The sequence below is a fragment of the Hevea brasiliensis genome, chromosome 3, assembly GCF_030052815.1.
Source record: "Hevea brasiliensis isolate MT/VB/25A 57/8 chromosome 3, ASM3005281v1, whole genome shotgun sequence".
NCBI lineage: Eukaryota > Viridiplantae > Streptophyta > Magnoliopsida > Malpighiales > Euphorbiaceae > Hevea > Hevea brasiliensis.
The window spans coordinates 7,668,504-7,740,592 of NC_079495.1; the positions used below are offsets into that span (position 1 = coordinate 7,668,504).

Below are 72,089 nucleotides of genomic sequence, written 5' to 3' on the forward strand. Positions count from 1 at the left end.
TTGAGAAAGTTGATGGATTCAAGACTGTATTTAAGAGACGAGAAGTTGGATGTCATGCTATTAGATTGCTTGGGAAAGATGAAGTTTGGTTGCTTTCGCATCAGATTCCTTCAAGGAAGCTTTCTGGAAGTGAGGTCCCTGCTCTTTTAAAAGACTGTTGGGAACTTGATCCTGCTTTGCTTCCTTCTGATTTTCTTATTGATTAAGCAAGATGATCTCTAGTTGGGAAACTGATGTTCTGAGGTTTGATTATTAGTTAAGCGTTACTTTTGGAGATGTTATTGCGCCTCTCTTCTGTATATGGCTATTGTGACAATGCCTTGACTGTTAAGCTATGTTTGGTTGCCGAGAAATGGGAGGAAAGCATGAACATTAGGTTTTCTTGGGCTGGACTTTTAGTGTGGAAAAGGAAAATTTTAGTTATCAGCTGTCTATATTGCCTTGGACTAAACCATTTATTTTTCTATTTTTGGATAAGTGATGTAGAATCACTGTTGTCAATTCTGATTTTCTTTTATTTTCTATTGCACTCTAAGCTACAAGACAGTATCCTCCTCTCTCCCTCATACTCATTCATCAGAAGCCTTGTTTTTCAGTTCTGTCAAACTTTTATAATATTTTATTTTTATTCTCATAGACTTTATTCTGCTTGAAAAACAATGTTATTAAACAAAAGCTTAGTCTAATTAAAGCTTTTGGGTATTGCAGTTACTGTTACAGTGAAATATTGGTGGTTTATGAATTTGTTGACAGCTCATGTGGATCGCATTATTTTATGCTGCTTTAGAGATGGTTGCTGGACTTGCTAAAATAAGAGGTTGGGGAAATAAAAATTCATAGTAGATATGAGTACATTCACTTTGGTTTGAGTAGATGGCTGGAAATGTGAGATTTGAATTCGGTTCAGCTAATCTGGACAAATTAGGTTTTACAGGGAGCTATCCAAATCGGCAGCAGGGGAGTTATCCTATTGCCCCTTTGGATAGGCCTGGAAACTTCCAGGAGGGCAGCAAGAACCGGATGCTTGGTTTTGGACCTAGTACTCAATGGGGTTGTGCTTTATCAGATATGTTCTCGCTTACTATTTGTTGTTGGATCCTATTACAATGGGGGATAAAAATATGCTAGGTTAGATGAGTTAAGGAGGGTTCTAAGGATATCTCTTGGGAGTGCCACAAAAGATAATTCTTTTGGAGCTGCTCACTCAAAGCCTCCCCTCCAATGGCTACAGAGGAAGTGAAGTGCTTCAAAGCAAGTGTATCAGAGGACAGTTTGAGGCCAGGTAATTTTTGAACTGTTTTAAAATAGTTGTTGGTTGGTAGTATTTTTTTTAGCTGATCTTGTTGCTCCTTTGTAACAGTGGCATGTATGTGTTAGATAGAAGAAGCTTTTTCTGTAAAATAGAAAACTAAACTTTTTTCTGTTTATAATTATGCTTGCATGTGTGGCACAAAATATATTATAATCTTTATTTTTGAATATAGGAGGTAATGGCTTGTCATTAGAATATTTCTTTCTCCGCCAAAGATGTAAAGTTTCTTTTTGTCAATATCAGGGTTAGAATAAAAAAAAAATGAATGAATCCTTGATAAAGTTGAACATGTAATGCGAAGCATTGAATTTGAAGAAGCAACAAAGGAATGAGATATTGATGAGTGAATGACTGGGACGGGTCGAACTTTATGAAGATGGGAATTTGGATTCATCGAAATACTTCTGATCTTGGAACTCAAAGATAGAGGACAGGACTAAGAATATTGTTTTGAAATAAGCAGATTCAGTCTTCAGTAGCAGAGTTATGGGTTTGTACATGAACAACTTCTCAAAATTTCTCTCTGTAATGTAGAACCAATAGGATATTTAGGGGATTTGGGGTGAGAAACAAATTCTCCATTTGGAGAGAAACTAATTCTCTAAAAATTTTATTAAATCTCAATTGTCAATAATATCATAATAATTAAAAACTAATTATTTAGAAACCTTAGGTCCAATTTATAGAGTTTTGCAATCCTTTAGGATTAGAAATCCTAAAACAATAAAATATTAATCCAATACTAATTAAGAATTTTAAATAATAATAATAATAATAATAAACTTCCTAATTCTACATTTGACTATAATACCTAAACTCAATTCTCTTTCAATACTGCATCAGAATGCCATTGCAGTAATCATTGCTAACATCCTAAAGCTAAAAGAGAAGTAGGACCATGAAAAGATGATATTTTCCTTGTCACCAGCCTGGTAAGTAAGTAGGGCTGTGCACGGTTCTTGGGGGAACCGAACTGAATTGAAGAACCATACCGAACTGACAAGAATCGTACTGAACCGAAATTATTTTGATACTTTGATTCGGTTCTGATTCTTCACTAAGAACCAAACCAAAATCGTACCAAACCAAAACCGAATTTATACATATATTTTTTTATATTTTTTTAGATGCATTATATACTTTCAATGTAATTATATATATATATTTATATATGCATATATAATTATAAACTAAATACAACCTAATATTATATTTCATTTTTCTATATTTTCTTAATAATTTTAGTTATAAATACATTAAATTACTTTTAATTCTTAATTTTATATATATATATTAATTCTTAATTATATTTGTATCTTATAGTTAAATATTATATGATTAATAAATAATTAAAATGTATATTATTATATATTTATACTATTATATTATATAATATATTTTATCTTAAATTATATGTGCACCTTATAGTTAAATATTATATAATTTAGGATATATTATATGATATATTATGTATAAATAACCCAATTCAAAATTTAAATGCTAATTTAAGTATGACTTTTTAAGAAAGTAATTACATAAAATTATTTTAAAAATCGAGAACCGAACCGAAACTGCACCGTACCGAACCCGAATTGAAGAATTGAGAACCGTACTGAACTGGAACCGAAACAATAAAGAACCAAATCGAAATCGTACTGAAATTTTGGTTTGGTTCTGGTTCCTAAGCAAACCCTGAACCGAACCAAAACCGAACACCCCTACTGGTAAGTATCTTGAGATATACAATTTGATGTTTCTTGTGTGTACAGATTAATGATCATGTGTTTATTTACACTTCTATTGCAATTATGTTCCACAAAGGAAAGAACAATTCATCTATTATTTCAATAATCTACATTATAAAAAGAAAAGCATTCTTATGATAATGCGATACAAGTGCATCTCTTTTTTGGTTTTGGGCATTTTTTTTTCTCAAACTCTCACTGGGTAGTTTGTTAGAGATTTAAGAGTGATTTTGTCTTCTCTTCATCCTGCATCAAAATTCAAAATCACCACTATTTAATTGGTGTTTAGAGAAACTTAAAGGAAAGTGGTTTTGCTGGACAAGATATGGTTTCTAATGAAACGTTTGGATTTTTGCTGTCATTCCCCTAATGGGTGCCTCACCATGTAAGTTTGTTATATTCAACAACTCAACTCAACTCAACTCAACTAAGCATTTATCCAAAAAATTTGGGGTCGGCTATATGGATTCGCTTTCTCCACTCTGAACGATTTTGGGTTAAATTCTCAGAAATGTGTAATGCTTCTAGGTCATGTTGTACTACTCTCCTCCAAGTCAATTTAGGTCTACCCCTTTTTTTCTTTCTATCCTCTAACCTAATGTGTTCTACTTGTCTAACTGGGACCTCCGTATGTCTACGCTTCACATGACCAAAACACCTCAATCTCCCTTCTCTCAACTTATCTTCAATTGGCACTACTCCTACCTTTTCTCTAATACTCTCATTACGGACTTTATCTAGTCTAGTATGACCATTCATCCACCTTAACATTCTCATCTCTGCAACTCTTATCTTAGATGCATACGACTTTTTCAGTGCGCAACACTCACTACCATATAACATAGCCGGTCGTATGGCTGTACGGTAAAATTTTTCTTTCAATTTATTAGGAATCTTACGATCACATAAAACTCCCGTGGCACGTCTCCACTTCAACCATCCGGCTTTAATCCTATGACTAACATCCTCCTCACATCCCCCATCTATTTGAAGGACTGAGCTTAGATATTTAAAGTGATTACTTTGGGGCAATATCACTCCATTCAAACTAACTCCTTCCCTATCACCAGTTTGGCCTTCACTGAACTTGCAATGCATATATTTTGTCTTCGTTCTACTTAACTTAAAATCCTTTGACTCTAGAGTACTTCTCGAAAGTTCTAGCTTTCTATTGACTCCTTCTCGTGTCTCATCTGTCAGAACAATATCATCCGCAAACATCATGCACCAAGGAATACTCTCTTGTATATGTTTCGTCAGTTCATCTAAAACTAATGTAAAATGGTAAGGGCTTATGACTGATCCTTGGTGTAATCCAATTGAGATCGGAAAATCTCTTGTCTCCCCTCCCACTGTGCGCACAATAGTAGTTGCTCCTTCATACATATCTTTCAATACTTGTATGTACCTAATAGATACCCTCTTTTATTCTAACACATTCCATAAGACTTCTCTTGGAACACTATCATAAGCCTTCTCCAAATCAATAAAAATCATGTGTAGATCTTTCTTCACATCTCTATATTTCTTCATTAAGCTTCTAATGAGAAAGATCGCTTCCATAGTTGAACGACCGGGCATGAAACTAAATTGATTGAGAGAGATAGAAGTATCATTACGTAGTCGATGCTCCACAACTCTCTCCCACAACTTCATAGTATAGCTCATGAGTTTAATTCCCTTATAGTTTGAGCAACTCTGTATGTCTCTCTTATTTTTAAAAATAGGTACTAAAATATTCTTCCTCCATTCATCAGGCATTTTCTTTGAGTTTAGAATCTTATTAAATAATTTAGTTAACCATGCCACTCTCATATCTCCCAAATACTTCCACACTTCAATTGGTATTTCATTGGGTCCACAGGCTTTACCCACTTTCATTCTCTTGAGTGTTTCCTTTACTTCTAAAGATCTAATCCTTCTAGTATGATTCACATTCTTTTCTATTGTTCTATAATCTATAGTCACGCTATTACCATTTTGACTATTATTAAAGAGATCATTAAAATAATTTCTCCATCTTTCTTTAATGTCCTCATCTTTCACCAACACTTTTCCTTCTTTATCCTTAATGCATCTAACTTGATTGAAATCTTGACATTTCCTTTCTCTCCTCCTTGCTAATCTATAAATATCTTTCTCCCCTTCTTTAGTTCCAAGTTTCTCATGTAACTTTTCAAAGGCCTGTGCTCTTGCTTGACTAACTGCTTTTTTTGTCTATTTCTTTGCTATCTTGTACTGTTCATATGCCTCATTATTATCACATTTAGGTAATTTCTTATACCATTCCCTTTTTCTCTTCACTGCCTTTTGTACTTCCTCATTCCACCACCATCTCTCTTTTGAGGGTGGTTCTTGTCCTTTAGACTCTCCAAGTACTTTTCTAGCTACTTGTCTAATCTTTGATGCCATCTGTATCAACATATCATTGGCCTCCATATCTAGCTTCCATATTTCGGACTCGAGAAGCTCATTTTTGAACTTCACTTGCTTTACTCCTTTGAACTCCCACCAATTTGTTCGAGCTACACTATTTCTTCTGATCTTACTTGAATTGTTCCTAAACTTGACATCCAAGACCACCAACCGATGTTGACTTGTTAAAGCCTCTCCTGGAATGACCTTGCAATTCTTGCATAGAGCTCTATTTGTCTTCCTAGTTAAGAGGAAGTCGATTTGGCTTCTATGTTGCCCACTTTTGAAAGTCACTAAATGTGACTCTCTTTTTATAAAGTAGGTATTTGCTAGTATTAGGTCGTATGCTATAGCAAAATCCAGGATGCTTTTTCCCTCCTCATTTCGACTGTCAAAACCAAAACCTCCATAAACATTCTCATAACCTTGTCTATCACTTCCTACATGCTCATTCAAATCTCCACCAATGAAAATATTCTCTTCATTCGGTATGCTTTGCATTAAATCATCCATATTTTCCCAAAACCTTTGTTTACTCTCAATGTCTAGTCCTATTTGTGGGGCATAAGCACTAACTATATTTATTGTTTCTCCTTCTAGTACTAGCTTTACTAGTATAATTCTATCTCCTACTCTTTTCACAGCTATTACTGCGTCTTTCAATGTCCTGTCTATGATTATGCCCACTCCGTTCTTGTTTCTCTCCTTTCCGGTAAACCACAGTTTGTACCCTGAATTACCCACTTCCTTACCTTTCTCTCCTACCCATTTAGTCTCTTGAATGTAAGCAATATTCACCCTTCTCCTTTCCAAGGTATCCACAAGCTCCATTAATTTTCCTGTAAGTGATCCAACATTCCAAGTACCAACCCTGATCCTCCTCCTATCCTGCTCCTTCCTAATTGGTCTCCTTCTATGATATCTTCTATTATTTTCTATGTCTATCTTGTGTTCTGTTTCACTATTTATTCTACTATTTGTCCTATGGATATCATAGAAGGAGACCCGTCCATGATGTGGGAACCCTTGCTCACTTAACACCACACTCGGGCGCCGGCATGGCACGTCGCTTTCGGTGAACGCCCTACACCCTTGCATATTTCTCACTACACCCGGGCTCCGATGTAGCGCGTCGTTAGTAGAGGACGCCCCAACGTTTATATCATTTAAATCCATATCATAGGGTGTGACGAAATTTTTACACTAGTTGTCACCTACCGCAACCCTCCTCCTTTATCTAGCCTTGGGACCGGCTAAGCGCAAACTAATAATTGACCTAAATTTCAAATTATTCTGTGTTTTCTCAGTTATAGTCAATTTTTCCAACAATTTATTGTAGTAGACTGAAATTGAAAAAAATATACATATTTTATTATCAATAGAAATTAAAATTATTGTTTATTATTATTTTTTCATTTATTTAGTTTTTCCTGTATCTTACCCAACCCTCATCTTTCCCTCTTCACTCCTTCCACCTCTTTCTCTCTCTCTCTCTCTCTCTCTCTCTAGCACCTATTTCCTTTCCTCATATCTTGATTTGGGATCTGATGATAACAAGTATCTCTTCAGATGTCACTATTCACCAACAAGCATTTGGTCATGGGTGTGCAACATTTCCTGGATTGTTTCTCCATTTCTAGTTTTGGAATGTATATTATCTTGCTTTACAAGAAAAAACTGAATGCAAGTCAGAATCAAATGGGTTGACTTGAGATGAAAAAGAAGAAGAATTACTGTTGTCATGGAAAACCCAGAAGAACTGTACATGATTAGTCTAAGCTGTGAATTTCTTTTTTGGAACAGATTTGGGAGTTTTTGGTATAAATACCATCATTTGAACCACAAAAGTATTTCCTGAGTTAGATTTTACTTTCTTATATTCTATTTCACTTAATTGAATCTACTTCAGTCTTGCAATTACATGCAAATCTTCATCTAATTCAAATTATGTGACGATAAAAGAAAGTGAAAAACAAGATCTTGATAAAGTAGGATCTGTTAGACAAGATTTAATCTGTTTAGAACACAGAATGCAATACTTGGTGGTATTGCAGGCAGCAATTGATGTACTTGACTGTACATCGAATGAATTAATTTTTGTTTGACAAATGATTGTGAGAAAAAGTGGGTATGTGTTATGTGAATCTGTTTCATTCTTGTTGTTGAAAAATCATTTTCTGATGCTAATAAAAGTCCTGAATTAGTTCAGCAAAATTGAACAGGTGATAAAAGATTTGATTTTGGAGGTGTTATAGCTCTGTATTCTTTGATCATATGCAATGGCATTTGAACATCATGTACTCTATGCCTGTGTCATTTGCATGTGCTTTTATGAGCATCAAAGATTCATCAAGATTTTCTTTATTTATGAACTTCTTTCTTCTAGTTTTTCTTGGATGTCATCAATTTTATAAAAGCAATTAAAGGTAGCTTGTTTATCTCACTTCACAAAGATGAGCTACAAAGCATATATAGTGCCTGTTTGGCATTGTTTTTAGAAGGTCAAAATTGTTTTTTCGAATAAAAGTACCATTTTAGATGCTATTGAAAAAAAAAACAGTTTGTAAAAAACTGTTTTATTGTTTTAGCATTTATATAACTAAAATTTATCAAATTTAATTTTAAATTAATTTTTAATACCCTAACTAGTATATTTAAAAAAGTGATTTTGTCATCGACAGTTTCAACAATAATACTAACCATGTCCATAGTGCTTGTTTGGCATTATGGTTTGGGGACTCAAACTGCTTTTTAGGAAAAAAAATCATTTTAAGTGCCTATTTAGTATTGAGTTTAAAGGGTCGAAATTATTTTTCTGAATAAATGTATCATTTTAGATATTGAAAAAGGCAATTTAAAAAAAATTATTTTATTATTTTAGTGTTTTTATAATTAAAATTTATCAAATTTGATTTTAAATTAATTTTTAATATTGTTATATTAATACGTTTAAAAAAAATATTGTTCGCAATTGTAGTTTTGACAACAATATTATATAGATCCTAATTAGAGAGAGATGATTCAATGATTTAGAGATGGAAAGGAAGATTCTGCCATTGTAGTGTTAATCTAGCGAGTTGTAGAAAGTGAGATCCCAAACCTAATCCAAATATGTATAATAAAATCAAACTAATCAAATGGATTTGAATCTCAAAATCTAGAATAAAAAAAATGATTGGCACAGTTTCCAAAATAATGGATTTGGACAATCCCAAGTTATAATTAATAGAGAAGATACTTGCAAGTTGCAATAATCACATATGAACATGCCAATAATTCTTAACAAAACCTAATATCTTGACTAATTTATGCTTGAGTTTTCCTGTACCTTTTGACTTGAGATAGAAGTGTGGAAAGTTCTTGTTTAATTAGCATAATTTATAGATGAACTGATTGATGTATTATTAATTTTTTATTACTATCAAATATAATAGATGTTTATTAACCAGAAATTTATTATAATATATTAAAACTATTAATCTCATAACAGAGATAGAGTAACTTTTTATGAACAATTTTTTCAACTTCTAAATACTAATAAAAATATTATACCACTAAACAATATAAATAGAAGTTATTGCTGAATAGGCTTATGTTATATATAAATTTAATTAATTTTTTTTCATTAATTGCATAAAATTAAATTAAAATTTCACATATGGGGATTAAAAAATGGCATGCCTTCACTAACCAAAAACTCTTTGCTCTATATGTACCCAGCTGGTATTAAAGATATGAATAAATATTAATTTGTTTAATTAATTAATTTATATATATTAATTAGGAAAATGATTTAGTTCACACATACTTTTTGTGTGCATGAAATAACAATCATCTGATCAAGTAAATTAAAATTTAATTAATTGAGAGGTGGAGAACTCGTTCACTTGTGATCACTTTGTATTTTTCATGGTATATGTCTAACAGGTGAGTGGTATGATTTTAATTACTAAACGAAATCAGATAAAATGAGATATATGTTCAACATTAATTTAACATAAAAATAAATAACTAAATAAATGATCAGGGAAATTAATTACTAGAAAAATTCTTAGGACTTAAAAAAAAAAGAAAAAAATAAGGGGAAAAAAAAAGAAAAAAAGAGAGACACTTCTAAGTTCTACCATTCTGCCATTGCAAAACCATTTCAAGATGAGAATTGCACAATTGGCTTCTCTAATCTCCCCCCATGTACAATTCTCCAGACCCATCATTACAAAATAAAGTATAAAAACTAAAAAAAAAAAAAGAAAGAAAATTAGGAAAGCAAAAAATTAAAATTAGCCCTCAATTAATGCATGTGCTTGAACTCCCATATGACTATGTACTTTCCACACCCCACCAATGTAATTAACATAGAAGAATGGGAAAGAAAAAACAAGCAGAAATATGAGATCACTTTCACATGCTTCTAGCCATCATCTCCTGGAATCTCCTGTAGGACTCTTGCTTCTCCAGCCTGAACTTTTCATGGCAGCTCGCAATGAACATTTCTGCTAGCCGATCGATCTCATTCACATCACCCTCATCATCATCATCTCCGTTATTATTATCATTAGACTTGTCTTGAACCTTCTGATCTTCCAGCCAATGAAGATACCCTGAAAGCTGAGACTCTGGATTTTCCTCACTTGTTGTAATTACAGAATTCCACGTTGAGTCATAGTACCCACCAACAACTACAGGTTCTTGCACTGGCAAAACATGAGAAGAGCACCAGTTATAGTGTAATCTAAATGATCCAAAAAATACCTTCCTTTGCCTGTGCTTCCTTTTGATTGCCTTTGTGGAGCAAATGAGGTTTATTGGCTGGCTTTCTTTAAGGATCTGAGCAAGAATGGATTTTGCTTTAGAGAGAGCTCGAACGATCCTGCACACGTGGGAGATAATGAGTGTGTGGATAAGGGTTTTGATCTTCATGGAGCTCAGGGTGGAAGATGGTGTCTTTGCTGAGAAAACTTGAAGAGGGTGCAGAGTTTTGAGGTTGGGTGAGGTGACCATTGTGTGTGTGTTTTCTTGGCCTGTGTAGTGGTGGGGTTTCTTGGTTTCTATCAAATGGAATTTATAAAGGGTCTTGATTACCAATTTGCCACTAGACTTTTAGGTTATTTAAAGGGAGAGTCACCCACTATGCAGATTGTGAAGACTATTTCCTCATTTCCCCTTTTTCTTTTTCACTTTCTTGGACGTGCAATTGACAAGGACTTTGGAAAAATCTTGAACTGCCCTCCCATCTAAAGATTTTATTTTTCTTTCCTGTAGCTAAAGAAGACCCGCTAATAATTTTTGAAAATTATTTATTTATTTATTCAAACTCGAAGTCTCGTCACTCGGAACAATAAAAATCACTCTAAATATTGTTAAATTAAAGCTCAGTGTTCATAGAAACAGTAGACATTGATAAAAGTATAACTATTATAATCTTAATCTCATTTGAAAATGAGTTTAACAATAATCGTGCACTTTTTATACACACTTTAATTAATTTGACATATATTTTTATATAAATATCTAATGTAACAATCATTAAACTCATTATTATATGAGTTTGAATTTATATTAGATGCACGTACAGCCAAATTCATGGAAAATTATTAAGAGTTAATGAGCATGGTTAATGTTTTTTAATCTGAATATGCAACTCGAGAACGGTATTTGAGGCTTAATCTTCGCCAAAATTACCAGCCCAAGAAATAATATAATACGACCAGCTAGGCTACTCGCTAATGGCAATTACATGTAAAATTTTCATTTGGGTATGATGTAATGTGGTGCCATTTTTCTTTAACTAAAATTTTGTTTCCACATAGATGGACCAATGGTTAGCCCGATTTGTGTATCCTGAAATCCAGGGATTTTATGCTTAGATAACCTTAGCATTAATTAATTAGTTAATTTCGAAAGTTTATAACTTTTATATTAATAAGAATTGGCAATTCTTGTGCAGCCTGAAACAACCGTCCTAGCTACAAGTCTAGCTAGGCTGTACCATAATCACAAAACTATAATAAAAAAATGATTAAGGCTGATAAATGTTTTTTTATTTTTCTCGGTGCTAAGTCGAATTAAAATAGTTCACTTAGAATTTATTTTCAAAAACCGGCTTATAAGAGAAGGTACCTCAAAGTTTATTGACCTCTCACTAAGGTTATTACCTAATAATATGAGATCATAACAATACCCCATACTTGAAGAACTGATATCCTCATTAGTCACTACTATATTGGTCATAGTCACATTGGTTATGGCTAGCATCCTATACAGTAGACCATGCCATTATATGATAGATTTAGGCTACCACTCTAAGTATCGGATCTCGCAAGATGAGACTAGCTCTAATACCAATTGATATAAACTGTTGAGTACCACGAATAGCTAAATTTGTAACACTTGAGATTAGGCCACCTAAGTAGAACTCATCCTTAAAAATCAGCTTGCAAGAAGAGGGTGTTTAGAAACCTATTAACTTTTCACCAAGGTTATTGCTTAATAATGTAGGATTGTCTTGTTGAAAAAAAAAAAAATTAGTATTATATATGCTATGAAATCACTTGTTATTATTATTATTATTATTATTATTATTATTATTATTATTATTATTATTATTATTATTATTATTATAAGATAAACTATTAATTATATGTAAAACTTTGATATTAAATTTATAAGGTAAACTACTAAAGTTAATCAAATATTTAAGTGGAATAAGCAAAAAAAAATTGAAAAAAAATACATAAATATTTCTCAATTTGATTAGGATAACGTGACAAAAATCTAAGTTCAACCAATTTCAATCCCCCAATAGTTTCAGATTCCAATTCATCAGAAATTGTAACTTAAAATTTGCTGTCTAGACTTGGTTAAAGAAGCATTGACAAATTGATTTTGACTTATTGATTTACATACAAAAGCTATTAATGGTGATTATTTATTGTATAGTGGAAGAAAACAAATGTAATTTCAACCACAAAAAATAAATTTAAAAAATGAAGAAAATGGGGTTTGGTGTAGACTTTGGTAAAGATAATTTTACAATCAATTGAAGCAACAAAGACTTGTTTGGGATGTCATTTTCTTATAAACAAGATTAAGATTTCATAATTTGCTTCAGTAAGATGTAGTGGTCGGTATTTAAGCTCCAATTAATGCTTTTCAACTTTGGTAACTTGCAAAGAAATTAGATAAGCAAGCAAATGACTTGCACTCATTAACTTGGATTAAAATTGATGATTACATAATCGACTTGCTTTGCCAGTAATGAAATGACACCACTAATTTCTTGTCCAATTAATAGAATTTTTCTAATTCTATTTATGAACTTAGGGGGTTTTGACAAGGGCTTATAAAAAAAAATTGAAAATTCCTTTGAAAAATTTTTGTAGGCCGTTTTAAAAATTGTTAATTTAATTCCTATGGTTGTTTCACAGTTTTGATTTCAATTTAATCCAATTCAATTCGAATTTAATTAAATCTTTCCTACAAAATTTTTTTAATTGAAAAAATTCAGTTTTGGCCCCATTTTTATTAGGTTATTTTCAATTTGGTTCAGTTGCAGTTTAAGGTAAAGACAAGTTTGATAATTTTGGTTCAATTTCAATCTGAATTAAATCAAATTGATTTCGGTCCAATTTTGATTTCAAATCACCGTAGTTGGGTCTAATTGATATTATATGGGTTAATTTTTATAGTCCTTCCTTGAACTCTGTCCCGTGTCTTACTTTCGTCCATTAATTTCAATTTATTATTAAAAAATCCTTAAACTTTAGTTCTGTTTTACAAAAATTCTCCTAACTTGCTATAGCAGATTTTCAGGTTAAAAGGATAATAAAATTATATTTTTATTTTATTTTTTCTCACACTCAAAAAACACTCATTTTAATCACCATCTGTGTTTATTATAAAAGTATCAATGTCATCACAACAACAACATGGTTATTGAAAAGGAGAAAGATTTATTCTTTATCAAAAAGCACCGACGTTTCATTTATAGATATCACATTGTAGTTGAAAGAGTTTTTAAATTTAGAAGCCTACTATAACAAAATAAAGAAATTTTTATAAAATAAATTTAAAATTTAGAGATCTTTTAATAACAAGTTAAAGATAAAAAAAAATAAAAGTGAAAACATGGTAAAATTCATACAGGGACTATAAAATTACCCTACTATATGTGAAAAATGCTCAAAACAGAGAGGTCCACTGTTATAGAAGGAATTGTAAACTAGGTCCTGCAAATGAATAGCAAAGAAGTACAAGGTAAGACTCTGTGTGTTTCCCCTGACATTAGCAGTTGCCAAGAGAATTTGAAAAAAACAAAAAACAAAGGCAAAAAGGATTGGTAACAGCAAGGGAAAAAAAAATTGAAAACCCTAAACGAACTTTACCCTGTACCCAAAAGATAAAATCAATCACCTTGGTAAGATTGGAATGCATCAACTTTCCTTTAATATATTCTCTGAGAATCAGTTGTCATTATCAGAGAAAGTCCCATGAAATTCAACATTTTAACTTTTTCTATGTCTGAGCAGCTTTAAATTTGTTTCTTATTCTCTCTCTCTCTCTCTCTCTCTCTTTTCCTTTAAGCCCTTATTGACTTGGTACTTGCCACCTACAGCCACCAAATTAAACCCTTAATTGCCCTTAAACTATTTGTTTAAATACCTAATTACTAGATAATTAATCAGATAAAACTACTGAAGATAGTCCAAGGCAGGGCCACTAAAGCAATCTTCTGAAAGCAAATGCAAATGCATTGTCCTCATTGATCATTTACCTACAGATGCAATAGCTAATGACCTGATATGGCTTTCTTAAGTGATTATGGCATAGTTTTTGATGTTTTTGTTGTCCCAAATCGATTTGAGCTAGGAAAATTGTGCTAAATATAAAGAATTGAATAATTTTTTCTTTTAAGCTGGCTTTTGAGATTAAATCATATTCAGCATATTTTCTGTATATAATATCAAAATTTATCCTTACTTTAACATTGGCTCAGCCGCAAATGTTAATTCCTGCAAATTCCAACCATCCCCTTAGCTACCTTTTCCTTTATGAGAAACAACATGGGTGTCTTGAAAAATTTAATTGAAAGCCACATTTGAGTGACAATTGCCTAAAAATTTTCAATTGTTTAAGGATGGCCCAGTGATAAATTAAGGTTAGCCCTTTAACTTTGACATATTCTTCTTCTTTTTGGAAAGTTTCTACAAGTTTTTATTCCAAGTTCCAACACTTGTAATTAACTCAGCCTACTTAACAGAAAGGCTAGCTGCACTCATGATTTGATTCATTTTCACTTCCTAGGCGTGTAATTAGGAGAAAATTATGCTAAAAGCACTTTAAGCAACAGCAGCAAGAATAAAGGGATATAATCAACCTCTTAAAGTGATGAAGATTGTAAAAGATTGCATTTTGATGGTGGATTAAGCTTGCGGTTTGCATATACAAGGCTTAATTAATTATCCAACTCGCCCCATTAATAAAGTATTAATACTTTTCTAAGTATTTTGTTCCATTGGATCAGATTTGAGCCCAAAAAATGTTATATGGAAATCTATCAACTTTGGCTACTAATTATAAGGTTATATTTCTTTTTATTCCCTTCAGAGATAACCTAATTAGTATTTCTTCATCTTTACCATCATCATGATGAGAATTGTTTAAGAGAGAGTGTTAGGTTCTGTTATATAATCCATTAAGCCTTCAATGAATAAAAAATAAAAATATAATAATATTTATTTTAAATTTTAATTTTATCAAATAATATAATATAAATAAATTATATCATTTTAAAATTTATTTAAAAATATAAATTTTATAAAAAAAATAATTATTTTAAATAGAGTGATATAGATTAAATTAAATCAAATCAAGATCAAGTTGACGTTGAAAAATTAAGGTTTGAATTGGACTCGGCCCAACTGACCTTTTGAATATAGGTCTAATTAGTTGCATGTCATATTTTCTGGTTAATATCTTTACCTTATGATTTTACACTAATAAATTTATTTAATCAGCATCAGTGGAAAAAATAATAACAATATTAAAAAAAAACTGTCAATATAGAAAATTAAATCAATAAATTAATGAGGGTTAAAGAATATTTTCACTATTTTTCTTTTCTCATTGATTTGATTTCGATTACGACTCTAAAATTATAATAAATAAGAAAGAAATAAGAATGATATACTGAGAAGTTAAGGCCTTGTTTAGTTGGAGTAACTTACCTAGGGAATTTTAAGTTCCGAATAAGCATAAAATAAAGTCTATTTAATTGCTATTTTATCCAACTTTTCAGGAACTCGCTTCCTTTACGTAGAAGAAGTAAGTTTTTTTAACTCAATCTAAGCAACTTCAAGTTTCATAGTTCAATCATTACACTACTTCCTACTTTGTCATTCCTCAAATATTATATTTTTATTTGAAGTAAGAATATCTATGTCATTTTTATTATCACTTCCTGTTAATACACTTCACTTTTGAGAGTTTAATATACAATTAAATACATTCAAACGATACTTCTTTGAAAATAACTTACATAAGAATGACTTTCCAAGAAGTGTACTTCATGGGAAATAGATAATTTTAAACCAAATGAGACCTAAGCTTATAAAACTCCAAGCTAAACCTTAATATCTCAAGCCTAAACACAAAATTTGTTAATATATCTTTGCCTTGTGTAAAAATGGCGCTCAACAGAGAAAGATAAAGAGATGATATTTTTCTTAGCAGGGAATTGGAGAAGTGAAAATCTAAGATTCAGATCTGTCAAATGAGTAATATATTTTGAATTAGAGAAGTGGAAATCTAAGACTTAGATCTGTTTAACGAGTGATAGTTTCAGTTACTATATCAAAACAAACTAGACGTAAAGAGAATGGCCGTTAATGATTGAAAACTAGAGTGACTTCATATTGAACAATCATTTGCACATTGGGTGGTTAAGGACAAAACATTAGATGATATAATCCAAATCGCAAATCGTTTCTCCTCTATAAATTCTATTGTTTCATGCACTTGAGTGCGTGATTGGAATGAATTTGTGTTTACATCACTATATACCAAACTTTATTTCATGTGATGCTACAAATACACTCAAACTATTATGCATCTCACAAAGAAAGATTTATTTTAATAAAAAAATAAAATTAGTAACGTAATTTAAATTAATATTATTTTTAATTGAATAATAACTTTAAATAAATTAAAAATATATAAGTTTGTTTTAAATAAAATTATAATTTTAAAAAATAATTGTATATTAAAAATGATAAAGACGTATGTATATGTATTGCATGTGCCAATAAAAATAAATCTTACGTAGCTTATAAATTTATATGCATACATACGATTCGAATATTAAGAGTTAGGATTTAAGCTTGGTCAATAAAATGGGAAGGAAAATCATTTGGCTAACTGGATTATAGCTCTTAAAGTTGCTATAAGCAGGAATTTTGATATGAAAGATGACATACATTGATCAACCTCCATTTATAAGTCGTAATTAATATTGGGGGATTACTCCTTTTTTTTTAATATAAATTTGGCTTTGTCTTTTTCCCCTTCTTGATTGAGCTACAATATGATCATCAGCATACAATCATTGGAGATTGCAGAATCAAGTCTTACGTTACATTGAAACAAAAGTATACCATATATATGCATTTATAAATAGGACAATATATATCTATAAAATTTACGCAAACTAGTTTGATTAGTTTTTCTTCACTTTTAAAATGTAGAAAATGAGAAAGTCTTGAATTTAAAAGGGTGTTTATTTTAGCTTAATGCCTATTTGACATTTAATTTGGAAATTCAAAGCTGCTATTCAAGAAAAAAAAATTATTTTATATGTTGTTGAAAAAAGTTATTTTGTTATTTTAATTTCTTATAATTAAATCTTATTAAATTTAATTTGAAATTATTTTTTAATATTATTTAACTTATGTATTTTAAAAAGTGATTTTCTTTATAATAATTCTGACAATAATGTCAAACATATCTTTATAAGCTCTAAAAATAAGTTTACTTATTTGTTTAGAATATTTTTGGATTTATAAGCTAAAAAAAAATAAATTAGAGATTACTAATTTTTCATTTTGATACTTATAAGCTAACTTGATAAAATAATTTTATTATGTCATCCTGATTTAATTTTTAAAATTTCACTACATATTTCATTTAATATTATTTTTAATCATTTTAATAATAAAATGTGCTTATAAATATTTTTTATTAAATATATCAACTCTTAAATCAGTCACTTATAAACATTTTAAATTTATTTAAAATTTTAAATATTTATAAATTTAAATTAACTTATAAATTTAATTTTATAAATTAAATCAAACACCCTCCACTTTTATAATTAAAAAGGAGAGGAGGAGGATAACCTCTCACTGTAATTCCAATCAATTAACTTTTATCTAGTGCCATTGGATTAAAAAAAAAAATGTTAAAGTGAGCTTATTTACCTCACAAACTGATGCAACCAAAAGCAGAAAAATAAAAAATAAAAAATCTTTTCCTAATCATAGAAAATAGACAAGTAAATTTATTTTTTTTAAATTTTTTATTTCGCTTTTATTGCTTAAGATTTAGCTCTTCCGCCATATTGGGCTGATTTGGATCCATAGAGAATAGTTAAAGCCTAACTCTTGTGCCTGTGGACACAAAAGCCCATCTTCATGAACAGTTCAATTAGAGCCTGTTAATTGTTAAGCCTTCAAAATGGTGGATTGTGGGCTTTGTTACGTTAACGAACTTCTACTGGAACAAAACAAACAATGGCGCCTGTAACCAAAATGGCTAGAAAGAAATGGGTAGTTAGATTATATAGATTGCAACTTAACTTAGCGGTATATAATAATAAAGTATTTAAATTTTAATTTATAATATAAAATTTCTCTAATTTTTAATTTAAATAATATAAAATTCTGTGTGACCATTAGTAACATGCTAGATATCATTTATCAAATTAAAAAATATATATATTTTCATGAATTTTTAGTTTTGAGTAAACAAATTTTAGATTATTGAAATGTCGATCTGTATAATTTGGATAGTCAAAATTATTGAAAGAGAAAGAATGATTAATTTTTTTTTTCTTAGTAAGTGTTAAGTTAATGGACATAAAATATAATTTCGTAATTTAATATGTGTCATGTCAATAAAACTAATTTAAAAATTAACCACTGAAAGTTATAAGGAGTTTTGTGCTATTTACAATAAAAATTATGAAGTTTTATATTACTTAAATTAAAAATTAAAAAATTTTATTTTATAAATTAAAATTTAAGTATATTACTACTACATACCCTTAAATTAAATGAACGAAGCTAGAAAAGTCACAAGTGAAGTATGAGATTTGAACTCTATCATTGATTTGTTGGTGTAGAGGCATATCTACATCTATTTAATGGGGTGTAATGGAGTGTTTTCAGATGTACGTGGATGTAAAAGACATAATATTCATTACAGAAAGTATAATAAACCTATTTATATACCTATTTTTATAATAAAAATAAAGTCACCAAGTGATATGGTGGTGGGTGGGTGCAAGTGCTTGTAAATTGGGAGCCAAAGTGTCCCATCTAACGTACTTATTTTGTTCCATTTTTTGATAATTAGCATGCTTGTAGGTGGCATTCTCTCCCCTCAATTATAGAACACAAAATAAGAAAGTCAATTAAAAATAAACAAAAATTAAAAAAAAAAAGACAGTGTTGATTGATATGATATTGGTGTTTTTGGAGGGAATAGTATTTCCATAAAGCATGGAAATTCTTTCTTCTACCGTCCAAATACCATCAAAGAATAAGAATACTATTCATTACTCAACTTTATTATCATTAGTTTATAAAATAAGTTTATTATCATTAGCATATTTAGATATATATATTTTTTTAATTCTTTCCATTGCATTAATATTATTTTCTTTCTTACCTTTTTATGAGAATCATCAAAAAGAGGTAACAATGAAAATTTGTTGGGATGCTAAGGCATGTCTTATTGCATTAAATAATCAATATTTTTATGTTTTACTTTTCTTTTAATTTATACAAGTCAATATTATTAATAAATGCATATATATATTCTCAATTCCTATATTCATTATAATTATACTGTGATTTTTTTATATATTTTTTCCTTTAGGGATAATCTATATGTGAAATTAATCTACAATAGTATAATTTGTATTATATATAGTGCGTCTATATATGTGAAATTAAGCATCTTTTTGTAAAAAATAAACAATAAAAATAATATAAACAAAGAGGAAGAAGATAGTTACATAGGAAAATTAACCCTACATAGAAGGAGAAAGAAAAATAAAAACTTCACAATGGGATAAATAAAAGAATAAAAATGGATTTGATATTGAAAATAAATCTAAATTTATTACAAATAAATAAAAGCAAAGAAAGTAGAGGTAATCTCTAATTAAAAACTATTCACATAAATTAAATTTAAAAATTAAAAAATTTATTAAAAAAAATAGAAAAGGAAAGGGAGAGACTGCTTGAATTGTTTTTCTGCATGCTAAAAAGATGGCACTTGTGGAAGAAAGAATATCGTATATATTAATTCTTTTCAAATTAAAAATATTTTTAGGTAACTAATATAAGATATTCTTTATTATGCATATGAAAAAAATTCAATGCCTTACTATTTCAATTTCACATACCCAAAAGTTTAACTTAGGAGCTATATTAAAAAAAAAAAAAAAAATCTCTCTTGTTTTCGCGAGAGAAATTTTCTCCCCTTTGATTACTTTTCATTTTTTCCTCTCGGTAGTGCTGAGGAATGCATGCTTGGTTTCCTCTGCCCTTCAGGGCAGGGGAAGAGATTGTCGTTTTGCCTCTTCGACCTACTCTAGGTTTGGTGTGTAAAGCTTTTGGGTTATGACTTTGTGCGGGGACGGTGAAAAGGTTAGGCACCCTGTGTTGGTTCTTTTTTCTGGTTAGCATGTGGCATTTCTGTCATGGGAGGAGGGTAAATGTAAAGGAGTCCGCCAGATTTATCATCAAATGGCCGACCCAAGGCTAAGATAGACTGAAACGCTAGAACCTCTGCATTCTTAACCCACGTTCTCCTTGGGAATACTATTGATAGCTGGCTCTGATGGTTTAGGTCCAGCGGTAGCCGGGTTTACTTGATCTTGTGCTTTGGAGGCTGCATTTTGCCTGTAATGCTTTTGATCCTTCTGCCTCAGTCATTGCACCAACTTTGGCCTTAGGGCATCCAGCGATGCTGTTTGATGGTTATGGCAGTTTACCTGTTTCTGTGGGCAGTAAGATATTCCATGGTTTGCTGGGTTGGTGACGATTTTCCTAGGGCTAGCTTCTATGAGTTGAAATGCATCTCTACGTAGGTAGATGGATAAAATGCCCCTCCAATGCCTTAAGGGTCAATTTCTAGTCATTTCCAACCCCATGATTCATACCCTTTTCTTTATTCATTACAAGTGTTGTCTTCTTCATTAACATCCACATGACTCATTAATTAATTAATAATTGTCATGTTGCTTATCTGTTTTGTTTGCCTAATAATTAAAAAAAAAAGGAATTAACCCTTTTTTAAAAAAACAAAAATAAAAATATTCAGAAGGATTTGAAGGCATCGAATTACTTTAAATACTGTCATATTAGCTCTACTTGTAGCTGTAGCCATTGCATATTTTGGATTCTATTATTAGCATTGGATAATCAGATATTTAGTTCTGTACTTAGCTGTTATTTTTATTATAAATTTAGGTATCGTTTGTTTTATAAAAAATATTTTTTAAAAAATAATTAAAAAAATTAAATCACATTTAATTTTATTAAATACATACTATTAGTTTAATATTATAATTAAATAATAAAAAATATTTTCATAAAAAATATTTAAAAAAAAATATTTTAATAAAAAATAATTTCTATAAATAAATTATTTCTTACAAAACATATGGAGTCTTAATTATAATATAAAATTATAGTTCAATTATTAAATTCATGATCCAAAGATGCTTAAAATGATACCTATCGTTGTTGATTACTTTAAAATAAAATATTAGGAAAAATTCTTCTCTAAATTTGATCTATTCTAATAAAAAATAAAAATATATGAAATCTATATATTTAATAGGTGAATCATACCATATATATTGTATTTTGAGTTCATAGTTTAAAAAAAATTAATATTAGATATTTAGATAGCTAAATACCTGAATTATCCAATGAATTTGAATATGAAACTGTCATTATTCATGTTATTCTTTTACTTATTTTTTATTTTTCAAAGTATCTTTAAAATAATAATAATAATAATAATAATAATAATAATAATAATAATAATAATAATAATAATAATAAATTGTTGGTAATATATAAGCAAGAATCTCTCTCTTAATTTTTTTTTCAAGATTTGATAGTCATATCGTTGACAAGCAATTCTTAAATTATTTTGAGATGAGTCATTTTAAATTTATTATTTCTTAAATAGATTTAAATGAAATTATTTTAAATTATAAATTTATTCAAATTAAATTATTTGAATTATAAATTAATTTAAATTATCCATCAAATTATTATAAAAAAATTAAGTTAATATGAACTCTATGTTATTTTGGATCAAAATTTTCTCTTTAAAATTAAAATTTCTAATATTAAAAGAAATTATATATTATTTAAAGCACATTAAAAATAAAAAAAATTAAAAAAGTAAGTATAAATGAATGAATTGCAATATTAATTTTACTACCACTCATATAAATTTAAATTAAAAATAAAAAATAAAAATAATTTATCCAATACTCTCTTCTAATTTTCATCTGCAGTTGATACCTTTGTATTCCAATATGATGAAGACATGGAACAGGGTTCTCAAATGTCAACTTGCTTTCTTTTCTTTAAGCTGTTAATTATCCTAGACATTGTAAGCAACTCTGGAAGCTGTGCATAGTTGCGTACAGGCTAATTGAAGAACCAGACAAAGTGCATGCACTTTCTGACAAATTTGAGGGGGAAAGAAACCCTAATTATATTCTTTTTGTCATGAATCATGATCAAGAGGCTGAATTAATTGAGGAATCAAGATCTATTCTATGTATATTCCCTTTTTTTTTTAAGAAAAAGAGAAAAGAAAGAAAAGAAATCTTTAGAAGCTTCAAATTTCAGTACTGAATAAATAAGACGGTTGTGTTTTATATAAAACTTGAGTAAATCTCTTTCTCTTGAACTAACTTTTGGGGTGGAATTAATCTTGATTCATTTTTCTTATATGGTATCAAAGCCTACTCTGTTTTATTGTTAGGTAACCTATAAATTTGTTTGTCTCTAAATTTCAGACTCTAGATGTTTATACCTGGACATGAGGAGGTGTGTTGTTCCGTATTGATTTGTAATAAGATGTTTGTGTTATATATAAAACTTAAGTAAACTTTATTCGTTGAACTAACTTTTAGAGTAAAGTTAGATCCGATACATTTTCTTTATGCATAAATAGAGACTCAAACTTAAATTTACCAAATGGATATATGTATTTAGTTATTAGATCAAGCCAGACTAGGCAGGCATACAATTTGTTATTAATTGAAAATAAAGAAAAAATTTAATAAGAATCATCCTAGTTAGTGAGTTGTAGACGATGATCCTGAAATGCAACAATGAAAGATCAGTCGGAGATTCCCAAGCAGTGATCATGACTTATCTTTGGTGGTTTTATGTCTTTCTCGGCCTTGGAATCATTGAAATTGGAAGTTTTTTTTGTTGTTAATTTCCTCCATGCCTGGTTTTATTTTCTTGGAATTTCAATGCTCTGTATTTTTCAATAGAGTTAAAGAGAAGGTAATATATAAATATTTCTTGCAATAAACAAAAAATGTTGAGCTGGATTCTGATAACTGACAGGAATCACACACTAGGCAAGATGCAGAAATTAATAAAATCTCAACTTCACACTTACTCATAAGCACTTTTCTAAAAATTTGGAGGGTAATTATTTGAAGTCGCCTCTAAAACAATAAGGATTTTAGAATGTGGGTTCTGCTTATCAAAATTATATATATGCCAGTGAGAAAGTTCATCAATTACCCATTTTTAATGTTAGAACTGTGCTAAATTTTTTTCCCCAAAGAAATTTTATAAAAAAATAAAATTAAAAGCTGAGCAACTGTGTATGATAGTAAGTTTTATGTGGATTGAAGAATACTAGGGTGGATGCAACTGGTTTATGTCACTTTCTATATATAAGTGATTCCTTGAGCACGTTCCAGAATCTTACAGTTACAATTCCACTGCACTTTCGGATTTATAAATAATAGTACTAAGAATTTTTCTGGTAATTTCAGATTCCCACTTTGAAAGATGCAAGCTTTGTGGAAAGGAAGGAGGAGAGCTTTCTTTTCTATAATCTCAGAAAAAAGAAAAAAAAAAGAAAAAAGAGCAATACTTTTTATTTTCTTTTTCATTTGTTTATCAGCCAATTGAGAATATAAAAGACTAATTAAATATTTACTGTAAATATACTTATAGCAAATGTTACAATTTTATATCACAAATCACAACTTTTGAAATTGACTCTAATTTTTGATAAAATTCAAAATTGATTTAAGAAAATTTTTTATTCCTTGAATTGATGTGCTCATAATTTTTTTAAAAAAATCAATCAATTTAATTGCTCTTTAAGACACTTAGTTATCATAATTTTAATTTTAGAGCGATTACAATAATGATAAATTTAGTAGATAAAATTTAAATTTTTCTAAGCTCTGTTTGGTAATATTAGTTATTCTAGTAATTGTTAGCTGTTTTAATAGTTGTCTATTGTTTTACTAACTGTTATATATTAGTAATTAGCTATGAATTGAAGTAAAAATATTCTATAAAAATAAGTGTTAGATTAACTGTCAGATGTAAAAATAGTTATATCATTATGTTAGTCAAAACTCTACTGCTAACTTTTCATGAACCACCCTCAACCTCTTAACACTAGTATAAACACTATATCATCAAACAATATATTATAAATTAGAAGTTTTGCTATACTATAAATTCTTCAAATATTTGATCTTTTACACACAATTGCCCTTGATTATTTTATATTATCTTGTTGAGTGGCTTGAGTGGGTTTCATTCGTATCCATCTAAAGAATAATTGCAGATCTCTCACTGTGAATTTGTGCCAGTATCTCATTAATCTACTATGCCACAGTCACAGATGCCCGTAACATTATTCTCCAATTCTTCTTCTTCTTCTTCTTCTTCTTCTTCTTCTTCTTCTGCTGCTGCCAAGTGCTTATGGTGGTGATGATATTTTGAAACAGTAACACTTGGAGGATGCGTTTTAACTTTTACTTGAGTCTTTTATCTTAGTGGTTGAAACATATTATTATTTTTTTCAGTAATTTATGTGCATGCAAGGACAAAATTTTACTGAATTTTTATTTATTTATTTATTTTAAAGGGATTTTTGTTTCTTTTTGTGCTTTGGTAACGTCAACATATCATTGTTCAATCCCATCCATGTTTGGAATAAACAAAAAGGCAAATATATAGTGAAAATATTTATATTTATATTCATATTCATATTCATATCTTGCAGCTCAAGTCTTATGGAATGGAATATAACAAAGAATTTCATGCCATAATTTGAATTCAACATTAGCTGTTTATCCAACTATTCTGCACCTTTCTTTTCTGGTTTTCTTTCTTGATTTTTCGCGTATTTTGCGTGGCTTCTTCTCTTTAAGTAATTCACAGTAGAATGAATTCTGATACACTGTTTGGCACTGGCAAAGAGAATTGAACAGAAATCAATCACCTTTTGTCTTTTCTTTTTTACTAGCTCTCATACTTGGATTGTTTGTAAATGAACACTTCAAAGATGGATTGCCAAGAACGAATTAGACAAAATCATGGACCGATTGGTGACTTTGCTCTTCAATCCTCACAATGTTTTGGTAACCAACAGAGTTGGAACATGGGAATTCGTATGCAGCAACCTGTTATGGAGGCAGGACTGCAACAGCAAAATCATAGGCCTGATAAGTCATCATCCAGCATTATGAGCCGCTTCGAATCACCGGCTTCAGCTTTTTATGCAACAGAAAGATATATGGGGTTTCCACAGTATGACTGTCAAGTTGATGCTCCTCCTTGGTGCTTCCCATACTCCATGCCCTATGATTCACAACTTCCTTCGCAACAATCTTCAAGGGAAAGCTTTGCTATTGATTCAGGAGAGCAAGCTGATCACAACTTGGATTTGAGAAGCAATTTGCAGCCAATTGTGAAATCCCATTTCTCTGATGATCATTATTACAAGTCTTATAAAGGTCCTTGCAGCAGTTCTTCTGGGAACAAGCGACATCTGTTTGAAAGGAATAAACTGTTAAATAATGGAGCTGCCTCCATAGGAAGTCAATTTTCAATTCCTTACCAAGGAGATCAGGATCATAGAGTATGTACTAATTTTTCATTCCACAATATAGTTTCTAGTTATTAATTTCTACTGTTTTAAGCTCCTTAATTAATTATGAATGTTTCTGATTAGCAAGATTAATGATGGCTGCTAGTTTCTGCACAGGTTGGTAGTAATCCATGTACTTCTCCATTTTCACAGCTGGGATTTTCTTCTCGACAAGAGATACAGTCTCCAAGATTTTCTTCTGCAGGTGCTTCTGCATGTTCTGGTAAAACAGAGGCAACTGGAGCTGTGATTTCAAGCAAGACTCGAATACGATGGAATCAAGATCTTCATGAGAAGTTTGTCATGTGTGTAAATCGCCTTGGAGGCGCAGGGAGTAAGTAACTTAGATATGAGCTTTTATGAATTGAAGAAGAAATTAATTAAACATCATTCATCTTTGAAGTTTTGCTGATCAATTATAGAAGCAACACCAAAGGCGATACTAAAGCTGATGGACACAGATGGATTGACCATCTTTCACGTGAAAAGTCATCTGCAGGTGGTATTGCTTCACTCAAAACTTTTTGTGTTGTATGTACATGTATGTATGTAGGTGTTACAGTTGCATTTTCTTTCTGAAATCAAAATTTTCATTTCTCTTTTCATCGGCCTTGCAGAAATATAGAATTGCAAAATACATGCCAGACCCTTCAGAAGGTAAACCCTTGTTACAGAAAGCATATATCAGATGATCTTTCCTCCTATGAGTTAACATTTTGAATATTTTATTTTCTATGGAATTAATGATCATATATAACTGGTTTCCAGAGGGGAACCTGTAATTATCATCACAAACACAGAACTTGCTGAAATATTCATCTGTCTTTGAAGGATTATTGTTTGCTTTTGTGCCTTTATGAACACTTGTTCTGGTTGTTAATTCTAACCCAAAAACCTTTTTTGTGCTGCAGGAAAGCCTGAGAAAAGAACTAGCATAAATGATGTATCGCCGATCAATGCAAAAACGTATGTCTAATATATTTGGCATATATGTATGCAATATTTTTATTTATTGTCATAGGCTTAATCCTCTCGCATATGTAGCAGTGGCATGCAAATCACAGAGGCACTGCAACTGCAATTAGATGTCCAGAGGCGTCTGCACGAACAGTTGGAGGTACATCAATGGGATCCTTCATTGGCCCACTGCTTATTTCATTAATTCTATTAACTGTCTTCATATAGTCTATTCTTTCTGCATTTATACCCTGGTGGACCTTCTTCATTTATTTTTAAGAGCCTCCTGAAACTACTGTTTCATTCAAGAACCAATATGATTTTCACCTAGTAACAATTAAGAGCTAATATTAAAGCACTAACCGGCAAATAAATGTTTGACCTGTCATCTCGAACTCAAAAGACATAGACTGCAAGAAATAGATATGAAAAGTTGCAATCTGATCAGTGCATCAAATCCCCTTCTGAAGTTACTTCAAATTAACAAATGAACAAGAAATAGATATGTACTGTACTGAAATGATGATTCAGTACATTTATTTTTTTGGTGACAGAGAAGGGTATTTTGCTAATAGGAAAGACCTCTAACCAGTCTTCATAACTTCGCTTGTTAACTTTTATTTGACAGATTCAGAAAAACTTACAATTACGCATTGAAGAACAAGGCAGACAACTTAAGATGATGTTTGATCAACAACAGAGAACAAGTAGTATTTTCAGGAATCAGAACCTGGATAGTACACCCCCAGATGAGCCTGCATTTAGTCTTGAAGATATTGAGGCTTCCATCATAGAAGGTTCTAATAGCACCCAATTCCCATCCAAGATAAGTTAGTTCTTCCAAGAATAGTATTTCAGATGACTTTCATTTACTAGCTGGATATGTTCCACCAGAAGTGGCTCCTGCTTCTCAGGACAAAAGAATCAGCAATATGTCTCTGCTGCAACGTAAAGAAAACGAAGGCATTTGTATTTACTTCAATCCTCAAATCAGTTACATTGAATGTACCTATAAAGAAAGCAGTAAATATACAAAATGGATGCTATAACACTTATGATTGCCTTTAGAACTAGGAAGTAGGATTCTCTTCAAAAAAAAAAAAAAGAAATAGAAGAAGAAGAAGAGTTGGCTTTTTGAAGTTTTGTATCTGGTCCTGCATAATTTTTGTACTTTCAAGCTCATAATATATTACAAGTATCATAATTTTGATGTCCAACCTATTCTGGTTGTAAATTTCAATACTTTCACACATTTTGGATTATAATTTGTATGAGATGCTCAATAGGAATTGAAGCAAAAATTTGATAAACAAATGATGCATCTTTCTTTCTTTTCTTTTTTTGTTTTCCAATGAACATTTGGTCAATTTGTTAAATATAGTTTTGTCTAACAGCCTCATCTATAACTCAATGCCAACCATCATCTAAGATGTGAGACTTACTTTCTAACAACATTACAGAAGGGTGCAGTTGTGGCATTTCCCAAGAGAAGTCATTCTAGGAAATGCTTTAATAAACAAAATGGAAAGATTTTCAATGCTAAAATTCTTAAGAACAAATTGAAATAGTTCAAATCCCACCCATAAAAGAAAGAATGGGGAATAAAGGCTTCCCCTTCCTATTTTTGGCCAGAGCTTTCTCAAGATTGAGTTTTGGTAAAAGCATCCTGAAGTCTGCTGAATAGACCAAAGTTGAAGACAAAAAGTCAGTCAGTGGCCTGGTTCACCCCCGTTTGCTATCCAATTATTTGAATAATAATAATAATAATAATAAATTCTTATTTAAAGATAGAAACCTTGGTATCTTTGGATGTTGCCATTCCTTATTCGTATTTGAAGTTGCAAGGATGTTGCCATTCTTTACCCTTAACCTCTTATGGGCAGTTGAAGTTTAACTGCAGAGTGCCTTAGCATTGGATGAGCAATTTTGGCATTGTTGTTGTTGTAGTTGCAGTTGTAAATACTGTTGAGAAAAACACTTTTTAAAATATATTGATTAAAAAAAGCCATTAAAAATTTTTTAATGGTATTTTAGCATGGTTTAATCATAAGAAATATGAAATCAAAAACACCTCAAAAGGAATTGCTTTACTATTTACTCCCTAGGTTTTACCATCCAAAGCAATTAAGCACTTTCTAATTTTGACAGAAGCAAAATTGAGAGACTAAATAGTTTAATTTCTAAAATATAAGGACCTAAGTGTTATTAATGTTAAAACTTAGGGATTAAATAGTAAATTATTTTAAAAAATCTAAAAAAGTACTTTTATGAAAAGTAATTTTAAAAGCATTTCCATGATTATCATGTTATTGATAATTGAACAAGAGAGATCTCCAAGCACTGGATATGGGCAGATTCAGAAGGAGAAAAGACATTCAAATATCATACATACAAAAATGGAGCACATCTTTTTGTCATCAGATACAGAATGTTATATATCATCTGTCCATCAAACACTGCCTTGAGCTTGTACTATATATAACTGTGTACTACTAGAACTTGTACAGTAAGTAGTACTTTCCATTGTGTTTACATACAAACCAATGTAATTGTCTCAACCAAATTAACAAGTGAAAATTTTGAAGTATTTGTGAGCCCCTCCTGGGTACTATTTCACAAGAAAGATAAGAAATCTTCTCCAGTTAGCTGTTCTTGATGAAAAACAGGAGTGCAACAACTGAAGTTCAAAATTCATAGTCAACTTGCTGATCTTCCCAATCATAACTCATAATACACTCAACAAAGTAGAAAGGGAGACAAGCCGCGCGTGCTTCCGGAGACCAGCAATGGAGGGAGGATCTCAGTGTCAAAATCTCGAGGCTAATATCTCATCTAGTGTCACTGGACATCATTTGGACCAGCAGTTAGCATCTGTTTTTTATGCAACTGAGGACTGTTTAGACTTTCCAGAAGAATATGAGTATGACATTTCTACTATGAGCTCTTCACAGGTTCCTGAGCCTAATGATGTACAGATTCCATCAAATCAATCATCCAGGTATAACTTTGTCTCTGAAACCAGTTTACAGACAATTCTGATGAAACCTGATTTCTGCAGCAATGAACACTATAAATTTTGTGAAAAGTTTAGAAAGTGTCTTTCTAGCATTAATTTGAGAGGAGGTGAGTTTCTTTCACATGATGAGCATAACAAGTTACTTGAAGAAAATTCCAACTTGATTGGAACACACCTTCAACTTCCTTCTGATAAACAAAACAATCCTAATGTAAGTTCTTTCCTTATATTCTCAAATTTGTCTATATATATATATTTTTATTTAATTAAGCTAATAAATTGATTGCAACTAATTAATCTTTATTCAAAGCGGATATTCTCTTCTCAACAAGAGAAATCTTCTCCAAGAGATTTGGGAGTTGCTTCTTTTACTTCAAGTAGTAGTTGTGCATCTTCCGGACCTAGTCTCTCAAGTAAAAAAAGAATTAGATGGACTCAAGATCTTCACAATAAGTTTGTCCATTGTGTCAACAGTCTTGGTGGTGCTGAGAGTATGTAATTTGACATGAACTTTACTTAATTGTATTTCAAAAACCAGTTTTATTCATCACTGTTATTGCTCAAACAATAGAGGCAACACCGAAGGCGGTACTGAAGATGATGGAATCAAAAGGATTGACAATCTTTCATGTTAAAAGTCATTTGCAGGTACTATATATTCATCCCCAGTAAATTCATATGTAGCTAGCTAGAGTTAAGAGTTGTGATCTGGTTCCACCATTTTGTATTTATTATCTTTTGGACTTGCAGAAGTATCGATCTGAGAAGTATATGCGCAGATATAAACAAGATAAAACTCTGTGGCAGGGTAAAGTACTTTCAAACCTAAGCCTAGTCTAGCTTGATCTAGTGACTAAAGACATATATCCTTAAACACAGTTTCGAGTTCCTACTCTCCCAATCCCGACTCAGAAGAAAAAGAGAGTACTTTCGTACATAAGCAATCTACTTGCAGTTTCTGATATGAATCAATTTTCGGTTTTTGCAGGAAAAAATGAAAGAATAACCAATGACATACCTCATCTCTACATGAAAAAGTAAAGTTCCCAGACTTCCTATTCTACTTTTGATGATTTTAGAAGCCAAAGAATTATAAATATGAAGTACATAGAATCAGTTCCTATACTTCAAGCCTAGAGCTTCAATGAATGAAAAAGTCCTGAGATCAGATTTCAAAGCTATAAACATTACAAACCAATTTTTGTTTCTTGTGATGAGCTCAATGGCCATTTTAACTTCCATTTTTGTCTTACAGCAACATGCAAATCAACGAAGCACTGAAATTGCAACTAGATGTTGGGAAGCATCTTCATCAACAGCTAGAGGTATAGAAATGAAAAAGATTTATTTCTTGAAATATACTATTAGAGATATAAAACTGTTTTTCAACACTCACCTACAAGCTTTAGGATATCCTCATAGTTTTCTTCCTTTTTGGGGACAGATTCAGCGACATCTACAGCTGCAAATTGAGGAAAATGGGAGGCAGCTGACGATGATGCTGCAGCAACAACGGAAAATAATGAAATTTAGGTGATTTGATCGTAAAATCTATGTATGAATAATGGGGCATCAAGAATGAAAATTTGAAAAACTCAATATCTTACTTTTTTTTTTCTTAGTTCAGTCTTACTTCAACTCGTTTTTCAATTTGGAATGCATTTAGATTCCTAATTAGCTAGAATTTATTTTCTTATTGATTTCAGTACTTTTTAAAACATTATTTTTATTTAAATTAGATTTTTTAAATTGTTTTTCTACTCAAGTTTAGGATGTATAACACTATAAATAATCATATATTTTTATATTTTATAATTTTTTTTCAATTTTTTGTATTATTTTCTTCAACAACATTATATTTTGCTTTGAATTAAATCTTATCATTTTAAGGATTATATCTTATTTACTATTATTCATTTTTTTTCATGCTACACATAATATCATATGAGATAAAAGATTTGACGTTGCTATGAAAGCTTGCTGTGAAAGCTGTCGCTGAGAAAAATATTTTTTTTTAAATATATTAATTAGAGTATTAAAAATAATTTAAAATTAAATTTAATAAATTTTTTAAGAATTTATTTAGACTCTCTACAATTTACTTGAAATAGGTAAAATTTATAATATTTATATTAACCTGAATTTAATGACAGACCTAAAAATTTTATTTAAAGAGACTCAATTAGAATATATAATTCATAAAAATAATATATATACAGTGATAGAAATAGAAATTCAATTTAAAGGACCCAATTAAAATATTTAACTTGCAATATATATATATATATGGATAAAAAATTTTTTTAAAAATTAAAATAAATGACATAGTTTTAATTTATAAAAATAATTTTTTTAAATAATTTGAGTATGATGAAATTATAGCAAGAAAAAAATTTTAATAATAGTAATAATATCATATAAAAAAGATACTAAAATTTCAATTTGATGAAAAAATATAAAAAAATTGTGTTGTTAGACTTTCATTTGATAATTTTATTCAATAATTTAAATTTTTAAAAAAATTAATAATTACATAAAATAAAATTGACAAAAAAGAAAAGGTCAAGAAACAATGATTTTTAGATATTTTTTTGACAAAAAGATTTATGTTATTACTGTTGTAGTAAAAAATTTAGAGTTTTTTTTAATAAATTACTAATAAATCCTTACAAATTTTTAAAATATTGGGGCCATTGCTCCATCGACATTTGATAGATAATTGTAAAAAAATTTAATTTTTATAAAACTACCATTATATTTATACCTATAAAAAATTTTAAAATATTTATTAAAATTTATGAAAGCTCAATGCCTCATAAAATTTTTATGATAATAGTAAAAAATATTATTTTTTTAGAAACTATAAAGTTTAAAATTTGATTTTCTCTTTGTTTAGGGTTATATTTTTCTTTTTTTCAAGAATTTTTAAGTTTTTTTTATTTTCTACATTTTATTTGATCAATTAAGATTTTTTAAGTTTTAAAATTAATATGCTTTTAAAAAAATTAAATTAATATTTATATAAATTTAATTAGGACTTTATATACCATTAAATATTGAAAGTTCATTATACATTAATATTTTTTATATTTTTTTTAATATTTAAAATTTAATTATTGCTTTATTTTCTTTTTGAGAATTTTTTTTCCTTATTGTTATATATTTTGATTGGATAAATTATAATAAGGAAAAATGACGCAATTTTTATTTTATGAAAGCAGATGTATTAATAAAAGAAAATAAATAAAAGATGAGGCTTAAATTATATGAAAAATAAAAAAGAAAATGTTATTTTGAACATTTCAAAATAAGAGGAGAGGTGTATTATATTTCTTATTTAATAGAAATGTTTTTATTTTTTATGTTTAATTCGATTTCACATTTAATTTAATAATATATATTTATTAAAATATAAAATAAAATTAATTTTTATTAAAATATTTATTAAATAATTTATTAATATATAGTAAAATTTATATATATATATATAATAAAATTCAGATAAAATTTATATATTTATATGTATAATAAAATTTATATGAAAAATAAATAAAATTTACATGTTTACATATGTTAGATTCACAAAGATCGAAGTTTTTCTAAGGATTGGAAACCAAAAGCACTGCACAGGTACATCCTGTTTGAAGCCTGTATAAGCCTATCACATCGACTCTCTCATACACAGCACAGAGGTAGAATAGAGAAAGCTAAGAAAAGCCTAAAAATGGAAGATATGAAGAAGAGGAAGATGGAGGAGGCAAGCAACGGCGCTCAAATCTCAACAACCCAAGAGCACCTCCGTTCTCTTCTCGACCCTCTCAGCAAATCCCAGCTCGTCGATCTTCTCTCTAGACTGTGCGTCTTCTTCTCTCGCTCCTTTTTAATTTTCCTTGGGTTTTATTTTCTGGGTTATTTTCTTTCTTTGCTCTTCTCTTTATTGTATTGGCTGCCAAGTAAAATTTAACCTGGAAGGAATTATAAGTTCTTGTGTTTTGTTTGTTTTAGTTGAATGATTGTGGGATATAGTGTAAAATCAGCTATGAGTTGATCTGTTTCATGAGACTGATGATGATTGGAGTCTAACTTCGAATTTTCAAAACCCCGAGAGAGTACCAAATTTAGTGAAAACCAAAGATTTTGTTAGTTCCATGGAATTGATAATTGCTATCGGTTTTTATACTTGGCAACCAGAATATCAACCCCTATTGATATTTTAGGAAACCTTTTATCCGAAAACTGAAATCTAATGCTTTTTTTTTTTCTTTGGGAAAATTCCAATCTTCCATTTGTGGCTTTCTGTATGCTTTTGCAGTTGAAATAAAACGTTAAGCATTTCTTTATTAGATTTTTTAGAAGCTCCATAATTGCATCTTAAGATTTTATGTTTTTATGGCTTAGGATCCTTCATTTATTTTGAGAGAGTGATAGAGCCTATACATCACTTCAGGAAGGGTATCCTGTTGTGAGAATCTTCTGCTAGTGCTATTCTCTATTTAAAGGGTGGCATATGAGTGTAACTTCTACTGTTCAACTGTATGCTGTGTGATTGACTCTGTGCGTGTGTGCTTGTTTGCATGTTGATGCATAAAGAGGGTCCCAATATCCTTCCATTGCAGAAGAAATTAAAAGTGTAGCCAGTGCAGATCCAGTACATCGAAAGCTTTTTGTTCGTGGCTTGGCCTGGAATACCACTTCAGAAACCTTGTGTGCTGTGAGTGCATTGCTGATTGCTGAGTGTGTTTTTGTGTGCTAGGCTGATGATTGTTCCATATGACACTAGCTTCGGCCAAAGTTATTCAAATAAAATAATTGCTACTTGTTATTGTCTTTTCTTTGACTTATTACTCTTTCTTTCTAATTTGTCAGGGAAATGACTACTATATGTTTTTGGTACAGGCCTTTCGAGTGCATGGTGAAATAGAAGAAGGGGCTGTCATTTATGACAAAGCAACAGGAAAATCTCGCGGCTATGGTTTCATTACTTACAAACATATGGAATCAACACAAAGTGCACTGGCAGCACCTAGCAAATTGATTGATGTAAGCATCTGCATTTTTTTTACATGATGGCATTTCCTTTACATTAACAAAAAGATCCACTATCTTTCTATTATTATTCTCTCAACAGGAGAACATTTCCTGTTTATGTGTGCTCATGCTTGTGTTTGGGTGTATGCACGCTCACACATTCTTTTTAAGTACATAGATTTCTGTGTTAAGCAGAATTGAATACAATAAGGCAAGAATAGATTTATGGTAGTTACTAACTTAGAATAGCTCAAGTTACTTTGAAATGCATGAGAGGCATAATTATTTTGATTGCAGATTTTGATTGCAGAGTTGGAATTGCAGTTGCAAATTTCTTAGATTGAACTTTTTGAAACTACTCAGTTCAACTTAATTATGCCTTGATCCCAATTTGTTGTGGTTGATTATATGGATCATTTGCATCCATTCTGTTTATTTTAGCCATGGTTATTAAAGGCACGCCTCAGGCATGCCTCAGGCTCAAGGCTCACAAGCTGGAACCCTAGCGCCTTATGCGCCTAGCTGTGCGTCTTTGTTCTAGGCACAAGGTTCTAGAAAAGCATGTACTACCACTCAAACTCAAACCAGCACACCCAGTTCAAGATATGTGCCCAAGAAAAAAAAAACATTACACTTGTTTGACTTTTATGGATGTTTTAAATTTTTTATTTTTGCGCCTCACCTCGCTGAGGCACGCGCCTGCGCTTTGCGCCTTACGCCTAGGCTCCAGGACTTATTGGCGCCTTAAAGCACCTTGAGCCTTTAATAACTATTACTGTGCTTATAGAAACCACTTCATCCTAAGTCACTTAGGTCTACCTCTCATTTCTACACTCCTATACTTGGTTGTGTTCGGCCTTTTATCTTGGTGCATTTTGTTGGTTTATTTTGGACATGTCCAAACCATTTCAATCACCTTTCTTTCTTAACTCCACTTTTGTATATGGTTCTTTATTGTATTTGTGTGTATTAATCTTGGCATTCTCACAGACTCACACCTACAATGCTAAGTTAATAGACATGGTGTTTCTTTACCACTTTAACTCTTGTTGTAGCAGTCAGTTGAATTGCAGTCTAGGAATTTACAAGCATATAAAATCTCGTTGTGTTTCTTCATTTCAACTGTTCTTTTTTGAACTTAAGTTTGATATTGGTCCCTCTATCACCTACCCTTTTTACAATAGAGCTCAAGTAGTGAAAATATGATGCACTTAGCTAAAATTCCTAGAACTAGAATAATGTTTGAAAGTTGACAACATTTTGGATTGGAGAGAATGTTTCCTTAATCACAAATATAGTATATTCTTGCTCTTTTGGATGCCCTATGATAATTTTTCACTTTTATATGTCTAAGTACAAAATTGAACATGTATGCAAAGAGGAACCAAATTTTTGAGAGGCTTTAATTGTAGGGCCAGACTAACAAAATAAAGGATCAATTCCCTTTGGCATTCAGAAAGAGTGGAATTTGAAGGCTTTTGGAATATAGAACCCCCTTTGAATATATTTAATGCGGTGGTTACATACCATTATTGATTTGTGGATGGACAGAATTTTGTGTTGTTGATTTGCTTTTTGTGAACTTTGCTGATGGTCTTTATTTATTGCAAAATCTTAAATTGTATATGGCTAGTGTTAATGGTTGCCAATATATCCTTTAGTATATTGCTTTTTAAAGGAAGGAAATCTTGGAGTAAACAGTGAAGAACTCATGGATAATGCTTCTTTTGTTGAAGATAGTATTTTGAAGCAGGAATTGGAGATTGGCGTTATTTCAATACATTATCTAAATTTGTTAAGCTCCATTACAAGTTGGTTTCAAAGGTGAATCCTTAATATGGGAGGGAGAAAGTAATTGTAAATCACTCACCTGTCATTTCTATGGTAGTAACTTTTAGTGCCAAGATCTCTTCTGAGATAATAAGATGGTCTTGACAATTTATTGAATCTCTCTCTCTCCTCTCTCTCTCCCTCTCTCTCTCTTGCAGATGCTATCAGAAAATTGTCCATATGAAAAGAGGAGTTAGAATTTTATATTAGTAATTTAATACATATACTTAATTTGGAGCATGAGGATCCATATATAGCATCCCAAATAGATTGGGATAAAGGCTTAATTGAGTTGAATAGAAATGAGTATATACACTTGTTTTTGGATATGTACTGTTTCACTGACTGTTCATAAAAATTATGCCACAAGGTATTGGGGAATGATTTCAAAATCAGACTGATTCTTACATCTTGTAGATATGCTTCACTTTTCATGCCTTTTTCTCAATCATTATAGTCTCTCATGTCCTCTGTTGTCTCTCTTTAAATTTAACACTATTGCTATAACTTCAGGGTCGGATGTCTGTCTGTAATTTAGCATGTGAAGGATTAAGCGGGGCAAGTACTACACCAGATTCAGCCCAGAGAAAACTCTATATTGGGGGTTTGTCACCAGAGATCTCAAGTGAGATGCTGCTCAACTTTTTTGGAAGGCATGGTGAGATTGAAGAAGGTTCAGTTGCCTATGACAAAGATACCAATGAATCACGGTACCATACCATTTGCTTTCTCTTTTAGTTAAGAAATATCTTCTATCATTAATTTTTCCCAGTGCTTAAATTATACATCGGTAGATACCATCAAGTCATTGTATTTTCCCTTCAATTTGCAGTGGGTTTGGATTTGTTACATATAAGACGGTGGAGGCTGCAAAGAAGGCCATAGAAGATCCACAGAAGACACTTGGGGTAAGTCGATGATATGGTCTATGTTTCCTTATGAATGGCCAGGACAGCATGCCTTTTTCCTTTATTCCAACACATGACTCTCTAGGGAAGGAATCCCTAAACTATTTTCAGACCTAGTGGAGAGCAAGGACTAGAGGGGCTTATGAGCGGAAAGATTAGAAAATATAAGTAGCAAGCTTTAGAAAATTTTTAATTTTAAGTTCTCCAAATTAAAGAGCACTAACTAAAGGTCATACTGGAGCATTATTAGAGTCTGTTCACTTGTGTAAAATTGAAGTAGTTTTCTAGCTGGAAAATAGAGTTTTGTGATTACATGTGCTAGTTTTTTAAATGTAGAACTGGAAAACTAGTTTTCTAGTTTTCTTTCCAATTCTCCATTTCAATTTTCAATTTTTCAAAATTTAAGTAAGATTTGAAAACAGTTTTAAGCTGTTTTTCCACTATTTTTCTTTATAACATGATGTTTTTTTTCCAATCGTTTTACAAATGGAAAAAAATAACTTTTTTGTAACTAAAATTGTACTATAACTTTTTCGTAACTAAAATTGATATTTAGAAGAATATTTATTTATAATGATAAAAAAATTAATCATATTATTATAAAATAAATAAATAACACATATTAAAAAAAATTAAAAGTAAAATAAGTTTCTAAATATTTTTTTTAATGATTTTTTTAATTGTGAAAGATATAAATAATTTTAAAAAAAAATTTGAATTAGAAAGTTATTTTTTATTAGTGACAGGTGAACACATTTTTCTTGTTTTTTCTTATTTTCCATGAAAAATGAAAACTGGTGTTTTCTTAAAAAATGAAAAATGAAAAACATAGAACTGTTTCTTTATAACAGGCCCTTATCTTTCGCAAATGCAATGCCCATTTTTAAAGTAGCAACCATCTAATGTGTGTGTGTGTGTGTGTATAAGGCCCTTTTGGCAATAGGGACTTAATGGATTTTTTCCTCATACTACTTATTTCCATAATGTCATCATTGCCATGTAGAATGTAACTATTCTTGTATGAATTTTCAGTTATCTACAAGACTATGCTTCTAAGTTCTAAATTAAATACCTATATTAGATGACTTGCTTTTGTCAAGTGAATTGTTAATTACTTGTCCTGGGTGCTGGGGCTTTATCATTTTGTTCTTAGTTGGAGTTGCACATGCTACATTAACATTGATATCCTCATATGACTTGGATAATTTTTCTTGTATCATCGAAACAAATTTTTATAATTGTTCTTGTTGCAGGGGAGAACTATCATTGTTAAGCTCGCTGATACTCACAAGGCCAAAACAGTACAAACGCAATTGCCTGGACCAGTGGTTACAGTACCCTTGCCAATGGCAGCTGGATACACACAGCCTGGAAAAGAACATCCTGGTGCTGCACCTGTTGGCTATTCCTATCCTCAAACTATGGCATCATACCCTGCTTCTTCTTACCCAAGTACTCCCACAGCACCTGCTCCATATCCTCCAGTGTCTCAAATTTCGTATGCACCACCAGTTGCTGTCAATAAAGAGCCAGTCGGACTTTCACCACCAACACCCATGGGAATGGGTGGATACCCTTACTACCTTCCTAAACAATAATTTGGTCTCAATGAAATCTTACTGATGTTAAAGTTTATGCCCCCTTACCCCCTACTGATTCTTTTTATTTTCTACTAGTTGTAGCTAAGTGCGGTAATTTTGTCATCAAGTAGACTTTTCTATAGTTCTACTAGGGTAGGTGTCTATAGCTCGACTGTTGTAATTTAAGGTATGAATAATTGAATTGCTCAGTGGGATGTCATTTCTCATATAAATTGATTCAATTTCTTTTTCCTTTTCCTCTTAATGATGTCTGTTGAACATGGAATGAAGCTTTGAGTGTCATATATTGATTGTTTAGTAAATGTAGGCAGATGAGGTTGGAGTTTGAAGCTAACTTGTTTGAATAAGAGGACAAGACCCTGGCTTCTGATTGTACTCTATTTAAGTAGAAAAAGGGCATTTTAAGATCTGATGGACCTTGTAGTACCATTTTGTTGTTGTTATCTTTGTTGATGTCCCTTTAGTTTGGAGAAATTTTTAGGTGTGGGACTCACTTTCCTATTATAAGGAGGATTCATTTTTCTCTGAGATAGCACTATCTTTTTAGTGCTCCTGGTGTATCAAATAATTAGTCATTCAGTTTGGGCTGAAATCAACGAGTTTGGTTAGGGAAAATGGGATTAGATGAGTGAATGGCAGTTGACTCTTAAATAATTCATTGAAAGTATCGATTCTCAAAAGTTAAAAATGAGTCGAATTCAAATTATCCCTTTCCCTTGTCATTTCTATGACTCATTGAGAAACCTTCACTTGATATATTTTTATTATAAGTTAAAAAAAAATTAATTGAGGTAGTGAGAATTTAGATGTCTCAATTTTGGTCCGATTCTTGGAATTATTGGCTTGAAATGATTTTATAAAGTTGGAAATCAAATTTTATGATTTTTGAGATGGGCTAATTTTGAGATTAGGTTAGTTTATTTTGTAATTACTTTTAAAATAATATCACCTTCATTTATTTTTATTTATATTTTTAAAAAATTAAACATTATTTTTTTTTTAATTTTATCTTCATTTCTATTAAATTTATACAATTTTCTAAAATGACTGCCTTAAAATACATCTTAAAAAGTAATTTATCAAATTAAAAAGTATTTTATTATAATACAAAAAAATTAATTACTTCATTAATTATATTGCAAAAATCTAAAACGAAGGCCGGATGATTAGGAGGTTACTGCATCTTAAAATGCCCTCTGGCCTCTGGCGAGTGTCGTCTTTTGGGATCGCTTCCGCGACATCTCTGCAACCACTGAATCAGCGGAGAAGAGAGGCAAGAAACCCTCGAGCTCTATCTCCAAATCTCTCTTAGCGGGCACTAACTCAGGCAAACTCCAAAACACAAAAATTCAATGTAAGAAACTCCACCAGAAGCTCTCATGGCATTCATTTCTAGTGAGCAAGCTTATTAAACATGGTCTCTTGTATCTGAAAAAGAAAATCTTTTTTCATCAATCTAACCATGATCTATTTCCATAAACTTAGAACACTGTCCATTCTCAAATGTGTTTCCTCAAATTTTGTTGATATCTTCAAAACCCCACAATGGCCTATGGGGTCTGTATTTCACATTGCAAAGAATCCTAGGTTTTATGGTAGAAAAAGAGTAGTTCGAACTGAAAATTGTGATCATTTAGCTAAATCTCCGTTGGGTAATGGCCAAAGCACTGCCAAAATCTCTCGGGCCACTAGAAAAGGAGCTCAGGGTGCATTGTTGGAGTATTTATATCTTACTAGAAACATCCCATTTATGGATGCACAGGATATGAGTTTAAACTCACCTCACTTTCTAGGAAAGTTATTACAGAAGGTTGATACTGAGACAGATATCTGGTGGTCTGTTGCCCGTTTCTTGCGGTATCATCCCATTAATGAATTTGAACCTTTCTTTGAGAGTCTGGGTTTAAAACCTTCTGAGTATACTCCTCTTCTTCCCCGTGATTTGATGTTTTTAAATGATGATGACTTATTGCTAGAGAACTATCATGTTTTGTGTAATTATGGGATTCCAAGAAATAAGATGGGAAGGATTTACAAGGAAGCAACACAAGTTTTCCGATATGATTATGGTGTCTTGGGATCGAAACTTCAAGCTTACGAACAATTGGGGCTTAGCCAGTCTTTTATTGGTAAGGTGGTTGCTTGTAGCCCTTATCTTTTGATTGGGGATGTGAATATAGACTTTATAAAGGTATTTGAAATATTGAGGAAAGGAGGAATTGAGTTAGATTGGATTGAGGACCAGCTGTTGGAGAACAGATATAACTGGAGCCAGATGCTGTCACTTCTGAATTTATTTAGCAAAACAGGTTACAGCAAGGAACAGTTAGGTGGCATGATAAGGCAGCATCCAGGAATTCTATTTGAGGGCTCAGGCTGTAAAACACTATCCCTGATTGGTTTTCTATTCAAATTTGGATCTTCAATGAACCAGATATGTTCCATGTTTCTACATTTCTCTCACTTGCAAATTGGAAAATTTGTGTTGAATTTGAGGCAATGCTTTCTGTTTCTGATAGAGATTGAGATGGACATGAGTGAGATTGGGAAGATTGTTCGATCCCACCCGCTTTTGTTGGGCTCATGCACATTGAAGAAAACCAATACCTTACTTGGTACTTTGAATGTTGGGAAGAAGAGACTATGTAAAATCATTCAGGATGACCCACGAGAAATGACAAAATGGGTAATGGGATCAAGAATTGAACGACTGCCAAACTCAGGGGAGGAATTAAAGTCAAGAATGCAGAAGATTAAATTCTTGTTGGATATGGGATTGGTAGAGAACACAGACAAAATGGAAAATGCACTCAAGGTATTTCGAGGCAGAGGAACAGAACTCCAGGAGAGATTTGATTGCATCGTGAAAGCTGGTTTGGAAAGCAAGGATGTTTGTGAAATGATCAGACTTTCCCCTCAAATTCTTAACCAGACAAAGGAAGTTATTGAAAAAAAGATTGATTTTCTTGTAAATGATTTGGGCTATCCCATATCGTGCTTAGTCAACTTCCCAGCATATCTTTCCTACACGAGACAAAGAGTTGAGATTAGGGTAGCAATGTATAACTGGCTCAAAGAGCAAGGAACTGTTGATTCCCTACTCGCCTTGAGCACTATAGTTGCAAGCATGGAAAACTATTTTGTTAGACAATATGTAAAACAACATCCTAGAGGCCTTGAAGTGTGGCAGGATTTGAAGAAAAAATTTTATTCTTGATAGAAGCTATCAGTTGCACATTAACTTGTTCTTCAATGGGTTATGCTTTCTTGATAGAGAAGGTGTGGAATTGTTTGATTCTGTTACTTCTCCAGGCTGGGAAATTTGTTGATAATAATTTATTCACACGCTGTGTAATGTGTATTGAAGCTAATTAGTAGAAGGTTGAGCATATGAAGCAAAGGAGATCTAAGAGCAGGTAATGGTTAGTTTGTTTTCGATATTCTTCTTGTTTTAGACGGTGTTTGAGCATTTGGCATTCCCTCAGAAATGAATTGGTTTGCCATGGTTGTAGCATTGTATTATCTCATTTCTGCTTTTAATCTTCTTCGTTATAGCAGTGACAGTGACTCCTTGTTTTATGCCAAAATGTAACTTTCAGATTCCCATAGATAGATTTAACTTAATTTTTGACAACATCTAACTTGAAACCTGTCTTTTAATTTTTGCTTTAGTTATTTGAAATTTGTATCATTCTCTCTGCTTATGCATGGCATATTAACTTGCTATGACAATGTTGCTTTAGTACAGAATTAGTACAGGACAATAATGGGGAGTTTCAGAGTAGTGAAACTGATCATATATGTTGAATTCATGAATCTTCTATTAGTTTTAAGTTGAATGCTTCCCAAAACTGAAGCATCTCTTTCCAGCTCGACAGACCAAATAAAAATGACAGCATACAGACCAATGATATATGAAAATTAGTAGATAGGATGATAATATGCCTGAGTTGTGGGTGTGGATACTAGACATATTAAAGAAACCAAATTTAAAACCATGATTATGGCAAATACATGCTAAAGAAACCAAATGCAAAACCATGATCATGACAAATCAATGTGGATTATGTGTTTTAGGTTTCTGGAAAAAACATGAGAGACCTTCTTCAACAGCTATTATACTTGCATGAAGTCGTTCCCTCCCCTTCACAGTTCTCCTCTCTCACTCTCTCTCTCTCTCTCTCTCAGAGACAGAGACTTGAGGTTCAAACAAATTAAGCCACTCAGAGATAATTATTGGCTAGTTTTGACTTATAGCTTCTTTGGAAAAAGAATTTAATTGAATTCTTATGCAATTATACTTTATTTTTATTTCTTTTAAAATGTATATATATTTTTAAATTAAAAAGAAATGAATTCTTTCATTTCAAAAATAGAATTGATTAAAAAAAATTAATTGAATTTTTACAAAAATTCTAGTTTCAATATAGAAATCTCATTCTTGAAAAAATTAAATAATATTCAAATAAATATAACTTTATAATAATAATTTATATTAAAATTTATTTAATTCAATTTTTGTCATGGCCGTCATTTTTACTTGTCAATTTTCAAAAATTATTTTATCTATAATTAATTTTTCTAATTTTATCTTTATTTTTACTAAATACAACAATTATTTCTATACTTTTTTGTAACTTACCTTATCATATCTTTCTTTCTTTTTATTAGTGAGATAAAGGATAATTTAATTAAATCATAAAGAATTTTATTATAATTTATGTGATTTAATTACTTTATTAATTATCGTGTATGTTAGAAAAAAGAATACAAGTAATGAAGGAAATGATTATGTATTTTTCTGTATCTTATTTACAGAGATATTACATTTATTTATACATGAGAATATAAGCTAATTTAGACAAGAATAATAATTGTTGTAATTATGTTACACAAATTTCCTATAATCATGCTAATTGCTGTAATTATGCTAACACCCCCTCCCCTCAAACTTAAGGTGGTAGCACAGGTGCCAACTTGAGTTTGCTTAAAAGATCCTGAAAGCGAGCAGGAGGATACGTTTTGGTGAATATATCAGTGGTTTGGCTGACAGAGGAGACAGGAATCAAACATATGGTGTCATGAGCAACATGATGACGTACAAAATGACAATCAATTTCGATGTATTTGGTATGCTCATGAAATATATCATTATGAGAAATCTATATGGCACTTCTATTATCGCAATGAAGCATTGTGGCAGAAGAATGAGTGACACCCAAATCAGTTAATAACCATCGTAATCAAAGTAATTCAGATGTAACATCAGCAAGAGCACGATATTCAGATTCTGTGCTAGAACGTGCAACAACAAGTTGCTTTTTGCTACGCCAAGAGATAAGAGAATTACCCAAGAAGAAACAATAACCAGTTGTAGAGCGACGATCTGTCAGATCACCAACCCAATCAGTATCAGAGCAGCTAGATAATATTAGGGAGGAGGTAGCGGAAAAGTGCAAACCATGAAAAAGAGTGCCTTTGATATAACGAAGGATTCGAAGTACTGCAGAGAAATGAGTTGAGCGAGGAGCAGATATAAACTAGCTGACCAGATAAACAGCATATGAAATATCAGGTCGAGTAACTATGAGATAAACAAGACTCCCGACAAGCTGTCGATATAAAGTAGGATCATCAAGAGGAGTGTTATCAAGAGGTGTAAGTTTGCAATTGAGCTCCAATGGGGTTGCTACTGTTTTGCTATCAGTGATGCCTGCTCGAGAAAGTAAGTCGGATGCATACTTGGCTTGAGATAGATAATAGCCATCAGAATTTTGAGAAACTTCAAGACCCAAAAAATAGCTGAGAGAACCCAGGTCTTTCATTTCAAAATGCTTATTGAGATAATGTTGTAACTCTGAAATACCAGATGAATTATCTCCTGTTATTATCATATCATCAACATAAAGCAACAGAAGAACAATACCACTGTCAGTTCGGCGAGTGAATAATGCAGAATCATATGGACTAGAGAGAAAACCAAGTTGAGCAAGAGTGGAACTAAATTTGGCAAACCAGGCCCTGGGAGCTTGTTTTAATCCATATAAGGCTCGCCGAAGTTTGCAAACCTTATGAGGAGAATGATAACCAGGAGGAGGATGCATATAAACCTCTTCTGTTAAATCACCATGAAGAAAAGCATTTTTGACATCCATCTGGAAAAGTTTCCATTTATGAACTGCAGCAATAGCTAAGAGGCTGCGAATAGATGTTAATCGAGCCACTGGAGTAAAAGTTTCTTCATAGTCGATACCATACTCTTGAGTGTACCCTTTGGCTACTAAGCGAGCTTTGTAGCGTTCAATAGTTCCATCAAAACGGGTCTTGATTTTGTAAATCCATTTGCAACCAATAGGGGTCTTGGTTGGTGGAAGATCAACTAAATCCCAAGTATGAGTTTTCTCTAAAACCTAAAGTTCGTCAGTTATAGCTTGCCGCCAAAGAGGGTCAGTACTTGCCTCACGATAAGAACGAGGCTCATGAAGGGTTGCAATAGTAGAGTAACAGTGAAAATCAGAAAGATAATGAGGAGTTTCTCTTACACGGGTAGAACACCGAAGAGTAGTGCTAGGAGGAGATGCAGGCGCAAGTATTGGATCAACAACTGGTGCAGATTCAACAGGGGCGGGTGTAGTTGGGCTAGTATTGAGCACATCACAATCACCTGGATCAGGACTTGGAAACAGCTCTTTGGAGGAGTCAGTGAAAAATAGAGAGTCAGTATTGACAGAGTGATGAAATTTGGAAAGAGAAGAGAACATAGTATTGTCCCAAAAAGTAACATGACGAGAGATGCGTAACTTATTAGAAACAGGATCCCAACAACGATACCCTTTGTGATCAATGCCATAACCAAGAAAACAACATAGACGAGCACGGGGTTCTAATTTGGTATGTTCATGAGGTTGTAAAAGAACAAAAAAAACACATCCAAAAGGTTTAAGGATGGAATGGTCAGGAGGTTGTCCAAACAACTTTTCAAAAGGAGATAAATTATGAAAAACCAAGGTAGGAAGACGGTTAATAATATAAACAGCATGAAGAGCTGCTTCTCCCCAAAATTTTTCTGGACATGAGGCAGAAAGAAGAAGAGTACGTACAGAATCAAGAATATGGAGATACTTGCGTTTGGCTCGCCCATTTTGTTGAGAGGTGTGAGGAAAAGAACGTTGAACAACAGTGCCTTGTTGACTAAGAAACTGAAGTAAAGAAGAATCCTGATATTCCATGGTATTGTCTGTTCGGAGAATTTTAATGTCACAAGAGAACTGAGTTTTAATCATTTTTGCAAATGTGATGTAAATTTGTGATAACTTAGATCGATGTTTCAAAAAATATATCCAAGTAAACCGAGAATAATCATCAATAAATATCACAAAATAATGAAAATCATTTATTAAAGAAATAGGAGAAGGACCCCAAATGTCAGAATGAATTAAACCAAAAGGAGTGTCTGAAGTAGTATTATTATGAGAAAAAGATAATGCAGGTTGTTTTGCAAGCTGACAATTTAAACAATTAAATGACTCAAACTTAGTAGATCCTAATAATCCACGAGAAATTAAAGGTTGAATTTTACTGGCAGAAGCATGACCAAGACGAAGATGCCATTGGTGAATGGAGGAATTAGGGATTATAGCTGCAGACACAAATCTCTGAGGAAGATGTAAAGATGCAAGCTCAAATAATTGACCCACTATGCGACCCTCTCCAAGAATCTGTCCTTTTTGTGGATCTTGTATCTGGACACCATTGGGAGAAAAAAAAAACATTTAGTCCTTTTTCACACAACTGACCAACAGAAATAAGATTGAGTGCCAAATTAGGGATATAATAGGTGTCAGGGAGATGAAGATTTGAGATAGACACATGACCAGTATGTGTGATGTTCATTTTAGTACCATTTGCAGTATGGATTGGTGGTAAGGAAGATACAAGTTTTGCAGAAGATAAGAATTTAAGATTAGTGGTCATATGATTACAACATGCAGAGTCAAAAAGCCAATAAGAATTACCCGGAGTGGCAGACATGGCAGCAGGAGAATTAGAAGAGATAACCTGTTTGAATAGTGCCTCAAGATCACTCATGGTGATGGCAGTAGAACCCTCAGTAGCAGCAACAGCAGTGACAGAGGAAGATCCAGGCTTTGAGACATTCTTGAATTTAGAATGCCCTCCTTTTGGTCTTGGAGGGCGTGTGGGACAATGTTCAAGAATATGACCGTAACCATGACAATATCTGCATTCTATAGTAGGACAATATGCAAAAGCATGACCAATTTGATTACAATCTTACAGAGTTGATTGCCAGATTTCTGATGTGAGGATCGAGTAGTTGCAAGAGCAGTTTCAAATTGAGGAGGTTTATCCAAACTGAAACAAGTCTCTTCAAAAATAATCTCTTGAATAGCAGTATCCAATTATGGGAGTGGATTTCGATGTAACAGGGACGCTCGAACGGCCTCATATTCTGATTGAAGAGCCATTAGAACTTGAATGAGATGAAGATGATCTTCACTGATTTTGGCCTGAGATATTTGATTCCAAATGGGTTGGACCTGGGCAAGAAAATCATTCACAGATTGACCTGCTTCTTGTTTCAGATTATGAAGAGTAGTCCACAACTTATAATAGTGGGCAAGTCCAGTGGTCTGATATCGATTAGCCAAAAAATCTCAGATTTCTTTTGCAGAGTCATAATTAGCAAATTGGATGTGGATGGACGAGACAGAGGTATTGCGAAACCAGGTGATGATCTGATGATTTTTACTATCCCAATCCTCAAGACGGTCAGCAAATTTTGCATCAGTTTCATCGTTATTTCTTGTTGGCGTAGTAATATCTCCGGTAACAATATGCCAAAGCTTGCGACCTATCAAAAAACTTTTCATTCCTTGAACCCAAATATTATAGTTAGAACCAGTCAGAACTGTTCCAATAGGTTTTGAAATATCAGATTTCTCCATTGATAACAAGATGAGGAGAAAAAAAATGGTATAATAATAGGAATAAAAGAATGAACCAGAACAGGTTGTAGAGAGAGAAGAGAGATCCTAGAAACTATAAATAAAAGCTTTACGGCTCTAATATCATGTTAGAAGAAAGAATACAAGTAATGAAGGAAAGGATTGTGTATTTTTTTGTATCTTATTTACAGAGATATTACATCTATTTATACATGAGAATATGAGCTAATTTAGACAAGAATAATAATTGTTGTAATTATGCTACACAAATCTCCTATAATCATGCTAATTGCTGTAATTATGCTACACAAATCTCCTATAATCATGCTAATTGCTGTAATTATGCTAACAGTGTAAAAACTTAAAAGGACATATAAAAGTAAATGAAGATAATACTTTTTAAGCAATTAATTAGTGTAACATATTTGTTTTAAGTATTTTTTTAGTAATATTTATATTTCATGTTTATATAACCAAAAAAGTACATTTTATTAATATATGATTAGATATATAATGTTGTAGATTATTTAAATAAAATATAATTATAAGAGGAATGCTATGGTCATGGTCTCACTTTATTTTTTAATTTTTCATAATTAGACTAAACATAATAATTTTGCATTCCAATAAAAATTAAAAGTATAATCCAATATAATAATATTACATCTTACAATCAATTTCCTAAAACTAATTTTCTAAGAAATTGATCGTGGGTGAGAAATTGAATTTCAACAACCAAACGCACTCTTACTAGACCCATGAGTCATTGTCCAATTTGAATTAGGAACCGAAATCAAAACCGGCTTGATCTAAATGGGGACTAGAATAGAACCAGAGCTCTGTGGGTCATAATCAAAATCAAACCATTTCTCTCTCCTGTGAATCTACCCGATCTGGTTCAAATATGCAATTTTTTTTTCTTTAAAAATAAAAAATAAAATTTCCAAAATTTTGAAAATTCCTATAAAATAAAAATGGGAATTTTATTGAATTTTTACAGCAAGTCTCATTTTTTTCAAGATTTGAAAATTTTTCTACTAAAAAAAATGTATGAAAAATTTTCGGTGAATTTTTTGAATATAAAAAAAAAAAGAAGGAAAATTGAATTTGGGCTTAATGCCATGCCCAACAACGAAGCCAGGTAGAAAATTTAAAATTAATAAATAGGAACCATAAATTTTTGAGCTAATTTGCGTAAATTTTGTTTACGGAGCCAAGTTATATATAAAATTTACTTCAAAAAATAGTTTATATTTATTATTTATCATATTTTATATTTAAAAATTACTATAATAGAGTGTGATTAAATTATAATTTTTTTAAAAATTAATATTATAAAAATTTATTATATATAATGAGAAATATATTTTAATATTTTACAATATCTATAATAAAATTTAATTTAATTAAATTTTTTTCTCAAAAATTTATATTATCTCTAATATAATAAAAAATATAATTTTTTTTTTATTGTGGACCAACAATTAAAATGAAATTAATTTTTTTTCCTAAATACTACTTATATATATATACACACACAATGATTTTAAAAAGCTTGGCGACTAAGACTACGCCTTGTCCTTACCTCTGCCCTTGCCCATACCTTGAAATTTAAAGCCTCTAATAAAAAAAATTAACTATTTATATTATATTTCAAATTATTAAAAAGATTGTCTAAATACTGTAAAGAAAAAAATTACATTTATTTTTATTATCTAAAATAAAATCATATTCAGTTGCTGTCACGACCCAACCTATGAGTTGGACCGGCACTAGGACCTAGGCCAGCCTAAAGCCTCTGAGGCCCGTAGTAAGCCTAACTATTCCTCAACCCATGACCAGGCCTACAATTTAGGCTCAATATATATATAAAATAATTTAAATTAAACTGTTATAATTTTATTTAGGGCCAACTTAGCCAAGTAATTATCATAAACTAAAATTAGGGGAGCCCAGCTCAACCCTGTTACACCATTTACAAACTATTTAAAACTCATAAAAAATTTTCATTTATTAATACAAAAATTTGAATTCATGTAATCCCTGACAGGCTTAATGCTACTACTAGTACATGCGGAGACCTAAATTACAAATTTGGGGAATAATAATACAATTAAGTAATCTTTTCATAACCTGCTAGGAAAGAGACAGGTTATTCTAAGAAAGGTCTTCTCCTGTAGCCTGGAAAAATATGGTGAACAGGAGTGAGCGTTCAACTCAGAGAGTAAAATATCAATTTTAACCATAATCTCTATAGCTATATAAAGCTAATGCACCATGTGAAGTGAAATGCAACATCGTCATAATTTTCATATCATAATAACAATAAGGTAATTTGGAGCACTTACACACCCGATAATGTCAAACAATACATATATGGGAGCTGATCCCCTATACAGCTCTCTTAATCCAAACTGTGTCAGCGAAGAACACAAGCTCGGACTTCCACTTAATAAACCAAATCGAGGTCCCAGCGAAAAACTCAAGCCGTGTCTACCCCAAAGGATCGAGTCCCAGCGAAGATCTCAAGCCGTGTCTACCCGTCCTGTCCATAGCTAACACCACACCACACGCACGCCAATTCACGCACACTGCTCCAAATTACTACAACAACATCCATGGCACTTTAATAATTATGAATGCAACACAAAACGTGCCTAGTGTTTAATTACATAGATATATATTTATAAGTGATGCATGGGCATTCTTGAACATATAATAATATCAAAATTACAATTAAAATTAATATTTTACTCACAGTATACCGATGACTATTATGGATGCTGAATACAGAAAAATAGCTGATCTCGATCACCTAATAATTAAATTATAAAGTTATTAGTACTAAGTCAATATAAAACTCTAAAGAGGCAACAGACAACCTAATTCATGGTGAAAATCTGGCAGAGTTTCCCCTATACCTGGGACCTACCCAACCTGCAAAAAGATTCAAATAACACTTCTAAATTCTAAATTTTCACAATCACATCTCATCAACATCACATGGCCCCTCCTGGGCCCTCCAAATCAGACAATAGTCATAAACTTGAAAAATTACGTTTTAGTCCCTATAACTAGCCCTTTTGCAAAAACTACCCAAATGAGCTCTAAAAATTCTAAAATTTTGCCCCGCGGTCCTTAATAATATTATAAGGCTATTGCAAAAGGAATTATAATTTTTCGATCATCCACGAATATTTTATGAATTTTATTCTAAATCGATATTAGCCGAAAATGAGCAACTTGGAGTTCGGGTTTACCTATGCCAATTCTGACACCTGGAACGCGTCCAGAACGTCTGAAAATGCTAGGATTGACTGTAATATTGACCACGTTCTGAGACGGGCCGTCGGGCAGCCGGATCTGGCTGAAAATGCGGTCCCGACGCCGGTGAGCTATCCTCGATCCGATCGCACCTAAATTAAGTCCAAATTTTGTTAATAATTATCATAAAATTATTTTTAAATTTTGGAAATCGAAAAAGTTCGAAAATCTCACCAAGCGATCTGGACCGTCCGATTATCGCCTTTTTCAAACGGTGTCCGATCGGAGCGGGACCAGTCCTATCTCAAAGATCTCGTCGTCCTGAGTCCATCGGTGGCCTCGGATTTTCGATCCGACGGTCGGATCGCCGAAAAAGTAGCCGGAAAGCCACTGACGTCGCTTTCTCTCTCCTCTTTCTCTCTCTTCGTTTCTTACCGGAAAACTCCATTAAAACCGGCGAGTCTTGGTCGGACGAGGAACCCAGTGCTGCCAGAAGCTCGTTGCAGGCGTCCCTTGTCTTCCTGTCATCGGAGATGGCCAGAAACGGCTTTAGATGGTCCTCGCTGTTGCTCTCTCTCTCTCTTCGGTTCTCGTAGCCACAGCCGTCTTCCGTCGCCGTTTCCCGTCCCTGGTGGTCGCCCGGTCACGCTGAAGCTGCTAGGGTGGTCACCGGCAGTCGGTCCCTTGCCGGAAAGAAGAAAATGGGAAGGAGGAGGGAGAGTCGGGGAGAAAGAGAAAGGAGCTGGGGGGAGGGGGGGGGTCTGCTGCGTTTTTGGGTTTCTGTCTTTTTTTTTTTTAACTTCTAATTATACTATTAGTCCTCCAACTTTTTAGGGTTATACAATTAGGTCCAAAATTATATTTATTTATTTATTATTATTATTATTATTAAATTTTTGGGTTGTTACATTCTTTCCCCCTTAAGAAAAATTATCAGAACAAGTGCAATCATTACTCCTCTAGCTATGCAGAGATTGGTAAAACATTTATTCTTTAAACTCTTCATATATTACATATGACATTCTACTGCTCTCTAATTCTACTATATTGTCCTATTTGTCATCATCTCTTTCTAGAGATGCTCTTATCTCTTGGCTATTCATTGACCATTCTTTTGACATCTCAGGTATTCATTATAACTCCATTACTCTCGACTTGATATCTGATAACTTTAATTAACTTTGGCACTTATCTCACTTTTATTACGCCCTAACGTGTCTCTTGGTGACTTCAGTCCTCATCCCTTTGTTTCAATAATCTCTGTTTCCCCAATGACATAACTTATGTTCCTTATTCCATGGTATCCTATGAGTAGCTTTCTTGTAGCACCTAATCTAGGCATCTTGTTCGAGATCTTCACTCTTCTTATGACCTCAGTGGTCAATACCTATAAATATTCTCACTCTCATGATACTTCAAATTTTTAATCTCTTTTGTGTCATTACTAAGGTCTGTAGACCAACCTTATCCATCTTATGTAACTAGTTAGGTAGAGTTCCCTCCAAGGGCTAAGTATACCATTTATCAACATTAGAAAGTGAACTGGGCCTCTTCTCTTATATAACAAAAGTGTTTATATTCCCTGACAACTCAATCCATGCGACTTTATCAATTCTTACTCCTCCTCTGGAATGAGAATATCTAGACTTCTTCCTAAAGCTTCTTAGTATGTGGCCTACTTCTGACACATTGGCACTTAGATCGAGGCTCCACTACTCCTCTAATATATCATCTCATAATAACTGATTTGAAACATCTCTTAATGTGTTCCTAGCATACCTATTCCTTCTTATCCTCATCATTTTAACTAGCTCTACAGAGCTTTATTTCTGTCCTTTGGATCTTATCCACTTCCTTTTTTTTTCTATTTTTGGTATTATTGATATCTTTTCAACCTGCTATACTTATTCCTTAATTTTAGTCCTATTTCACCCTTACACCTTTTTCCTTCAAGGATGTCCATCCCATCATCAACTTTAACTTTCATTTTATTTCTTAGTCTTATCTTGATTATTAGTTCCATTACTTCGGGAATTCTAATCTTATGGTTTACTCCTACCAGCACATTCTTCACCTTTTGTAACACTTATAATTAACCATAGAAAATTCTTTTTATATCCCCTTTTTCCAACTTAACTATCAGAACATTATCATTTCCCACCAGCCTCAGTAGGAAATTGCTCATCCTGGATGGATAGGAGCCCCTGAAACTATAAGTTCCATCCGAACTAACACGGCTATGGGAAATGTGTGCCATGCCTTAATTCTAAACAAAATACTTCATGTGTTCATTCTCCTTAATATAATCACATATACTGCCCACAACTTTCCAAACTTCAACCTTAAATTACCCATCAGCAACAATTTCATCTATTGAAACTCATCCACAATTAGTATTTCCTCCAGCTCATAGTTTAAAACAGTTGCAAGTCTTAGTAGCTAACTCAATTTAACTCCTGTCATTACTCTGATCGTCCTTTCATACTTAACACTAGGTATGCACTTACTGTCATTCTCATATCAGGAAATTGTGTATGAATTGGTGCCTTCCAAACTCTCAAATAACTAAGTCTCCTTGACTCAGTCTCTGTTCCTTATATAACCCTCTAGAACCAATAGCACGAGCTAAACTTGAAAAGAAAGAAAAATATCCTCTTATATTCAACTATACCCGATTGTCCATATAATAATATTTAACCTATGTTTCTTGGTCTTTCTCTTCAAATTTCATCATCTCCTAGCACAATTGTGCTCTACCTATAAGATATCATCTGCATGAACCCTTTACCGTACCATTATCCTTCCTGACATAATATTTTTATAATTTATTAACTTTACTTATACTCGACCTATGATTCATATCTATCATCGTTTATATTGTGTCCTTAACTTTTGTTGAATTTTGAAAGATTTCTCTTACTAATAGATTCTTCCAACACTAATTCCACCCTTATCTATGGTCATTAATTTGATCCTTGAACTTTCTAATGATTTATAACCACCCATACTTGTCACTTCTCATTCTACCCCTACTGTTGTTCTGTCGTTATTGCTTCACTGCAAAGTGATTCTGTTGGTCACACTAAAAATGTTTGCCTAACATTCATAATGAACCTCTAACTACCTTCTCACTATCTCAAAAGTCTAACCTAAAGCCTCTGTGTCATTATCTATCATTCTTTTCCTCTCATCATACTTTTTTTTTTTGATTCGTTAGATTGACTTTCATTCAACTTATTACTTACTAACTTCTTTTTCTCTGCCTAATCTTCTTGATACTGTTAACAAGTTAAAAGAATCTTGCCCCATTGCTATCCACTTCACTTTAGGAATAGGGAATAGATAGAGTATGATCCAATCATGCAACTCCAAGCTCTATATTTTAGCCCCTGGCACTACCTCAACTACATCATGCTATGAGTATCACATTACTAGATTCCATACCTCCATCACTATTCTCACTAATGTGGTCCCATTTTGGGTTTTCCATCCTTGTCATTCACCTTGCCAAGAATAACACTTAGCCTACCCTATATCTTAACTTTGTTCCTTTTATTATGCGCTCTTCAGGTTGTCCTTCCATTTATTTCCTTTGTCTTACCCAAAATAGAACTTGACTATTCTATCCCTGGTTCCATTCTTCTTCCTAACATGACAGCTGTACCTGCTAACTATATCTTTCAGAGTTTCTACCACGTTATCACATATCTGTGCTACTCAGATTTGGTTCTTTGACCACTCTAGCTAGTACTTCCACTGGTATTTAGATTATATTGCATCTGCAACCAATTGTCCAAACCTTCATTCTGTACTTTCTCTATCCATTGGCCTTCTGTAATTTATCTTCGCTAATTTATTTCTCTTAACACTATTATAATTAGATTATACAATATGAAGTTAGAAAGGAACTCAGGAAATTACAGTCATACCTTTATCGTATGATTTCTATTCTTATCATTTAGCTTACATAATACCCTTACTACCTCGAGAACTGATTCTGCAGTAATTTTATTTATTTGTTATTATTATTATTATTATTATTATTATTATTATTATTATTATTATTATTATTATTATTATTATTATTATTATTATTATTATTATTATTTTTCCATGTTTACTCAATTAGCCAAAACTTAAGATTCAGGGCACCCAAACCCATCATCCAATTCAAAGGATTTACATCCATCATGATCTGATTATATCTGATTCCTATAATGGAACTTGTTTCCTCTCTAGGATACCCGAGCCAACTACTCTCTACTACACTCTACAGTCCTATCTGGGGCACTATTTTGTTGGTCACCATTATTAGTAATAACCTTCGATCCCTTCTGAAAAGATAGGACTATACCCTAACTTACTGCAACAAAGGTACTACATTTACCACCTTGCCAAAACTGTAACACCCTCACTGTAGCAATTCTATACATTCTACTGTTTCGATGACTGGTGTCGGTCCGGACAGCTAGAACGTCTGGAAAAATAATTAGACTAGAGTGAGGAGTCATAAATAACTCAAATATTAATAAGAAAAATTTAGGAAAAATTTTAGAAATAAAATACAACCAAGTTAAATGAGCCGGTGCCCTAGCGATGGGTGACCATATAGGGAAGTATCGGTAAAGACAGTTATCGACCCCAGATCCGTGAAAAAAAATTCATGAAATAATTTTTGAGACTCCAGAGAAGAGTCATTGAGGTTTCTATGACATTAGAATGCCAAGAAAAGGTTTAGAAAAATTTTTCAATCGGTACAGATAATTTTAGTCTGTTAAGCCAAACGGAGGGCATTTTGGTCATTTCGTCTTCAGAGATGATTTTTGGCCGACTTGTCCAATTAAGTAAATAATTATTATGACATAAAATAGGAATAAATATTGATGAAAAATAAATTAAAAATGAGTAAAAGAAAGAAGAAAGAAAGATAAACCGACAACTCGGTAAGAGCAAAATTTGGTCAATTAAATTTGAGGGTCCAATATTAACCAAAAATAATAATTATTAATTTAATGAAGCTAAATTAATTTAATTAATTGAAATTATAAAAATTAAAAATAATTATTGAAAAGTCAAATTATAATGATTATAAACTTCAAAATAATTTCAAATTTGCCATTCTACTTATTTACCATATTGCCATTAAATATTTAATTATTATATAGGTTAATTATTGAACAAAAAAACTGCATTTTTCCCTTCTTCTTCCCGTCCATTTGCTTTCTTCCCTTCTTCTCTAAAAATTTTCCATTAAAACCTAAAATCCAAAGCTTAAAACCCTAAGTCTCAACCAAATTTTTTTCTTGGAAAAATTATAGCCCACCCTAAACTAAAGCCTAATTAGTAGAAAGCACTCAAGAAAACTAAAAGAAATTGAGTTTGGGGCAAGAGGAATTTCAGCCAAGGTGGACCAAGAAGGAGCTTCAAGTTTTTGATTGATTAGAAGGTTGAATTGAAGTTGAGTAAAGCTAAGGAATAAGGTTAGTGCTAGAAATTCTCTTAGGATTTAAAATTTATGCAAGTTGATTTAGGGTTTGCTCAAATATGGAATTTTGTGTTGTGACTTGAATTTGATGATGTTGAAGTTGATTATTGACTATTAGAAGTGTTATAAATGTGAATTGAAGTTTGGAAGTTGGGTGAAATTGAAAATTGGGAGTGCTTCTCTTATGCAGGAAATTTGGACCTATGAGTCCAAGGTATTGTTTGACCTATAACTGAGGTTGCGTGACTCCAATTGGTATGAAGCCAATTGAAGGTGAAACTAGACACATAATGGCACAACTTTGGTGAAGAAACCATGCCCATAAAACCAAACCAACTTGACCAAAAGTTTGCCCTAATCCAGGTGACCTGCAATCTGCCTGGGCAAAATGACCAAATGAACAGTATTTGGTCATTTGGCCATAACTCAATGTAGCAAGGTCCAATTGACCTGAAATTTTATCAGCAACAAGTTGAGATATAGACCAACAACTTTCATGAAAAAACCTGACTCAAATTATGACCATAACCTAGTCAAATTGCCAACCAAACTTGAGTTACCAAATCTGGCAGAAACAATTTTACCCAGAATTTTGGGTTCTACCCAATCCGGCCAGTCATGGTTTTTAGGCCATAACTTGAGCTACAAAACTCCAAATGGAGTGATTCAAAAAAGGAAATTCAACTAGACAAAATGAGGAACAACTTTCATGTTGATCAGTTTGCCAAATTCCCACTGCAAAATTGACCAATGAAACAGTAAAAACAAGGCATGAAAACTGAAAATTCTGCCCAATTAACATTAAGCTTGGAAATGGTATTGGCAACCAATACCAACAAATTTTGAATGCAAAATGTGGTATCTTGGAGAACTTAGGTTCAATAAATTTATTATGTATTAAAAAGTCAACAATTTGAGTGAATAGTATTGTGAATAGTAATACAAAGACACAAAGTATAATAACTAAATTGGTAGAGGAAATTAAGGTATGAAATTTGGAATCCATGAAACATTCATGGATTACTTGGAATAGAAATAGTGATTTACCTAAATGACTTAATAAATATTTAAGTTATGTGAGTATATGATTAAGATTTGTATCCCCCTTACTAGTAGGTCTAATAAAACATAAGTAATACCACTTGAATATGAAATGAAATTAAACTAGATGGATTGTTGAGTATAAATAGGATGAGGTTTACATTAGGATTTATGTTTCCATTACAAATAAGATAATAACACCTTGTATGAGTTATGAATTCATATAAATATTGTAATGAATAAATGAATCACATGAAAATATAAATGAAACATTAGTTCTATTTATAAGAGAAAGGAAGAATGTTTTGAGTACAATGGTATATGAACACCATTGTTGTGAATTGTGATCAATATGAATGATGTAAGAAATGTATGAATAGTATGATGAATGTATAAATTATGAAATTTATTATGAAATAATAAAGTCATAAAACACAATATATTAATATTTAATTATATTATGTGCCCTTGTATTGCCTAGACACGTGTGTCAGATTGGATAGATTGACATGCCGATAGGGTATTGTTTTAGCAGTACTGCAAAAGGCTTTATGCCTGTATTCAAGGCTTTATGCCTGTATTCATGGCTTTATGCCCGTATTCATGGCTTTATGCCAACATTCATGGCTTTTATGTCCGATTATGTGTTATCATGGCTTTTTAGCCATACTGACTGCATAAGTGGTTGACGTTCTGCGTCCCGTGGTTGACGTTCTGCGTCCCATGGTATGACGGCCCGAGGCACTGCGGTGTCCAGTGCCAATGACCCTTTATCCAGTTTAGTCAGCCTGTCATAGGTTACTTGGGCAGTGAAATTTATTGAGATAAGTTAATAATACTAGCATTTAAAAATATTAGAAATTAAATAAAATAAATGAGTAAGATGTCTTAAAATAAATTAGAATAGTTATTTATTAGAAAGAATCGAAATGAACTGGACCGATATTAAAATTTACTTATTATGAGATAATCTGAGACAACCTAGCAAGTATAGAGAAAATGCTAAAAGATTAGCAAAGAAAATTATAACATAAATGAATATTGCAAATGTGACTTATATAATAATATAAGCATAAATTTATTATTTTCAGATCATTTTTCTTTGTACATTATTACTGTACATTGGCGAAATAAACACTTTCAAAGAAGACTAAATTAAGATAAAACATATTAAATTTTAGAAATCGCATGTGAAGTATAAATAAATCTTAATTATTTGAATTATGTTTTATTTCTATCTTTATTTGTATATTATTTTTTTGTTATATTATTGCACCACTAAGCAACAATGCTTAGCAAGATTGAATTGTTTCCTTCGCACAGGTACTGAAGCTAGAAGCCAAGGGACGTTTGACTGGGAATTTTGGGAGTTTTGATCTGCAGAGTGTCAAAGTTTGTCACCTCCTCAGCAATGCATGTAGATAGGGCCCATATAGATCATATTTTATATTTTGTATAAAATGCTTAGATATTGTATTGTAATGTATATTATGAACAGGTAATTAATAGGAATGCGATGTAAATTAATTAATTAGCTTTTTCATATGTAATTAATTTATATATCATGTAAATTATGAAATTTTGTAATTATTTTGTAAATTATGTAAATTAAGGAAATTTGAAAATTTTGCTTATGTAATTTGAGAATGTTTACATATGAATTGAGTATGAATGGAAATGATTATGAAATTGAAATGTATGGATGAGATTTGAAATATGAGAAAATTATGAGAATGATTGATGAGATAATTATGATTAGCGTGGATAAGATTTTATTTTAGAAATATTGTTGAATTGAATTTCAAACAGGTGAATATTGAAATACGCCAAACGATAATAAAATAGGGGAAACTCCACTGGTTTCTCCGTCAAAAAATAATTGATATTAAATTAAATGAATTCAAAATTATTTAGAAAAAAATAAAGTAAGATAAGTTAGGGTGCTCCGGCACCGATTATAGCATGCCTTGCTCGGCTACACTGTAGTCGGGTAAGGGGTGTTACAAAAACCATGTCAAATTAATGACTCTCCTATCATATCATAGCTCTGTGAATCATCAATTCATAGTTTCGACCTTCCCTAGGTAGTAGGGTTGTACTTTACACCTTGCTAATACACACAAGGTATTCTATTCTCACTAAGCTCTAAGCAAAACGTCTGTCGTTCTGCAAAAACCATCTAAAATTCCATACCGAAGACTAGATGGTCTCACTCTATAGGTGTCACCTTTACTTTATGACTATACTGAAATCGCTAGTCTTTCAGCAATTCCTGATGTAACTGTAACTTATGTTAGCATAATTGAGTCACTGACTCTAGCTACTTTGCAACTGTGACCCTTTAATATTCTAGCTATAGGGTTTTAAATCTCTACCTAGGATTTCCAAACTCTTTTGCAATAATAGAACCCTATTCTGGCATAACTGTACCAAAACAGAGACTGCCTACAAACATCCTTATCATGAGCACTACAGGGAAGTACGCAGCTCTACACAATAATCTCATGTCGGTATTGTAATCTGTAGCTTACAGAGCAGACATCGAGAACATTGTATAGTTACTACGATACGTCCTAACATACTAAGTCTTCTAATCTCTTATCTCTCTTGAATCTAGTATTATCATAAACTTACTCTGACTGGGTCATCCACTGACGACTGCCAGCAGTGGTATCCTCATCCTTATCTAAGACAACTGTACTTTCAAGACTCACCTTTATGTACTCGTGCCTAGCACTAGATAGGCACAACACTTAGACCCATACTGATAGAAATATAGTGTTTCTTGGAGTACGTATCCTCATGATAAACCTCAACATGTCTGCTAACTCTATTTCACATTTCTATGTACTCCACGAAAATCAAGATACAAACTGAGGCACTTTTATATTTCCCGAGGTATAATGCAGAATCTAGAAACAAAGAATTATAGAAAAAGACAAACAGAATCCTATACTCCGCATGTAACATACTAACAAGACTCCTTTTACACTCCAAGTATATTATTTCCCATGAATCTAGAGCCTAAGCTCTGATACCAACTTTGTCACGACCCAACCTATGGGCCAGACCGGCACTAGGACTTGGGCTAGCCTAAAGCCCCTGAGGCCCGTAGTAAGCCTAACTATTCCTCAACCTATGACCAGGCCCACAATTTAGGCCCAATATGCATATAAAATAATTTGAATTAAACTGTTATAATTTTATTTGGGGCTAACTTAGCCCAGTAATTATCATAAACTAAAATTAGGGGAGCCTAGCTCAACCCTGTTACACCATTTACAAACTATTTAAAAATCATAAAAAATTTTCATTTATTAATAGAAAAACTTAAATTCATACAATCCCTGACAGGCTTAATGCTACTACTAGCACATGCGGAGTCCTAAATTACAAATTTGGAGAATAATAATACAATCAAGTAATCTTTTCATAACCTGTGAGGAAAGGGACAAGTTATTCTGAGAAAGGTCTCCTCCTGTAGCCTGAAGAAATATGGTGAACAGAAGTGAGCATTCGACTCAGAGAGTAAAATATCAATTTTAACCATAATCTTTATAGCTATCTAAAGCTAATGCACCCTGTGAAGTAAAATGCAACATCGTCATAATTTTCATATCATAACAACAATAAGGTAATTTGGAGCACTCACACCCCCGATAATGTCAAACAATACATATATGGGAGCTGATCCCCTATACAGCTCTCTTAATCCAAACTGTGCCAGCGAAGAACTCAAGCTCGGACTTCCACTTAATAAACCAAATCGGGGTCCCAGCGAAGAACTCAAGCCGTGTCTACCCCGAAGGACCGGGTCCCAGCAAAGATCTCAAGCCGTGTCTACCCGTCCTGTCCATAGCTAACACCACACCACACGCACGCCAATTCACGCACACTGCTCCAAATTACTACAACAATATCCATGGCACTTTAACAATTATGAATGCAACATAAAACGTGCCTAGTGTTTAACTACATAGATACATATTTATAAGTGATGCATGGGCATGCTTGAACATATAATAATATCAAAATTACAATTAAAATTAATATTTTACTCACAGTACACCGATGACTATTGTGGCTGCTGGATGCAGAAAAATAGCTGATCTCGATCACCTAATAATTAAATTATAAATTTATTAGTACTAAGTCAAAATAAAATTCTAAAGAGGCAACAGACAGCCTAATTCATGCTGAAAATCTGGCAGAGTTTCCCCTATACCTGGGACCTACCCAACCTGCAAAAAGATTTAAATAACACTTATAAATTCTAAATTTCCACAATCACATCTCATTAACATCACATGGCCTCTCCTGGGCCCTCCAAATCAGACAATAGTCATAAACTTGAAAAATTACGTTTTAGTCCCTATAACTAGCCATTTTGCAAAAACTACTCAAATGAGCTCTAAAAATTCTAAAATTTTACCCCGCGGTCCTTAATAATATTACAAGGCTATTGCAAAAGGAATTATAATTTTTTGATCATCCACAAATATTTTATGAATTTTATTCTAAATCGATATTAGCCGAAAATGAGCAAATTGGAGTTCGGATTTACTTATGCCAATTTTGACATCTGGAACGCGTCCAGAACGTCTGAAAATGCTAAGAATGATTATAATATCGACCACGTTCTGAGACGGGTCGTCGGCCAGCCGGATCTGGCTGAAAATGCGATCCCGACGCTGGTGAGCTATCCTCGATCCGATCGCACCTAAATTAAGTCCAAATTTTGTTAATAATTATCATAAAGTTATTTTTAAATTTTGGAAATCGAAAAAGTTCGAAAATCTCACCAAGCGATCTGGACCGTCCAATTATCGTCTTTTTCAAATGGTGTCCGATCGGAGCGGAACCAGTCCTATCTCAAAGATCTCGTTGTCCTGAGTCCATCGGTGGCCTCGGATTTTCGATCCGACGGTCAGATCGCCGGAAAGCCACTAACGTCGCTTTCTCTCTCCTCTTTCTCTCTCTTCGTTTCTTGCCAGAAAACTCCATTGAAACCGGCGAGTCTTGGTCGGAAGAAGAACCCAGTGCTGCCAGAAGCTTGCTGCCGGTGTCCCTTGTCTTTCCGTCGTCGGAGATGGCCGGAAACGGCTTTGGATGTTCCTCGCCATCGCTCTCTCTCTCTCTTAGATTCTCGTTGTCGCAGCCGTCTTCCGTCGCCGTTTCCTGTCCCTGGTGGTCGCCCGGTCACGCTAAAGTCGCTAGGGTGGTCACCGGCAGCCGGTCCCTTGCCGGCAAGAAGAAAATGGGAGGGAGGGAGAGTCGGGGAGAAAGAGAAGGGAGCGTGGGGTGGGGGGTCTGCTGCGTTTTTGGGTTTCTGTCTTTTTTTTTTTTTTAACTTCTAATTTCACTATTAATCTCCAACTTTTTAGGGTTTTACAATTAAGTCCAAAATTATATTTATTTATTTATTATTATTATTATTTTAAAATTTTTGAGTTGTTATAGTTGCCCACGATATCGAAATCATACTGAACTAATGGAATTTTATTTTTAAATTCAGTTCGATTTTTTATTAATAATAATAAAAATTTTTTATCTTTAATTATTAATTTGATTGTCTTTAATTTAATAATTAAATTTTTATCAATTAATATATGAATTATATTATTGTTATTATTATTATATTATTTATGGAGATTATTTACATGATTTTATAATAATTAATTATTATTTTATTAATATTAAATCATATTTATTATTTTTAATAAATAAAAAATTATAATTATATTTTTATTAATATTTTATTAAATAATTAATAATATATAATATATATTTTATTTTTTTAATTTAACTACAATCGATAATCCGTTGAATATTTTTAATTTTAATTAATTTTAATTTCTTTTAAATCTAAATCTAGTTGGTTAACATTTTTTGGTAAATTTAATTCTGATTGAAACATACCCTTAGGTCTACTCTCTCTGAGCAGAAGGGGAAGAGACTCTGCAACTGAATCTCCAAACCTCCATGAGCAGACACTAAACTTAGCTAACCCATCGAAGAATCGAAGGTAAGAAACTTTACCAGAAACCTTTCATATTCATTTCTATCGAGTTTATATCTTTTTGCCTATCGGGATAAAATTTCTGTAATTCTTTAACGTGCAATATCAGGCTAACAATGACCCATCTACATAAACTTAGAAAAACTCCTATTCTCAATTGGGTTTCTTTGAATTCTGCTGATAGCTACAACATCATGTTATGGTCTGGAGGGTCGTTATTCTCCATTGCAAGTAACCCTAGGTTTTATAGGAGGAAAAGAGATGTTCTTACTGAAAATGCTGATAATTTGGGTGAAACTTTGATAGATGGTCGAAAAATCTCTGATGTCACTAGGAAAAAAGCCCAGGCTGCACTGTTTGAGTACTTGCATTCCACTAGAAGCTTACAGTTTTTGGATGCTGAGCATATGAGTAGAAACTCACCAAATTTTCTCAAAAAGCTATTACAAAAGGTTGATACTGAGGCAGATATTGGGCGGTCTGTCACTCGTTTCTTGCGTTATCATCCTATTAATGAATTTGAGCCTTTCTTTGAAAGTTCAGGTTTAAGACCGCATGAGTATAAGCATTTTCTTCAGCGTGATTTGATGTTTTTGAGTGATGATGATTTGCTGCTAGAGAATTATCATATTTTGTGTAACTATGGGATTCCAAGAAATAAGATAGGAAAGGTTTACAAGGAAGCAGGAGAACTTTTTCGTTATGATTATGGGGTTTTAGCAATGAAACTAAAAGCTTATGAAGAACTGGGGCTTAACCAATCTTTTATGACTAAAATGGTTGTTTATTTCCCCTCCCTTTTGATCGGGGATGTGAATACAGACTTTATTAAGTCATTGCAGATATTGAGGGAAGGGTCAATTGAATTTGGTTGGATTGAGGAGCAGTTATCTGAAAATATTTCTTATAACTGGAGCCATTTGCATGCAATTCTATATTTATTTAGCAAGACAGGTTACAGTTATGAACAGTTGGGTGTTCTGATAAGCAAACATCCAGGGATTCTTTTTGAGGGTTCAGGGGATAGGACATTATCACTAGTTGGGTTTTTATTTAAATTTGGATCCTCAATGAAACAGATATGTTCTCTGTTTCGACAGTTTCCACAAATGCAAGTTGGGAAGTTTCTTATGAATTTGAGGCAATGCTATCTGTTCCTGACTGAGATTGAGATGGACATAGTGGAGATTGGGAAGATTATCCGCTCTCACTCCCTTTTTCTGGGTTCATGTACATTAAAGAAAACCAATAGCTTGCTTACTTCTCTGAATGTTGGAAAGAAGCGACTTTGCGATATCATCCTGCAGAACCCGCAAGAAATGAAGAACTGGGTATTGGGATCAAAAGTTGGACCATTGCCAAAATCACAAGAGAGGCTACGATCAAAAACGCTGAAGACTAAGTTCTTACTGGACTTGGGATTTGAAGAGAACTCGAAGGAAATGGAAAAAGCACTCAAGGTTTTCCGAGGCCGAGGAGCAGAGCTCCAAGAGAGATTTGATTGTATCATGCGAGCTGGTTTGGATAGGAAGGATGTTTGTGAAATGATTAAAATATGCCCTCAAATTCTTAATCAGAAAAAAGAGGTAATCAAAATGAAGATTGATTGTATTGTGAATGATTTGGGTTATCCCATATCATCATTAGTCATATTTCCTGCATTTCTTTGCTACACAATACCAACTATCAAGCTTAAGTTAGCAATGTACAATTGGCTCAAAGATCAAGGAAAAGTTGACCCAACGCTTTCCTTGAGCACTGTAATTGGGTGCTCAGATAAAATATTTGTCAAGAGGTATGTGGAAGTTCATCCTAGAGGCCCTGAAGTATGGCAGGAGTTGAAGAAAAAAATTTGATTCTGAATGAAAGCTCTGATGCTTGTTACTTGTACTTCATGGTTTCTGCCTCAGATAGAGATGTGAAGAACTTTGATTCTGTATCTTTAACTGGCTGGAAGCCTGTTGATGAGTTTCAGTTTGCTTATTTTCTACGTTGCATCAGCTTCAGCCCTCCCTGAGAAATGGATCAGTCCATTATACTTTGAGCAGTTAATAACTGCGCCAATTAATGCATTGAAAATTATTTAACATGATGGCACTATGATATTTCTCCTTTAATATAATTCATTATAGAGGCGTCTCCATTTTTTTATGGAAGAAATATGTTTCAGGTACTGTTTAGAGTGGACAAATGCAATTTAATTTATCTTAGCAAGCTAAAAGAAAAAATTTTCTCATTCTTATTTTAGTTATTACAATTTAATTCTGCTCTCTGAGTAGCCCATGGCTTCCTATTTATCATGGGAGATTGTGTTAATTGCTAATATGGTTTTACCATGTGCATTATCGATAATTTTTTTACTTTTTTACTTATTGGTGCATTATGTGCTATATCAATGATTGAATATATGGAATTGTATCAATCTTATGTGCACCCACCTTTTGGTAGATGCTCTTTAAAACAAACAATTCTCTCTAGATTGTTGGATGAACGAATGGTATACCAAACAATACAGCTGATAAAAGAATGAGAAAGATGAGAGAGCATGTTAGACTTACTCCTCCTGTATAATCAAACCAGCATGTGCACTGTTTTGAATTCAGTGTTTCAAGAGAGGAGAATGAAGTAGATTTTTTACACTTGACAGAGCCATGATCTTAAAGACATAAATGGTCACTGCATGTGTGATTTGAGGATCAATTAGTTGATTTGCTTACTGAAGCTAGCTGCTGCTAAATTACAAACCATGTGACAAGTTGGACATGATTGGCATATATGTTCTACCTTTGAGGGGAAGTGTTCAAAGTTATTCATATGCTTACCCATATAAATGCTGCAGGACTAGCATGTTTCTAGCATTTCAGTTGCAGTGGTGGATGAAACTTGCTGGATACCCAAATTGTTTCTCCTCCTGCAGAAGTCTTTCTTGGCTTTCTGCTGATTTGGCAGGTGTTCATTTTTGCAGAGGGTAGTGTTTTGTTCTTTCGTTTTTCTTTCTGTTGTGTGTGTGTGTGTGTGTGTGTGTGTGTGTGTGTGTTATAGGATTCCAAATATAACCAATCAAATTAAATATTTTTTTTTAAATAATAATAAATTTTTATATTATTTTTAGCTAATTAATTATAATTATAAATACAACTCTTTTATTTTGATGTGTATCAGAAAGTGAAGTTGTTGTCAATTAATGCAAATTGTATCTCTAAGAACCAAAATTTACAAACACAAATTGATAGATATGCCTTTATATGATTGTATAGGAAATTAAAAATTTTAATAATTATTTTTGTTTACCTTTAAAATTATAAAAAATAATGCATTCAACTACAAGTTGTCTTCTATTTTGATTAGTTAAAAAATAAAATAGAAATTAATTATTATTTAAAAAATATTGGTTTTTTTTTACTTAAATCTAAATCCTATTTTATTAAGAATATAATTTTATTAAATTTTTTTAATTCAATAAAAATTTGAATTAATCAATATATATCAAGTAAAATAAGAATCATATTAAAAGCATTTTAATTTACTTAAATACTTTATGTTGCTATATTGCAATTTGTAAATTTATTATTTAATGAAAAATACAAATATTAAAACTATTTATTAAATTGATTTTAAAAACAGTAAGCCATGTAAATATTAAGTTTGTTACTTTTACTTGAATGGGGTTTTACTTGAGAAGACAATCCATCAACCCAATATTCATCAAACAAATTTCAAGTCAATAGAACCCAACTCAACTTCATCAAACAAAATTCAGCAGAAATTAAAATAAAAAAAAATTAATTTAATTCGATTCGATTTATTGATTCAAACATTTTTAATTTATGTATTTTTATTATTTACACTTATTATAAATTTTATAAATTATATATTATATTTCATTAAAATTTATAAAAATAATCAAAATAGTTATAAATTAGATAAATCGATAGTTTTATTTTTGTGTTTTTTTTAATAAAACTAATCAAATCAAATATAAAATTAAACCTTTTAAAAAATATTAATCAAATTAAATTATGCTAAAAAAGTAAATTAAAACAGTTTAATTTAATTTTTTTTATTATAATTAATTTTTCTCACTCCTATCTAAGTTGGGATGAGAAAAGAAAAATCTAAGGGACTGAAAACAAAAGCTAAATATGTGTTATTCTAAAAATTGGAGATCAACTTAACCTAATTTAATTAAATGGTTAAAGAAATATTATTTATTTGATAGAGTTTAATTTAAATTCTCTTTCTTCAATTTTTTTATTAAAAAAAAAGACCTAATTAAATAAAATGTTAAAATCCCCAACAACTTTTAGTATTTAATTTTTTATTTTTTAATATGTAAATTAAAATTCACATACCCCCTTCGTCCCATTTCAATAGCTTTTAAAAGTTTTTATTTAAAAATTAAGAAATTAATTAAATAATATTATTTTTATAAAAAAAGTAATAATTAATTAAAATACTTTTATAATATCTCTAAAACGTAGAGAAGTGTTAAAAAAATATGTTAAAAATATTAATAAATAAAAGTAAAAATGAAAAAAAAATTCATTAATATTTTAAAAATTTTTTAAAATAATAAAAGAGTAGTACTGATTTGGAATATAACTAATGGCTAACTTTTATTAATCATATTTGCAAAATTTTGAGTCCAATTATCCCCTAAACAGAAAACCCTATTAAGTAAAAAACAAGGAAATATATTTATATGCCCCTTTGCCATTTTTCCTCTCATCACTCCTTTCTTGGACAGTTGTTGTATCTGGTTCTCGCTTAGCCTCCACTTCATTTAAGCTCGCAAACTTTATGAACTCTTTAAAGTCTCAATCTTTTTGCTGCTACTTCTCTTGAATCATATCGTTTCTGATCTGGGTTATGCTTAAATTCCCATTCAGATTATTATTTTCACCATTTTGTTGCTCTTGGCTGCTTTCTTTTGAAAACCAACGAAAACCCATTTGTTTCTGGGGGTTTTTGGTAGTTTCTTGATTTGGAAGATTAGATTCTGATAAGTGGTTTCTTTTTCAACAAAGATGCAAGTAATGGATATGTTTTATGAGGTCTTCTTCTTCTTCTTCTTATTCCCCCTATATAATATGATGTTTGATGGAAATGCTTATGTTCCTTACTATTGTGGCTAAATTTTTTATTTGGTTGCGGAAATTGAAGTGGTAAAACGATATATGTTATGTTTGAATCTTGGGTTTCTCTCTGATTAGCATATGAGGAGAGAAACGCTTTCATTTTCGGCAGATAGGATGGAAGATTTGGGGTTTGTTCCCCTCGGTTTTTTGAAAAACGAAGCATAATTTTTGTTTTTGTCCCTGAATATTGTCTGGTTCTTTCACACTACATCTCTCTAATATCTCATGGTTTTGCCATTTTCAGGAAGGATCTTCGGTAAAGCTTTGATTCTTTTCCCAAGGAAGAAGAAGGTAGGCAAAAAGAATTTAAAATTTAGAATTTTGACTAGTCTGGGGCCGTAGGAATCAAATCCTCCAGTTAACCGAACGTAGTGGATCATTTTGGTATGGATAAGCTGTTTCTTTAAAAGATTAATCAAATAAAAGTAAAACTAATTCAGTTTGTGTGCCTTCGGTTTCAGTGAGGTTGACATTTAACCCAAAATCATCTAGATAGGAGAAAGTGGGAGTAAAGGCTTAATTGAGTTAAATTGAGTTGATGGTTTTTTATGTTTATCAAGGTGTACATTTAGGGTCGGTTTGGTATGTTTGGATGAAGTCAGCGAAGGTAAATGATGGAATGATAACAAAGGTAACGAAGGGAAAGGGTAAGAGAGTTAGGATAAAAAAAAATTTTATGTTTGAGGATGAGTGAATTTATAGAAAGGTAAGGGGGGTAATATATATTTTTCATGTCTGAGAAGAGGTTAAGGAGAGAAAAAATTGTATATTCTTCGTGTCTAGGAAGAGGTGAAGGAGAAGAAAAATTAAGAGGTGTAGAAATAGAAATATTTTTAATTATACTCTCTTCTTTTTTACCCTCTTACATCCCATATATAAGTATAAAAGAAATTGAGATTTGAGGGATAAAGGTATATATATATATATATATATATGGTGTATAAAAGAAATTGAGATTTGAGGGATAAGAGAGGGAAAGTCTTACCCTTATTTCCCTTATCTCCCATAACTCACCTCTCTTTCTGTTAACTCACCTCTTTTCAAAATAAGAATAAAATAATTAATTATTACTCCTTACTTTTATTTATTCCTCCCTCACCCTCATCCAAACAGATCCTTAGGTTTGGCTCATATGATGAATAGCTCTCATTATCAGTTGATGTCATATTGAATTTCTTATCCTTTTTGGTTGTGGCAAAATGGTTTATATTGTGGTTTTATGAGCTTTATAATTTTGCTGTTCATTTTTGTTTTGACTGATGATTTTGGACTCTATCTGGTCATATTTGCATGAATCTTTAGTTGTTTTTCTTTCAAGCAACTTCAAATAACTTCAGACAATGGGAAGGGGAAGAGGGAAAGCGAAGAAGCAGACTGTTATTGCTTCACATGAAGATCCTGGCAGTGGTGAAGAAGAAAAAGCTCCTGCTTATAGAAGAAGAGGAAGGCCAACAAAACCATTAAAGGATGACAATGAAGAAGAAGAAGAAACTGTGGAGATAAAAGAAGATGGCAAGGATGCAAAGGATTCCATTTCTTCTAAAGACGTGAAAAATCAGGCTGCCATGGAAAATGGACGCAAGAGGAAGAGGCCTGCACATACCAAAGAAAATACAGATTCAGCAAAAGAGGGAAATGATGTTGGAACAAAATTGAGTTCTGATGATTCAATAGTTAGTATTGGATTTCGACAAAATGGAAGCAGGCGAAAAAATAAGCCTAGGCGCGCAGCTGAAGCTGTTGTTGAGTGCAAGTGAAGTTCAAATTTGTTGCTTTAATGGTTTTATATCTTCTTTTCTGTCATGGGATAAATATTACTATGGAAGCAGAGGTCATTGGCTTACATTTGATTTCAGATGTTTAGTTTGTTATATGCTATTTGTTTTTGTAATTGTTGATTCCATTTCCTAGGAATAGATAGCTTTGATTTGGAAGCTAGAACACTAATTTTACTGAATATAATCCTGCCGAAATCTTCCACCGTCAGAATTATTTGTCAGTCTTCTGCTATTTGCATTTAGTCGTTGCACATGAGAAAAAGCCTTTGTTTCTCTTTTGCAGGAGAATCATGCTTGCCACATCCAATTTTTTCTGAACATATACACTTAGAATGTTAGTAGTTTAATCAGCTTCTATTATCTTCTTCATTGTTTGAAATGCAGCTTGTTGCTCTGATGAATTATAATCAGAATGCTTCATGAAGTCTTTCAACTTCGAATTTGGTTGGTTGCAAATAATGCCACTTTGACCATTCTTTTAGAATTTTTCACAGAAGGTCAAGACACTGAAGAATGAATCTGAAGACTTGGTGGTTGAGAAGTGTAATATTGCAGAGTGACAATGATGAACAGAAGCTTGTAATGAAGGTAAGCTTGTGCAATGTGGTGTGGTGGAAGCGACTCTCTGCAATATCCCTACTAGGCAAAGTAATCCTGAACGAACCCAAGTATGTTGAATTTGTACAATTTTAGATGAAACTCTGTGCATAATTGATACAGACAATCTCAATCAGAGCAAGATTTGATCATCTAAAATAGGTTTAAATTTGGGATGCAACAATGGCAGTTCAATGGGTTTATTAGCTTCTCCTTTCCATGTCTGTTTGTATCAGTTAGGTAGCTAAGCTTATCTTCTCAAATGGTTAAATCACTAGCAAAATCTTATCTCTTGTTAATACAAATATTATTATCTAAAATTTTTTTACTACATTTTTTTAGAAAATTTATAATTTTAAACATTATAAAATTTTATTTATCATATTATGTATCTCTAAAAATCAATTATTTTTTAATTAAAATTTTAGTTAAATTAAAATAACAGTGATTGATTTTTTTAAAATAATATTAATATGTATTTAAATATTCATTCAATAAAAATTATTTCTAAAATTTATAAATTTGTTTTAAAATATTC

General features: G+C 31.9%; 6 protein-coding genes and 1 pseudogene across 12 annotated transcripts; 6 read left to right on the forward strand and 1 right to left on the reverse strand.

Annotated features, from left to right (window-relative positions):
• LOC110648148 (uncharacterized) overlaps nucleotides 1–138 on the forward strand; it is a 1,957-nt pseudogene extending 1,819 nt beyond the window's left edge.
• A 9,442-nt stretch (nucleotides 139–9,580) lies between these two features.
• On the reverse strand, nucleotides 9,581–10,538 carry LOC110648146 (uncharacterized). The gene has a single exon (XM_021802274.2). The coding sequence runs from the start codon at nucleotides 10,471–10,473 to the stop codon at nucleotides 9,874–9,876; it is 600 nt and encodes a 199-aa protein (XP_021657966.2). The 5' UTR covers nucleotides 10,474–10,538; the 3' UTR covers nucleotides 9,581–9,873.
• A 14,076-nt stretch (nucleotides 10,539–24,614) lies between these two features.
• LOC110648144 (myb family transcription factor PHL5) lies at nucleotides 24,615–28,097 on the forward strand. Of its 4 annotated transcripts, none has more exons than XM_021802270.2 (7): nucleotides 24,615–25,914; nucleotides 26,041–26,257; nucleotides 26,346–26,425; nucleotides 26,541–26,580; nucleotides 26,835–26,889; nucleotides 26,968–27,040; nucleotides 27,509–28,097. In XM_021802270.2, exons 1-7 carry the CDS (start codon nucleotides 25,324–25,326, stop codon nucleotides 27,713–27,715), a joined length of 1,263 nt encoding a protein of 420 aa, XP_021657962.2. In that variant the 5' UTR covers nucleotides 24,615–25,323; the 3' UTR covers nucleotides 27,716–28,097. The 4 variants fall into 4 exon arrangements, with proteins under 4 accessions (XP_021657962.2, XP_021657964.2, XP_021657963.2 ...); XM_021802272.2 differs by having other exon boundaries at nucleotides 26,346–26,422; XM_021802271.2 differs by having other exon boundaries at nucleotides 24,617–25,914; nucleotides 26,971–27,040.
• Nucleotides 28,098–29,429: 1,332 nt separating this feature from the next.
• On the forward strand, nucleotides 29,430–39,494 carry LOC110648149 (uncharacterized). Its single transcript, XM_058143768.1, has 13 exons — nucleotides 29,430–30,107; nucleotides 30,207–30,387; nucleotides 30,468–30,544; nucleotides 30,647–30,704; nucleotides 30,885–30,933; nucleotides 31,152–31,221; nucleotides 31,341–31,429; nucleotides 33,527–33,751; nucleotides 34,487–34,607; nucleotides 34,793–34,936; nucleotides 37,268–37,464; nucleotides 37,587–37,662; nucleotides 38,916–39,494. Exons 1-13 carry the CDS (start codon nucleotides 29,667–29,669, stop codon nucleotides 39,258–39,260), a joined length of 2,073 nt encoding a protein of 690 aa, XP_057999751.1. The 5' UTR covers nucleotides 29,430–29,666; the 3' UTR covers nucleotides 39,261–39,494.
• Nucleotides 39,495–40,408: 914 nt separating this feature from the next.
• Nucleotides 40,409–42,904, forward strand: LOC110648152 (transcription termination factor MTEF18, mitochondrial). The gene has a single exon (XM_021802280.2). It carries the CDS (start codon nucleotides 40,726–40,728, stop codon nucleotides 42,478–42,480), a length of 1,755 nt encoding a protein of 584 aa, XP_021657972.2. The 5' UTR covers nucleotides 40,409–40,725; the 3' UTR covers nucleotides 42,481–42,904.
• A 21,005-nt stretch (nucleotides 42,905–63,909) lies between these two features.
• Nucleotides 63,910–67,056, forward strand: LOC110648153 (transcription termination factor MTEF18, mitochondrial). Of its 4 annotated transcripts, none has more exons than XR_002493533.2 (2): nucleotides 63,910–64,044; nucleotides 66,878–67,056. XR_002493533.2 is itself a non-coding variant. In XM_021802281.2 (2 exons), the coding sequence occupies exon 2, from the start codon at nucleotides 64,155–64,157 to the stop codon at nucleotides 65,892–65,894; it is 1,740 nt and encodes a 579-aa protein (XP_021657973.2). In that variant the 5' UTR covers nucleotides 63,910–64,044; nucleotides 64,148–64,154; the 3' UTR covers nucleotides 65,895–66,198. The 4 variants fall into 4 exon arrangements, 1 of the variants encoding a protein (XP_021657973.2); XR_002493532.2 differs by lacking the exon at nucleotides 66,878–67,056 and adding an exon at nucleotides 66,487–66,871; XR_002493531.2 differs by lacking the exon at nucleotides 66,878–67,056 and adding an exon at nucleotides 66,517–66,871.
• A 1,638-nt stretch (nucleotides 67,057–68,694) lies between these two features.
• Nucleotides 68,695–71,242, forward strand: LOC110648150 (uncharacterized). Its single transcript, XM_021802278.2, has 3 exons — nucleotides 68,695–69,092; nucleotides 69,421–69,462; nucleotides 70,477–71,242. Exon 3 carries the CDS (start codon nucleotides 70,517–70,519, stop codon nucleotides 70,931–70,933), a length of 417 nt encoding a protein of 138 aa, XP_021657970.2. The 5' UTR covers nucleotides 68,695–69,092; nucleotides 69,421–69,462; nucleotides 70,477–70,516; the 3' UTR covers nucleotides 70,934–71,242.
• Nucleotides 71,243–72,089: the final 847 nt, after the last annotated feature.

Coding starts and splice junctions, on each gene's coding strand:
- LOC110648146 (XM_021802274.2), bottom strand. CDS start 10,473: ATGGTCACCTCACCCAACCTCAAAACTCTGCACCCTCTTCAAGTTTTC.
- LOC110648144 (XM_021802270.2), top strand. CDS start 25,324: ATGAACACTTCAAAGATGGATTGCCAAGAACGAATTAGACAAAATCAT. Junction 26,258..26,345: donor TCGCCTTGGAGGCGCAGGGA/GTAAGTAACTTA, acceptor GATCAATTATAG/AAGCAACACCAAAGGCGATA. Junction 26,890..26,967: donor TCGCCGATCAATGCAAAAAC/GTATGTCTAATA, acceptor TCGCATATGTAG/CAGTGGCATGCAAATCACAG.
- LOC110648149 (XM_058143768.1), top strand. CDS start 29,667: ATGGAGGGAGGATCTCAGTGTCAAAATCTCGAGGCTAATATCTCATCT. Junction 31,222..31,340: donor ATCTTCATCAACAGCTAGAG/GTATAGAAATGA, acceptor TTTTGGGGACAG/ATTCAGCGACATCTACAGCT. Junction 37,465..37,586: donor AAAGATACCAATGAATCACG/GTACCATACCAT, acceptor TTCAATTTGCAG/TGGGTTTGGATTTGTTACAT.
- LOC110648152 (XM_021802280.2), top strand. CDS start 40,726: ATGATCTATTTCCATAAACTTAGAACACTGTCCATTCTCAAATGTGTT.
- LOC110648153 (XM_021802281.2), top strand. CDS start 64,155: ATGACCCATCTACATAAACTTAGAAAAACTCCTATTCTCAATTGGGTT.
- LOC110648150 (XM_021802278.2), top strand. CDS start 70,517: ATGGGAAGGGGAAGAGGGAAAGCGAAGAAGCAGACTGTTATTGCTTCA.